The 72,089-nt window shown below is 39.4% G+C and overlaps 1 protein-coding gene and 4 pseudogenes across 1 annotated transcript; 1 reads left to right on the top strand and 4 right to left on the bottom strand.

Annotated features, from left to right (window-relative positions):
- The window catches only part of LOC132852431 (up-regulator of cell proliferation-like), an 11,008-nt pseudogene extending 1,993 nt beyond the window's left edge, over positions 1-9,015 (bottom strand).
- Positions 9,016-27,931: 18,916 nt separating this feature from the next.
- Positions 27,932-30,344, top strand: LOC132852170 (uncharacterized). Its single transcript, XM_060879240.1, has 3 exons — positions 27,932-28,028; positions 28,304-28,464; positions 29,357-30,344. Exons 2-3 carry the CDS (start codon positions 28,307-28,309, stop codon positions 29,766-29,768), a joined length of 570 nt encoding a protein of 189 aa, XP_060735223.1. The 5' UTR covers positions 27,932-28,028; positions 28,304-28,306; the 3' UTR covers positions 29,769-30,344.
- A 7,297-nt stretch (positions 30,345-37,641) lies between these two features.
- On the bottom strand, positions 37,642-40,656 carry LOC132852011 (procathepsin L-like; annotated as a pseudogene).
- Positions 40,657-55,051: 14,395 nt separating this feature from the next.
- On the bottom strand, positions 55,052-56,388 carry LOC132852433 (interferon-induced very large GTPase 1-like; annotated as a pseudogene).
- Positions 56,389-56,398: 10 nt separating this feature from the next.
- LOC132852434 (interferon-induced very large GTPase 1-like) lies at positions 56,399-59,509 on the bottom strand (annotated as a pseudogene).
- Positions 59,510-72,089: the final 12,580 nt, after the last annotated feature.

The following is a 72,089-nucleotide window of genomic DNA, read 5'->3' on the forward strand; positions in this document are numbered from 1 at the left end:
TCATCTGTAATTTCACCATGCAGAGATTTAATGCTATTAGTAAAATCAGTTTTGTACTTTTCCACCAAATGCACATAACGGTCCCTCTGTTTATAGTAGTCTTTCAGTTTTTCAGTTATTAATTTGGTTTGAACTTCAATCTCTTTGTGCAACTTTTCCTTCAGTGTTTCAGCGACTTCTTGAATAGAAATTGTTTCAGTGTTAGATAGCTGAACCTCTGCATTAGAAATCAAAGTCAAGATGTGTCTTCTGAAAGACCATTCCCAGTCTGAAAACTCTTTGCAAAGGTTCTCATAAGCATTGGCCACAAGAGTGTTTCTGAAACTGAAGATGAAATTCTCAAACTTCACTGCCTTCCACAAGCTACTCATCCATTTCAGGAACTCTGGGATCTGGATGGGATTTTCATCCTTTCTTTCTTTATGCATCTCCAAGAGGTTTTTCTTAAAATCAAGAACAGCCACACTGTAGCCTGTATTAACTGGCACCATTGGTGGAGTGCCATGCTATAGGCCTGGTATATACCAGTTATTCTTTTCCACATCGTAATGCAAAACATCAGTGAATTTCTTCACATGAGGTTGCTTTTCCATCTCAGCTGCAATCAGTGTCATCTCATTTAACTGGTCCAGGAGGTTTTTTTTGGTCGTCATGTTTTTCTCATGTGCTGATACACCACCAACATTTTGATGAACAAAGTGGCAGACTGTTTTTTTGCCAATTTCCTTCATCCGTAAAAAAGCATGAACTGCTACAGTATCTGCAAGACGTCCTTCATCTCTGTGGAATTCTCCATTGCTACAATTATGATTGTTACGTCACTAAGACCAATCACAAATGTGGCCAGTTCATTGTCATGCTCATAACTGTCTTCCAGTTGTGCCAGTGCTGGTGATTTCAAACCCTCTGTATCAATCAGAAGGACAAAGTCACAAAGTAACTCTTCCTTCAAGTCTTCACCCACAGGTAGGAGAATCATGTATGCTCTACGTGTGCATTGTCCACTGCTTACTGCAAACTGAACTCCAAACATAGTGTTAAGTAGTGTTGATTTACCAGTACTCTGAACCCCTAACACTGTCAGAACCAGTAAACGGCTCTTTTCCCCAACCATCTTGTGAATCTCCATGAGAGCATCACTCACCCATTTCTCTGGGATATTTGATGCATCTCCATCAAGTAGCTCAAGAGGAAACCCAGACAGAAGCAGTTTGGCAGACAGAGTAGGAAGACTAAGAATTTTTTCAGACATGTTAGTTGAACCAAATGAAGCAGCCTCATAGATTTGTCCCAGCTCTCTCAGGTAATGCTCTATGCCAAGAGAAGAGTCGATCAGCTCCTGGTCTAATTGGGCTACAGCATCTCTGTCTTTCTTTTGTTCACACTCTCTGTATTTGTGCCGGAGTTCTGTCATGTGTTTGCGTGATCGCATGTCCAGCTTTAGTCCCAGCCATCTGAGAAAAAAGGCTCGCTCGATATCATCTGAGGTTGACAATGCCTTTATTAAGATATCCATTGTTTCTGTAATCTTAAACTTGCTTTGTTTTTCTTTAATTGCATCTTTTTCATTTTGAAGTTGGAGCTTATACTCCTTCAAACTCAACACCCCTGAATGTTGTAATCGGCATTGCTCTTTTTCTATCTGAGCCAGTCTTTTTCAATTTTTACTTTTACTTGACTTCATTTCTTGTAAAGAGGCAAACAACCTTTGTTCATTTTCATCAACACTGTCTAGGAACACAAAGACAGCTGTTGACACCTGAGAAAGGAAACTGAATTGGGTTTCGAATGTGCAAACATCTCCTCTTAAATTAGCAAAAGCCACTGGCTCAGGAAAGACATCAATGTTGTTTCCACATGGCAGACTCCAGCATATTTCAACCATGCCATTAGAGATGAATCTTGGAGCAGTTCCTCCGATCATTTCTCGATGGAAAAAGAAGTCATGGTTTTGCTGTGAATTGTTGAGCACTTTGTTCAAAACGAATGACTTGGACAAGCTGCAGTTGCTTAGCCTTACAAATGATATCATAGGAATTTTTGCATGAACAACACTGTCTTCAACAAACCCTTTAGATTCTGTCATTGACTGTGGACGCCATTCTATCAGGATTGACCTAAGAGCCCATAACATCAGAGTGTATTGATTATGAGCTCCTTGAGGTAACACAAATGGCACTGCAAACTGGCACACTGACATTTTTAGTGCCATTTCTTGCTGAAGGAAACTCTGAGGGAGATTTTTGCAGCGTGTACATCATGGAGATTTGGGGTAGAGTCACAGCTCTGCTCAGCAAACAAATCGTTTGTTTCATTATTTTCACCAGGTGCACAAATTACAGTTCGGGAATTTGAATTAACCATTAGCAGCCAAGGACAGCCTCTGGTATCTTGTGCAGTGACTGAAACTTTTTATTAGATAAACTGGCACTGTTGATCTCCAGCAAAGACTTCAGAGTCAGCATGTTTGGGTAGTAATTTCTAAGTCCCAATGTTGTCAGAAATGATAGAAGATCTGGAAGTAGAGAGAATTTTATATCAATATTAATTTTACTACTTTTTATAAAATCTGTTGGTCTTCAGATCTGCTAAGCTGATACGTCACGGTCGTTCATATATGCTACCAAATGTATGTCAATCTAGAGAACTACTATAATTGAAGTGAAATATACTAGGTGAGTATTCTCCATTCCAGCCATTTTACTTTAAGATGTACTTGTTAGTTTGATATCCGGTCCTTGTGGGGGCGCTAACGGGGTGGAGAAAGCCTCGTGTTTTGGGGATGTTGATGGTTTTTCTACGGTGAAAGCAGGTTTTGCTTTAGTCCTGTGTTGCGGAAAATAAAGTTTCAAAGTAAAAGGAAAAAAGGATCTATTTGTTTGTTGTCATTCGAGTTAACATTGGTAGCAGAGGATGGTTGCGGGAAATTACAAGGTCCCGCCACATTTTGATGAAAAGAAGTGTTATGAGAGTTGGAAAAATGAGGTGGAAATGTGGATGCGTGTCACAGAGCTGGAAAAAAGAAACAAGCACTGGCTGTCGCGCTATCGTTAACGGGGAGAGCGCAAAATGCTGCTTTGGAAATATCCGCGAATGATCTAAACAAGGATGATGGTATGAAGACCATTCTAGACAAGTTGGACTCTGTATTCCTGAAAGAAGAAAAAGACCGTCAATACGACGCATATACGGTTTGATCATATCACACGAGAGCACAGAATCCCGATGGCTGATTACATCATTGAGTTTGAAAGCAAATATAACAAGCTGCGCAATTTTGGCATGACACTTCCAGATGCTGTACTGGCGTTTAAACTGCTCGACACAGCGGGTCTCGATGCTAAAGATAAACAGTTAGCGCAAACCGCTTGCTCAACCCTCACATTTGCTGACATGAAATCTGCTCTGAAACGAATTTTTGGGGAAAATTACATGCGTGGAAGTCACTTTACTGGTGAGTCTGCATGTTTCACTGATTCTAGTAAGAAAGAAAACAAGCCACGTCTACAAAGACCACTGAAAACGCAGCCAGGAACGAATCCTCTCGATAGATATGGCAGGCGATCTAAATGTGCCATCTGTCAGAGTACATATCACTGGGCGAAAGACTGCCCTCACAGAACTGAACAGGCAAAGCTGACTGGGGATGTAGAGCAATGGACAATCACTTTGTTTTCTAAAGAAACTTTGTCAAATGCAGAAGTGTTTATGGTTGATTCACTTGGGTCAGCAGTTATTGATACAGCCTGTACTAAAACGGTGTGCAGACAGAAATGGTTTGACCACTACGTCAGTGGACTAAAAACAGCAGAGTTAAAAAAGTTGAAACGCACAGATAGCGCAAGAGCTTTCAAGTTTGGTGATGGAAAAGTTGTACACTCTACAAAACAGGTTAAAGTTCCAGCTATTATTGGACAGACCAAATGTTACATTGAGACTGAAGTAGTCCCAGTTGATATCCCTTTGCTTTTGAGCAAAACATCCTTAAAAAGAGCAGGTGCTATACTGGATCTTCAGAATGACACAGCAATAATGTTCAAACACCCTGTGACTCTTGAGCTTACCTCATCAGGACATTACTGCATAAACCTGATGGATCAAGACTCCTCCTGTGATGCTGAGAAATGTAGTAAAGATGAAGTTCTTTTTGTGACAGAGAACATGACTTCAAAAAAAAAGAGAGAAGTCCTAATAAAGTTGCATAAACAGTTTGGACATGCCACTGTGGATAGGTTAAAAAAGCTGCTGATTAGTTCAGGTAATCATGATGAGGAGTGCATTGTTATCTTAAAGGACATAGTAGATCACTGTGAAACATGTGTGAAATACAGCAAGCCCAAACCTAAGCCTGCAGTGGGACTGCTTATGGCCTCAAGTTACAATGAAACGGTAGCCATAGACCTGCATGAACTGGATACAGGAGTGTGGTATCTTCATGTTATTGACCACTTCACTCGCTTTAGTGCTGGAGTTATTATGACCACCAAAAAGGCAAGTGAAATTGAAAAGAGCTTAATTCACTGCTGGATTAGCATACATGGTCCACCTAAAAGACTGTTTAGTGACAATGGTGGGGAGTTTAACAATGACGAAATGAGGTGCATGGCAGAAAAGTTCAAAATTGAGGTAAAGACCTCTGCAGGATATAGTCCCTGGAGTAATGGTCTTTTGGAAAGACACAATCAGACGCTTACAGATATACTAATGAAAGTGAAAAATGACAACAGAGGTGACCGGAAAACCGCCCTGGATTGGGCACTGATGGCAAACAACTCAATGCACAATGTCCACGGTTTCAGTCCCTACCAGCTTGTATTTGGTCAAAATCCAAACCTACCACCAGTCCTTACTGACAAACCACCAGCTCTGGAAAGTAGTAGTACAAGTACTTTGGTAGGAGAGCACATATCAGTTTTACATGCTGCAAGGAGAGCGTTTACACAGTCTGAATGCTCTGAAAGAATCCGACGAGCTTTGCGTAAACAGTTACGACCTACAGATGAGAGATATGAGACTGGTGACAAAGTTTTCTACAAGCATGCAGATTGTGCACAGTGGAAAGGCCCAGGTGTCGTGATTGGCCAGGACGGAGCAGTGATTTTTGTAAGGCATGGAGGTACTTATGTTCATGTGCACCATTCTAGGCTCTGAAAGACAGATGAAAATCACACAATACAGGAGGATGGAGATGCAAAAGAACAAGACATTGAGAACAGTACTGTTTTACAACCTGCAGTTTTAACCAGAATGGAATTCGACGATGACACGGATAGCATGGAGAAATCACAAGCAAATGTTGAAGGTGAAATTGATGAACAAGATGACACAATGACTCAGTCAGGAGAAGATGCGAGAAGTTGTACTCCTAAACTGAAAGCGGGACAAACCATTATCTTTACAGACAGAGAAAGTGATGAGTCACGAACAGCACAAATTCTTAGCAGAGCAGGAAAAGCAACATGAAAACACAAAGACTGGTACAATCTAAAGTACACCCACCCAGAGACTGTTGCAGGTGTTACTGGGTCAGCTGACATAACACTAGTGGATGACCTTCAGATTATTACCCCAGTCACCACAGTACAAGGTAAGCCTCACCATGAAAGTGATGTGCTAATTATTAAAGACGAAACTTTGCTGCAGCTAAGAAAACCGAGCTGGACAACTGGAAAAGTAACTGTGTGTTTAAGGAAGTAAAAGATGATGGTCAAAAATGTATCAGCACAAGGTGGGTGTGTTCAGTCAAAGAAACACCTGATGGCATAGTGCCTAAGGCAAGGCTAGTCGCAAGAGGTTTCGAAGAACTAAATGTCAGTGACCTTCCAAAAGACTCTCCTACTTGTGCTTCAGATTCTCTAAGAGTTGTTATGGCACTCATATGTCAAAGGAAATGGCACCTAAACTCAATTGATATCAAAGCTGCTTTTCTTCAGGGAAAAGAATTGTCTAGAAATGTCTATATTCGTCCTCCTCCAGAAGCAATGTGCAAAGGAATGCTATGGAAACTTAACAAATGTGTGTATGGCTTGGCGGATGCTTCTCTGTATTGGTACAATAAAGTAAAAGATACTATGCAACAGCTGGGAGGTCATGTATCACAGATTGACCCTGCAGTGTTCTACTGGCTTGACGACAACGGTGAGTTGATTGGAATCCTCGCCTCTCATGTTCATGATTTTCTGTGGGCTGGTTCGGAAACGTTTTCCTCTTTGGTCATCCCACATTTGAAAACAGCTTTTGAAGTTGGCCGTCAAGAGAGTGATAGTTTTAATTATGTGGGAATGGAAATCTCTTCTGGAAATGGAGAAATACATGTATATCAAAGTACATATATAAATAATCTTCAACCTTTTGTTATGGATCCAATCAGAGCTGTGCAACGTACAGCTCCACTGAAAAACCTGGAAGCTGACATGCTGAGGTCTAAAATTGGACAAATCCAGTGGGTTGCTAGACAGAGTAGACCAGATATAATGTGTGACACTTCTCTTTTAACTACAAAACATGCTACTGTTCAGACTTTGCATGATGTAAACAAGCTTATCAGAAATCTAAAGTCAGAGGTGTCTTTAAAATTTCAGAACCTGAGAAAAGACAGTTCCCTGAAACTGGTTGTTTTTAGTGATGCCTCAATGGGAAATCTTCCGGATGGTGGTACTCAAGGTGGCCATCTAATTTTCTTGGTGGGAGAAGATGGAAAATTTTCTCCTATCTCCTGGCAATCTAAGAGAATCAGAAGAGTCGTCAGAAGCACTTTGGCAGGAGAAACTCTGGCGCTCGCCGATGGCATTGATAATGGGATGTGTATATCTGCTCTTTATTCAGAAATTACAACAGGTAGCATTGCCTTAAACAACCTGCCAATTATCTGTGTAACTGACAATCATTCTCTTTTTGATGCTGTGAAGTCCACAAAGTCTGTTACAGAAAAAAGACTTTGTCTTGAGATCAGCAGCATAAAAGAACTAATCTGAAGAACTAATCCACTCGGGAAACATCAAGCTTTGGTCTGCTACAAAGCAGCAACTTGCTGACTCTCTGACCAAGAAGGGAGCTTCTATTTTGTTACTACTAAAATCCCTTAGTGAAGGTGTATGGGAACATAAATAAGTTAAACATAAATGTGAAAAAAGAATAATGATCTCTTTAAAGAGATGTTGCTGTTTGTAATGCACACGGAACAGAGCGGACCCAAAGGCAGGATAGCTAAAACAAACAGGGTTTAATAACAGAAAACACGAAACATGACGCAGACTAGAAACGGAAATAAATGCACGTGGCCAGAGTCCGGGCAGAGTCCTTACACTGTTATTTAATTTTGTTAAATATGTTCACCTCTTCTTTTTAGGAGAATGTTTTCTTACCCCCTCTTTATAAAAAATGTATTTGGCTATTTATTTATTTATTTATTTATTTTTAAGAGGGAGATTGTTAGTTTGATATCCGGTCCTTGTAGGGGCGCTAACGGGGTGGAGAAAGCCTCGTGTTTTGGGGATGTTGATGGTTTTTCTACGGTGAAAGCAGGATTTGCTTTAGTCCTGTGTTGCGGAAAATAAAGTTTCAAAGTAAAAGGAAAAAAGGATCTATTTGTTTGTTGTCATTCGAGTTAATAGTACTAATTTAGCTATTAGAAGTATTTCAATATTTTAAATAGTCAGGCTATTGTACATTATGTATATTTTATGTTTTATTCCAGTGATATTATTCTAATCATTAATAAGTAGTCAGTAAGTAAATAATTCAGAAAAATAACATAATTAACAATATAGTTAAAGGTGAATCTGAGTTTTACTTTTCCCTCCTTTGATGCATTATTGTGACCACCTCAGTTTTTACTCACCTTCTTTCTGCTTTGACTCCATTAGTGCTGATCCTGATCCACAGTCTTTAACTAAAGAAAATATGTTTATTTAGGAAGTTGGCAAGTATATGTAATTAATCAAGAACAAACATAGATAAAGATTTCAGTGAACATTCAATATTTAAAAAAGCTAATGTGTCTCATGTTTTAATGAAACATGAGTCTCATGAGCTGTGTCTCATGTTTTAAATATAAGTTCTCCTCTGATATTAGTTGAGATTACATTTGAAAAAAGTTCTTGATGATTCTAAAGATTTTGGTTTCTTTGCTTATCCCCAAAACTATGTGGGAAATATGATGCATTCCCCATAATGCATCTCTATGCATACTAAAGTAATTGCTCTTTTTTCTATAGCTGATATCTTTGGATACAATAAATAGACATGATATTAGCTCTTAATGACTCATAATGTCACTATCTGGTTTCACCCAGACAATTGCGGGTTCTTAGTTTTGTTACTTTAAAGGGTTTCTTCATCATGTGTGCTCAGAGAGATATTTCATGCCACCACTTCCTCATGCCTTTCTCAGTAGGGGTGTATTTAAATTTATATCAGGATTTCTGTATAGCTCTTTGTGAAAACTGTTAAAAGCTCCACATGTGAATCCATATGTGTAACCACAAATGAATTAAATACAATATTGAATTAAATAGATGACAGACTACCATATCATGTAAGACTACTTGAATCTAAAACATAGGGTTCATGCATGGTTTACCTCATAGACTGCGATGGTAACAGTATAGAGGAATGTACTATAGAGGCTGGATATTTCCTCTCCCCCAGTAATAACCAAAATTATATTTTCATTATCACAACAGATTGCATTAAAATTATGGAAACAAATAACCCAAAATATAACAAAATGTGATATAATTTTTGTTTATATACAGTATACACACACACATATATACATATATAGAGAGAGAGAGTGAGTGAGAGGAAATATAGAAGAAAGATAGTCATTCAGAGTAATGCATTTTCTTACCAGTTCTGTAAAACACCAATTAAACTGAAAATGAACAGGAAAAGCAGTTTGATAGCTGACAATAAAATATCAACAAATAAATTTGTAGTATATAAAATTATTCATTGCTTACCAAATTCATACAAGGACAAATTCATACAAAGTCTGTGCTTGACAAGTACTCATGGCGATTTATGTTGCAACTGGTTATGTTCAGAATTTATACCCCAGAAGTGAAAGCAGATTAACTTGCTCTAACAGGAAGTTATAGGGCAAGGAAACATTTGTTTTAGAAATTTAATTGCCAAGAGATCTCAAACTAGATTTACAAACTAACATTAACAAGTAACATGTTATAAATTCCTCAAATAAAGTTCAACAAAATGAAAATTCATAAACTGTTGTTCAGATTTTGTGTAAATTTGTGTAAAAGATTAACAATCCAGGATCTCTCCATAGGTTCCTTATGACATTATGAGTTATACAGATTTTTTTTTTTTTTTTCTAAAAACACCCCTGACCGTTAGAAGCAGTAAAGTAAAGCACTTATTCCAGATGTATCTGGTGTTTTATGAACACTGAATCACCAACAGGGTTGCCTATTAAATTATTAAATTATTAAGAGCTGCCTCATACTTCAGCAGAATCTTGCATGGAATCATTGACCTCATTGGCCACTTTGCACCTAAACATATCCTAACTGACAATGGCCATCTTCATCAAGAACTCAAAACCACATTTACCTTCATAACTACCATCATTCTTTGTGAAAAGGGTGTGGGATTATTTTATTATTTATATATTATTATAGGATATGATTCAATCATGTATCCTTTAAGATCGATTCAATGTGATTTTTTTTGTTAATTTTTCTCCTATTTTAGCATTTATCTACACGCTCTTGAGTGTGTTCTTTGAATGTTTATCTTTGTATAAAGGTTGACTGTTCTTAACATATTTTCAGACTACAGAGTGCCTTTTTGTGCACACAATAAACCATTTTTCTTATAACACCCTGGCTTTAGCTGAATAAATCAATGTTAGTTAACAATTAAATGTATTTGAATTTTATTCAATTTGAATTTTTGAAATTTATTTTGATTAACCAATTGTTAGCGAAAAAGGAATAATTTTTCACTAGAATTGTAAATATTGAATATGTAATTAAATTCATTTAAATTTGTTCTTTTTTCTGTAAGTAACTCACAATTAATCTATCTCTTATCTCTAAGTTCTAAGCCACAAAATAAATTTGTAAGGTTTCCACTAAACTGGGAAGAAACTGCAGGCCGTTTTTGCTCTTAATGATCTGTACCACCTGCCTGAGTGCAGAAGATTAAACAGGTGGTGTCCTGGGTGGGATTTGTCCTTTATGTTTTTTTTCCCTAGAGAGAATACAGGAGTGAGCGATGCTTTTTGGTGATTTTTTGGGCTATGTTGAATATTTTTTTGAAGGGCTTTCTTGTCTGCTGCAGTGCAGCTGGAGTACAACACCGAAATGCAGTACACTAACACACTCTCTATGGTAGAGCGGTAAAAGGACACCAGCATCTTACTCTCTAGATTGTTCTTCCTAAGCACTCTGAGGAAGTGCAGCCGTTGTTGAGCCTTTTTGATGGTACAGTAGCTGAGGTGTTAGTAGACCAAGACATGTTGTTAGATATGTGTACTCCCAGAAATTTGAAGGAGTTTACCCTTTCGACACATTCCCCATTGATGTAGAGTGGGGCTGGTTTAGTGTGATGCCTCCTGAAGTCCAATATAAGCTCTTTTGTCTTAAAGGTGTTCAGGGACAAGTTATTTACAGAGCACCACTCCTCTAATTTTCGGACTTCATCTCTGTAAGCTGATTCATCATCTCCTGAGATGAGTCCAATCACTGTGGTATCAACTGCAAATTTGATGATGGAGTTGGTGGGATGAGTGGGAGTACAGTCATATGTATACAGGGAGTAGGGTAAAAGGCTCAATACACAGCCTTGTGGAGAGCCAGTGCTGAGCGTGATGGTAGGGGAGAGGTGAGAGCCAAGCTTAACAGTTTGTGGGCGATTTGTGAGGAAGTCCTTTATCCATATGCAGAGGGAGGGGGAGAGGCCCAGTGCAGATTATTTATTGATTAGAATGTCTGGAATGATTGTGTTAAACGCTGAACTGTAATCTATGAAGAGCATTCTTACATAGGTTCCCTGCCGTTCAAGGTGGTTGAGTGCAGTGTGAAGGGCTATGGAGATGGCATCATCTGTGGACCTATTTGCTCTGTAATGTGGGTCAAATGTGGGAGGAAGGCTGGTTTTGATGTGCTGGGAGACCAATCTCTCAAAGCACTTCATGATTACTGGTGTTAGTGCAATTGGTCTGTAATCGTTTAAGCTGCTGATGACTGCTTTTTTAGGAACAGGAATGATGGTGGCTGATTTTAAGCAGGGTGGTATGATGGCTGATGACAGCAAGCTGGTTCCACAGGCTTTGAGTACTTTGCCATTAGTATTCATTAGTAATAAATGAGTAAAAGCTAAATTTTTTTTTTTTCCTAGAAATAACTTTTTGTTCTAAAAATAACTTAATATAAATGCATGTCTGACCTTTTTAAAGATGGTTTGAGGCTTTTTCAGAGCTGAATTTTTTTATTAGACAAACAAAGCACTTTACAGTTGTTTGTTCCGCATTTCCCACCCACTTTTCAGATCTTTGTTCCCCATTCACAATCCCCAAACCAACTATTTACCATTTTCACTTTCTCTTCCTGTTATGTTTTTTCTTTTACTAGTGCAACTTTAACTCTGAAAAGAGGTAGCAACAACAGGCCCACTACAAGGCATTTAACAAACATAAGCTTAATGGAGCAGGCCGAAAAAAACAAATAATCATAATTATGTTTAATAATTTGTTTGTCTGGAGCCCATGGATATCACCTAAGACAGGAATATAATTTGTGATGCTTTGCCAGGCCTTTTCTGCAGCTGTCTTTAGATGTGTATTATATGTGGTTCTTTCTGCCTTAAGTATTGCTTTCAGCAAGTGAAGCATGCTTGATGGGGTTTAGTTTAGGTGATTGACTTGGCCATGGCAGGAAATTCCACTTCTTTAGCTTTAAAAAACTTCTGGGTTGGTTTTGCAGTATGTTTTGGGTCATTGGCTACCTTCACTGTAAAGCACTGTGCAATCATCTTTGCTGAATTTGGCTGAACCTACACTTCACTTTGTTTCTCTTAACAACAACATTTTCTAGCCTGTCAAGAAGAATGGTGTGATCAATGGTGTAAAAAGTTACACTAAGGTCAAGTAACACCAGCAAGAGACACAACTCTGGTCAGAGGCCAGTAGCAGGTCATTTACCACTATAAACAGAGCTGTCTCTGTGCTACGATTAGGCCGAAATCCTGACTTTTAGGATTAGGCCTAAATGATTAGGCTACGATTAGGCCTAAATCCTGACAATTCATGAATTTTATTCCTATACAGGAATGAGAATACCTGCTGTGCTACAACCTTTTCTAGGATCGTAGAGATAAAGGGGTGGTTTGATATTGGCCTATAGTTAGACAGCCAAAAGGATTGAGGTCAGGTTTTTTTAATTAGAGGTTTGATGACAATTAAAGATTATAATTGAATTATAATTTGATTACAATTACACTCACCGGCCACTTTATTAGGTACACCTTACTAGTACTGGTGTGGTCTTCTGCTGGTTTAGCCCATCCGCCTCAAGGTTTGACGTGTTGTGTGTTCAGAGATGCTCTTCTGCATACCTCGGTTGTAACGAGTGGTTATTTGAGTTCCTGTTGCCTTTCTATCAGCTCGAACCAGTCTGGCCATTCTCCTCTGACCTCTGGCATCAACAAGGCATTTGCGCCCACAGAACTTCCGCTCACTGGATATTTTCTCTTTTTCGGACCATTCTCTTAAAACCCTAGAGATTGTTGTGCGTGAAAATCCCAGTAGATCAGCAGTTTCTGAAATACTCAGACCAGCCCGTCTGGCACCAACAACCATGCCACGTTCAAAGTCACTTAAATCACCTTTCTTCCCCATTCTGACGCTCGGTTTGAACTGCAGCAGGTCGTCTTGACCATGTATACATGCCTAAATGCATTGAGTTGCTGCCATGTGATTGGCTGATTAGAAATTTGCGTTAACGAGCAGTTGGACAGGTGTACCTAATAAAGTGGCCGGTGAGTGTATATTACAATTAATTTAGGTACATAGCCAGTGATAAGGGAAAAATTTTTATTATTTTGAAGAGGGGGTTGATTGCTACTGGTATTATGTGTTTAAAGAAACACGTAGAAATATATTTGCTATTGAAATGAATAACAAAGTCATTGTTGCTGCATATTAATGGTGTGCATTTTATGTTGGTTTTAGTCCTAGTTAGTTACTACAGTAGTAAATCTAAATCTGGGATTGTTTGTTATGCTGATCTAGGAGCACTAAGAGAGTTTCTGTAGCTCAAGAGGTTCTCCTTCCATGCTATTTGAAATACTACTAATTTAGTTTCACAAATGTAATTGTTATTATATATATATTTTTTGGTATAGCGAAATGTTGACTTATGTTATATATATATATATATATATATATATATATATATATATATATATATATATATATATATATATAATATATTCAGTCACCCCATCAGGTTCTGTGGGGTCAGGTGGTGATCCAGTAATTGATAGCTACTCTTTCAATTAAACCTTTTTGCAGCAGCAGATATGAATATATAATTGACACATTATTTTAATGCCATCAATAAAAGAATAAAGACAACCTTGCCCACAAAAATGCTTTAATTACTCATGAAGCCCTTTTTTTCATAGCACCACCTGGACATCCATTTACTGTTCTTGTACTATTTAGGATTTTACAGTCATATAGCATGTTCTGACCTGGCCACAGTTGTGGATTTTCCCTTTGCATTTGCCTTTTGTTGTGATTGCCTGGTTTTATTATCTGTTCTGGATTTTTAAATGTGTTATGAATTATGGATTGTTTTAAAGAAATAAACCTTAAAGAGTCTAAACCCTTCAGTTTATTGCTGAATCATAGTCATACATGTCATACATGTGAAAGCTGGAGAAAAAAAAGTCCATTCTGTCTTGGTTTCTTTTGTTAAATGAGAAAAACACTTTACATTTCTTTGTTATACCATTCACTGAGGGGAACTATCTTAGGAGTCCTCAAGAGCATGTCAACTTCTTCCCTCTTTAATTTTCACTTCCTGGTATGTTTTTTCTCTGATTAGTCAACATTAGTTTTGAAAGGTTTAGCATCAGACAGAACTGCATTTGCACAGAACTGTACTGTATTTATCCCTAAAGAACAAGCCTGAGATGAATGAGGTGACTGTGGCAAGGAAAAAATCCCTTAAATGTAAGAGGAAGAATTTTTGAGAGGAACCAGGCACAAAAGGGAATATCATGATTTGGGTGACACTGGACGCTGTGATGATAAATATACAGTCCGACAATTGTGTACTGAATGAGGAGGTTGTTGTCCTCAAAGACCACCTGTAGTTGGCATCTCAAATTAAAATTCAAATTTAAATCCAGATCTCCAGGATCCTCACAGGTCTGAAATCTTCATGACACTGACAACATGTGGAGCTGTCATAATCTCTGGATGCCACGGGATGGGTAGAAAGAAAGAAGCAGTGGAGAGTAATTAGCGTAGCTGCTGTTCATAATATTAGCAAGCACTAGGTGATCATGTGCATGTACAAGAGCACAAGATTATGGGAAATATTATGTTTATGCCTAAATAAAAAAATACAATTAAACTGGAAAAGTGTGTCTGAGACCAGAAAACTATAAGGGAAACTATTCCAAAGTTTGGGAGCTAAATGCAAAAACGTTCCACCACCTTTTGTAGCATTATTTTTGGTGTAGTGCCTTCCATGTTTCATCACGACTGTTAAGGTTTATTAGTTAGCGCGCTCCCTCTGCTTGCCTGCTGCATCACGTGGTTAGATTACGCTCTTAAAAACATATTTAAAAACAAAATAGGCAAAAAAGATAAAACAAAAACAAAAAAACAAGTTATTTCGTCATTTAACGCAAGTCTGAGTCAAGTCTCAAGTCATGAATGTCAAGTCAAAGTCAAGTCGAGTCTTTTTTTAATATTTGTCAAGCAAGTCTCAAGTCTCAAATTTGCGACTTAAGTCCCCCATCTCTGGATCCTACCTGTCTGATCAATACCATTTTGTTGATTTAAATAGAGAATACTCCAGTTTTTTTGCCAGTTCATTATGGGGTCCCTCAAGGATCAGTTTTAGAACCTCTGCTTTTCTCAATATACATGCTGCCCTTGTCAGCGTACTCCTCCGAAGCTCACCTTCGCGCCGCACACTTGTGATGTCATTCCGCTGTCGCATGACTTTTATACTCGGCAGCGCTATTTAAGCATGCCGTTTGTGCTGGATTGTCACCAGATGATCTCTCGTCACTACGTCGCGATTTGTGAGTCACTCCTTCCATCTTCCGGTCCGAGTGTTCCGGTCCCAGCTCGACTCCTTGTCCAAATCTTCCGCTGCGCACAAGCGCCAACTCAAGGAGATAGCCGTATACACCAATGAGCTCAATCAGCGCATGAGCATGCTCACCACGACACAGGCCTCCTCGCCTTTTACGAGGTTACCTGCCCAGCCCCCCCCCACCCGTGGTCGCGCAGAACATGAACCCCATTCGGGAGCTACATCTGCCCCATCCCGAGCGTTTCTCTGGCGAGGCGGGACTTTGCCGTGCATTTTTGATGCAGTGCTCGATGATCTTCGAGCTCCAACCCTCTTCCTTCCCTTCGGATCGGTCCAAGGTAGCGTACGTTATCTCTTTGTTATCTGGGAGGGCCAAGATCTGGGCAACAACAGATTGGGAATGTCAGTCAGTCATCTGCTTCCCGTTCGATGCCTTTTCGGCTGAGCTGCGCAAGGTTTTCAACTCCACTCTGCCTAAGTTGGACGCCACTCGAGCCTTGTTCGTGGCTGAGTATGCTGTGGATTTCCGCATGGCAGCTGGGGACAGTGGGTGGAACCCCACGGCACTCTACGACGCGTTCTACCACGGCTTGGCCCCCCAGGTGAAGGATGAACTCGCGGCCCGAGAACTCCCCGACGAGCTTGACGACCTGGTTTGTCTGGCAACCAGGATCGATCGCCGTATCCAGGAACGAAGAGAGGAGGGACGCCCAACCCGTTCCTGGCCTCCCAGAATCCCGTATGCCAAGCCTCATGTCGAACCAGGCAGATCATACTTGCCTCCCAGAAACCCATATGTCAAGCCCCGCTCGGAATCTAACAGATCGCACTCGCCTCCACCTCCCCAGCCCATGGAGATAGGACGGCGTCTCCTGTCCTCAGCAGAGAAGGAGCAGCGCCGGGCCCACAACCTCTGTCTTTACTGTGGCAAGGCAGGACACTTTGCCTTCACGTGCCCAGCAAAAGACAGGGCTCGCCGTTGAAGGAGGAGCCCGCGGCGAGCCTCTGGTGTCTAGCCTCCCCCAAGCCACTTCTCCGAGCACGTTTCCAGATCAAGAGCCGAGAACATGATCTAGCAGTCTTCGTTGACTCTGGAGCTGACGCAGAGTTAGTGCATCAGCTGGAGATCAAGACCGAACCTCTACCCACCAATCTCCAGGTACGGGCCCTGGATGGCCATATCCGTCACCGAGCTCGCTACCGCAGCAAGCCCCTGCTGGTGTCCATCACCAATGAACACACGGAGTGGATCTCCTTCCTTGTTATCCCTTCGCCCCACGCCGCAGTCATGTTTGGATTACCTTGGCATCAGAAACATAACCCTCACCTGGATTGGTCCAGCGGCCAGGTCCTTGGTTGGGGGATCTACTGCCAGGCTCATTGCCTGACCACCTTGACACCCAGCTCGTTATCAGTCAAGGAGGACCTGCCATCCGACCTCTCTCTGGTGCCTGCTGAATACCATGATCTGGGACAAGTGTTCAGTAGAGCTCGTGCCACTTCCCTGCCACCGCATAGACCATATAACTGTGCTATCGACCTCCTGCTGGGCACTGCCCCCCCCGCCTGTACCACCTATCCAAGCCTGAAAGGGAAGCCATGACCCAGTATATACAGGAGTCCTTGGAGTCAGGTATTATTCGCCCGTCATCATCCCCAGCCGGTGCAGGGTTTTTCTTTGTGGAGAAGAAGGATGGGACTCTATGGCCCTGTATGGACTATCGGGGCCTTAATGCCCTCACCATCAAGAATCACTACCCGTTGCCACTCATGGCCTCCGCTTTTGAGCTCCTCCAGGGAGCCACCATTTTCTCCAAGCTGGACCTTCGGAACGCCTATCACCTAGTCCGCATCCAGGAGGGTGATGAATGGAAGACCACTCCAACTGGTCATTATGAGTACCTGGTGATGCCGTTCGGCCTCACTAATGCCCCAGCAGTGTTCCAAGCACTGGTTAATGACGTTTTACGGGATATGTTAAACCTATTCATGTTTGTTTACCTGGACGACATCCTCCTTTTCTCCCGCACACCTGAGGAACACACCCGTCACGTCCGTGCAGTGCTCCAGAGGCTTTTGCAGAACCAGTTATACGTGAAGACAGAGAAATGTGATTTCCATGTCACGAAAACCACTTTCTTGCGCTTCATTCTGGCAGCAGGGAGTGTTCGGATGTATCCTGACAGAATCAAGGCTGTTAGGGATTGGCCCTGCCCTTGAACACGTAAGCAGCTCCAGCAGTTCTTGGGATTTGCCAACTTCTATCGGCGATTCATCTGGGGCTACAGCTCGGTCGCTGCACCCTTGCACCAGCTAACTTCTCCCCTTCAACCTTACTCTTGGAGGCCTCAAGCCGAGCAAGCCTTCAAGAAGCTGAAGCAGCTTTTTACCTCTGCCCCATCCTCTCCTTGCCGGATTCCACGCGACAATTTGTGGTTGAAGTTGATGCATCTGATATCGGCAACACCGGTATCAGATGCATCAACTTCAACCACAAATTGTTGAGTTTTGTCTCAAAGGGACATCAAGGACAATAAACTTCACCCGTGTGCTTTCTTTTCCCGCCGTCTCTCCTCGTCCGAACGGAACTACACTATCGGCGAACGTGAGTTACTGGCAGTCAAACTCGCCCTGGAGGAATGGCGGCACTGGTTGGAGGGTCCAGAACAACCGTTTCTGGTCTGGACCGACCATAAAAATCTTGAGTATCTCCAGACTGCCAAGAGACTGAAACCCAGACAGGCGGTGTCACAACTCCCGGCTTTTCTGTCACCCCGGTTTCCTTCGGACCCTATCGGTTCTCCAGCGACATTTCTGGTGGCCCTCGCTCAGACGTGATGCACGGGACTTTGTCACGGCCTGTCCAGTATGTGCGCAACACAAGAGTTCTCGATCTCGCCCAGCCGGCCAGCTGCGTCCTTTGCCGATCCCTTACAGACCTTGGTCTCACATTTCACTTGATTTCGTCACCGGTCTCCCTCTTTCTGCTGGTTACTCCACTATCCTCTCTGTGGTCGATCGCTTCTCTAAGCTCGTCCATTTTGTCCCCCTGACCAAACTCCCTTCGGCCAAGGAAACGGCGTTGCTCCTCCTCCAACACGTTTTCCGGCTCCACGGCATTCCCCGGAACATAGTCTCTGACAGAGGACCCCAGTTTACCTCCAATTTTTGGAAGGAATTCTGCCAGCTCTTCGGCGTCTCCATTAGCCTCTCCTCTGGGTTTCAGCCCCAGTCCAATGGGCAGACGGAACGGCTCAACCAGGAGCTGGAGATGGGTCTCCGACTCCTCTGTGCCGAGGATCATTTGTCTTGGGCCTCCAACCTTGTATGGGTCGAGTATGCCCATAACTCTCTGCCCTCTGCTGCCACAGGTCTGTCCCCTTTTCAGGCTGCCTATGGCTATCAACCCCCATTATTCTCCACACAGGCACTAGAAGCCTCAGTTCCCTCGGCTTTGGCCCTTGTGAGACGCTGTCGTCGAGTCTGGAGAAGAGCCCGCCTCGCCTTGCTGAGATCTTCACAGAGCTATGCTCTCTGGGCCAACCGCAGACGCCGCCCCGCTCCTCCTTACCGTGTCAGGCAGCGGGTGTGGCTTTCCACCAAAGACCTCCCATTGAAGATGGCATGCAGGAAGCTCATGGCATGCAGGCTTTTGCAAGACGCTCAAACATAATTTTTAAAAGAGACATGTGTTCCGACCACTCTGATGAGTAAATCACCAAATCATCCAAGTATGCATTACAATTCGGAACAACTGCCAACACTAAATTAACAAGCCTCTGAAAGGTTGCAGGTGCGTTCCGAAGACCTAAAGCCATTATTCTTTATTGTAGAAAGTTATCAGGGGTTACGAAAGCGGAGATATCGGATGCACGAGGGGTAAGAGGAACCTGCCGATACAGTCGATACAGTCCTCCATGCGAGGCAGTGGATAACAATCCGGCACTGTAACAGCATTTACCTTCCGGTAATCAGTGCAAAACCTAAATGTTCCATCAGGCTTAGGTACTAGCGGGCATGGGGAACTCCAAGCACTACAGTTCGGTTTAGCAAGACCATTTTCTAGCAAGTAAAAAAGTTCGTTCTTCATGACGGACCTTCTTGTTACATTAATTCGGTACGGGTGTTGTTTAATGGGAGTTGCGTTTCCAACATTGATGTCATGCTGTAAAACTGTCGTTTGTGTTGGAATGTCACCAAAGAGAGATGGAAACGATCGAATTAATTCTACAATGTCCTGTCTCTGTACTTCGGTTAGATGCAAGAAATGTGACGGCAAATATTTCAATATTACAGAGTTATAACGTTAAACGTGCGCATTGCTGAGGGGCGCTGCGCAGCACAATACCATCTTCATCAGTTCCATCCACCAACGCGGAGGATTCTGTAGAAGAGACCACAGCTACTGGAGACACAACAAGCTCTGCCACCATTTCTGTAGTTGAGTCTGGTGTATTTCTTTCGTGATATTCCTTTAACATGTTAACATGACACAAACGAGATTGGCGTTTTCGGTCAGGAGTACGTATAATATAATTGGTTTCACTGATTTTCTCTACTACTTCATAAGGACCAGCAAATCGTGCCGACAAAGCTGAACCAGGAACAGGTAATAAAACCAGAACTGTGTCACCAGGTTTTAAAGAACGAAGCCTAGCTCTCTCATCAAAGAGACTTTTCATCCCTTTCCGCGCATCAATGAGAGATTTCTTAGCAAGAGCACAGGCAGTATGCAGTCATTCTCTGAATTTGCAAACATAGTCCAAGATGTTAGTTTTAGGACTTGTCTCAATGGCCATTAACCTTTCCTTTAGGATCTTTAACGGCCCCCTAACCGTATGACCAAACACGAGCTCCGCTGGGCTGAAACCGAGACTTTCTTGTACAGTCTCACGAACGGCAAACAAAAAAAACTAAACTCCCTCGTCCCAATCTTTTGCTGAATCAAAACAATACTTTCTCAGCATAGACTTGAGAGTTTGGTGAAACCGTTCCAGTGCACCCTTTCTTTCGGGATGGTACGCGCTAGAAACATTGTGAGAAATGGCAAGAGATTTCAACACCTGGGAAAACAACCTGGACAGAAAGTTAGTACCCCAATCGGTTTGTACGATTTTTGGTAGGCCAAACGTAGAAAAGAATTTTATTAATGCTCTAATTACAACAGGCGCAGTAATTTTGCGCAGTGGAACTGCCTCAGGGAAACAAGTAGAAACGCACATCATGGTCAGCAAAAATTGATTTCCCGATTTTGTTTTAGGCAACGGGCCAACGCAATCAACAATAACATGTTCAAAGGGCTCCCCAATAGCCGGAATGGGCGAGAGGGGAGCAGGTGGAATCACCTGATTTGGTTGCCCCACATACTGACAAGTATGACAGGAACGACAAAAATACGCCACATCTGATTTCAATCCAGGCCAAAAGAAATGTCTGAGTATCCTGTTATAAGTTTTAGTGATACCTAAATGTCCAGACCACTCGTGATCATGGGCTAAACTCAACACATGCTGTCGATAAGGAGTAGGAACCACAATCTGACATATAACATCCCACTCTTTATCAGAGGCTGTCTTCGGCCACCATTTACGCATCAACAGATCATTTTCAACGACATACTCCGCATTTTGTTCTTTAATGGAAGGCTTTCCTAAAGAGTTGACAGCAGCAAAACACTTTCTGTAAAGCAATTATTTGTTCTCGGGTCACCGGCAATTTTAAAACATCAGCTGTAACATGTGAGCCAAGTGACTTTACTCTCTGCCACTTCTTGTCACCAACAACTGTCAAATGCACATCCGGTGCGAAAATCGGGACAAGGAATGAATCAGCCAGGTTCACCACCTCGCCCGCTTTCCGCGACTGAGCGCGCGTTACCACGCAAGCCGGGAACACGTCAGGGTATATGTTAGACAGTTCATCATTCCCACAAAGTACATCAGGGTTATCCAAAACCTCTAACACAGGCATTACTTTACCCCCTGCCAGGTCATTACCTAAGATAAAGGTGACACCTTTAACGGGAAGTGAATGCCGTACACCGACCCTCACAAATCCATTAACTAGCTCATTTTCAATATGTACCCAGTGTAATGGTACATTAACTGTTTCCATTTCTAGTCCCTGCACTAGCACACTGGAACCGCAAAAGTCTCACCAGATAACGGCAGCACGTATGTAACAACAAACGACTGTGCAGCACCCGTATCTCTAAGCATCTGGATTGGTTTTTGATCCTCAGGTTTGCCCATTAAGGAAATTAACCCTTTCAGCAAGAACGGTTTATAACTAGGATCAGGAACTTCACACACAGCTTCGGACTTAAATGAATCTGCTACAGTGTTCACAAAACCCACACCTTTTGGCTGCTGTTTGCGTTTCAGCGCAATACAGTCGGCAATTACATGTCCCTGTTTATGACAGTAAAAACATTCTCTTACGTCTTTAGGACGCGGGGAATTAGTTTTTGGAGTTAGGGACAGACAAGGTCTTTTCGGATTGTGCCGAAGAAAAGACATGTTTGTGAGTTAACACAAACTCATCCGCCAACACTGCGGCTTGAGAGAGGGAGGTTTCCTTCTGTTTGTTCAGATAAACCACCACTCGCTCCGGCAGGCAATTTTTAAATTCCTCCAACAATATTAATTCCCGCAGTTAATGGAAATCGCTAACATTGCTAGCGACACACCACTTGTCAAAAAGAGTTCCCTTCTCTCTAGCAAACTCCACAAAAGTCAAATTTGACATTTTCCTATAATTTCTAAATTTTTGTCTATATGCTTTAGGCACTAGCTCGTAAGCGCGCAGAATAGCAGCTTTCACTGTGTCATACTGTAAACTGTTTTCTAAGGACAGGGTAGAGCAGACTTCCTGAGCTTTTCCAATCAAACGACACTGTACCAACAGAGACCAAACATCTTTTGGCCAATGGAGAGAAAGCGCAATGCGTTCAAACACATTGAAATAAGAGTCCACCTCCGTCTCCCTAAAGTGAGGCACTAAAGCAATATGCTTGCTCACGTCAAAGGTAGCCGAGGACGATCCGAATACCATTGACACCTTTGGATCTGGTGCGGGAGTCTGTTGCGCAGCTGAGCTGGCGGCAATCTTCACCGCTTCCAGCTCAAGCTGCCGCAACTTTATTTGCTTATCAGCCTCTATTTCCAGTCTGCGTATTTCTAATCGCATATTAAACTCAGCCTGACGCACTTGGGCTTTTTCTTGGGCTTCTAGTTGTAACCGCGCCAGGCGGACCTTCAGTCACGCATCTCCTCTAGACTGAGATGAGACAGGAGACAACGGGTCAAAGAGTGGTAATCTGGCTTTGGCTTCGGACTCCTCCTCGGCCTCAGCTGCAGGCTGCTCCTCTCCGAGGTTCTGCTCATCCCCAGAAATAGGCTGTGCACCGGCCCCAAGAGAACACATCTCCCCATCGGCCTCCTCAGCAACAGCATCCCCAGTTAGGAGCAAAACTTTTAACTTATCCAAACCTTGCAATACTGCATGCTTGATGTCATCTTTACGAGCTTGCCTGACAATAGAGATTTTATAATGTGCTGCAATTGCAAACAAATCATCCTTTCTGCACTTATCTAGCTGTTCTAGGGTGGGAACGCTAACCAAACCACACAAACCACAGCACTAACGTGACCTCCTCACCGGCAAAGCGCAAAACTACAAGCTAGCCTATAGGAGCCCAGGACTATGTCGACGCCAACACACACCAAAAATATTAAATACGGGAAAAATGATCCCGGACGAGCACCCAAATGTGTTACGATCCCAGAAGGTGTTTAGGGGTATGGATGGGATGCAACAACATGAAATGATAAGGTTGTATTTTCTTTGGTGTGTATGTGGCAATCAACAACCAGGACAAAAAAATAGAGGGCAAAACCTGTGTGTATTAATATACAAGTGGATGTGACAAGTGAAAGAACAGCTAATATTTACAATATTTACAAAAACCAGGTACCAAAAGACACAAAGGTGGAAAGGGACACAAGCTGTGCCAAAACAAAGAAATAAGCAAAACAAAACCACTCTACCTTGAAATTAACCCTCTAACCTAAACTACAAAGGAAAAGTAATGAGACAGAGCTTCAGCGTCGAACGATGCCCTAACTAACCTACACTACCTACCCAAACAAAACGTACAGAGGGTGGCACACACGCCTAACCTAATGTGTCTAATACAGGAATGAGTACCTACGTGTTGCACCATGTATGTCATGTGACGTACTTACCTGTCCACTTTCCCCAATATACACAATGTCACACACAGGGCGAATGACCACTAACATACAGTACATACGCAGGACGAGTGACTAACGAGTGGGGTTAAAGGAACAGTATAACATACAACGGAAAAACAACGTAACAAACAAATCGGCACACGTTATCGAAGCAGGGTCAACTTCAACCGGAACACAAGCGAACCAACTCCATGAATGAATGGTGGCGGGTTTAAATAGGCGGGATCGGGCGTTAATTGGTGAATCGACGAGTGACGTCACATAGGGTAATCCGGATTGACAGAAAAGGCGTCCAATGGCGGGGATCTGAGGAGTCAGATAGTGGAGCAAAGAGAGAGCGGGAAACAACAACAAAAAAAACACAGAACCGACAAACACAGCACGTAACAGTCATTAACCCTTTAAAACATATATAAAGTTTTTGCTGGCTGATTTTCTTGCAAAAACCAACACGTTATTTTTGCCTCCTCCTTTTAGATTGACTTTAGAATGCAGTCAATAGTATGTCAGATGAACAGCTTTTGACATATGTCCACAGATTTGGAGACCGGATAGCAATAAGACAGTACTGCAGAAGAGAAGTAGCTGCATTAGAAGGAAATAGCACTACATTGTCTAAAGCAACAGAAAACCTCATGTCAAAATTGCAGAAAAGCGGGCCTACAAGAGGAAGCATGGTGATAATTGTTCAGAAAAGCTCAGTGGAAACTCAAATGCCCAAAAAACAGAGTGAAGTTACCAAATGGGATTGTTTGAAGAGATTCATGGCTCCTTTGTCCAGATCAAAGAAAAGCATGGTGGTTGAATCAGACATTTAATAGCTTTGAAGAGTGCTACCATGGCAGAACTGTTAGTGTGGCAAGGAGCTGTTCTTTCCAAATGCGAAAAATAAGCTTGGAGATATAATTGAATTTGAGTTGAAGTTGAGCAGAAGAAGAACTACATCCACAGACAACATTATGTGAACAATATGAACTGAGGAAGGTAAAGATGCTGAGACTGTATCTATCTTGCAGGAGGATAGACACAACTCCAAGTACAAGCATTAACACAATAGATGCTGAGGCATGTGAATGTAAGAAATAACTTGTTGTCATAACTGAGGACAACAGTTCCATTGCTGATTCACCTTTTTTGTCGGACGACAGTGTAGGTGTGGTGTTGATAGAACCAGGCACTATGAATGTAATACATAGCTCAATTTCAGATGATGAAGAAATTCAGTTTGGATATGCAGTTTTAGAATATGGTATGCTTGAGGACACTCTACCAATGGACCCCACTGAGTGCAAGACCAGTTACAAACCACAAAGTTAAGACTTCGCAGAGGAAACATTTTCCAAGATCTTAATGCAGCTTTTACGGATGGCTTAGTATCTGTCAATGATTGTCTTGTAGGAATTGAGATGGTCCTACCTAATGGTAGCACAGAGAAAGGAGAAGACAATGGTGAAATTTTTAGAGATGCATCATGAAATGTACATCAGGAAACACACTAAAAGTACCCATGACAAGGCATGATATGAAAGATGAATGGGAAAATGTAGCTAAAGTGATGATTCTTGGTTATAACACTGTTCAATACTTAAACTAAACATTGATGAGGATGAGCTCTTAACAGCATTTCTGGAGATACGTAGTTTCTCAAGAGGAAAAGCAGCTTGTTGAAGAAGCAATGAGAGACTTTACATCTGTCTCTGAACAAGAAGAATGGGTTGAATTCTTGGAAGCTCATGATGTGAAACTTCTTATCACTGAGAATATTTCCAAGCAGATCTTACTTGATGTGGCACACAAAGAAATTGTGCAAGATCCAGCTTACATAGCAGAATGTTTGAGTCCGGTGTTGAAAAAACTGAAACTACCTCCAGGGGGACTAAATGAATTGATGATGAGCCTTACCAACAGCAAGAAAAGTTATAGCCATATTACGACATGAAACACTTAATAACAGAATGCCAGATCATGGGTTATCTTAAGAGGTTCATCAAGCACTGTAGTGATGTTCGGCTCAGGAAATTTCTGCGTTTCTGCACAGGTGTTTTGTTTCTTTTATTATATTTATTAAATATAAGTACTGTTAAATTGTATGTTTACATTTGAAATTGTTAACACATTTTCTCTTGGTAGGAGCTGACCTCCTTGTTGCAAGGTTTATTCCTGTCCGATTTGTGCAGTCACAAACTTCCTTCACAAGATCTCCCCAGTCCCACACCTGTGGATGTCTGTTAGAAGTTCCAAACAATTATACTTCATACCCTGAGCTTACAGAGGAGTTCATAAATGTCCTTGATGCAAACATTTATGAGTGATGGATATTGTGTAAAGGTAAGGATGCCAATAATATCAAAGAATAGGTCTGTTATATTCCTTAATTAGACTTACATTTACATCTGTCTATCTGTGTTTATCCTAGGTGGTCAGACAGTATGTGCAGCAGGATATGACTGTTTGTCTCATTCACAGTCTCCATCTCACACACAGTTTTTTTTTTTTTTTTTTTTTTGTTATTTTTTGTAATTATTCTTGTTATTTTTGTTATCCTGCACATCAAGATAATGTTTCATAAAAGCTCAGATGTTCTTACAGCAGTGTTACAATGTGATATATGTGTTACAAAGCACATTCAGATTAACATTCAGTTTAAATGTACTAATGTTTTCAGAATTTATACTGCCTAAATAGTATTCCTACAATACAGTATATTGTAAGTAAAAGTTTCATGTTTGAAAATATATATATATATATATATATATATATATATATATATATATATATATATATATAATCGTCGCTCCCAGGCGGAATCCTCGTATCTCCAAAACCATTATTTTTCAGGAAATTAAAAAAACGCTGTACCTTATCTGCAGTGCACAGGGTTTAGTCCGCGTGTCCGCAGTGAGCCCAGTGTTTTGAGGACATTTACCTCAGAAGACGTGTTGATTCGTTGCGACTCTTTTTGAGGAGAAATACAGTATGCCGCAAATCTCTCCCGCGGAGTGAGGAAGAGGTGGACAGTTGAAGTGTCCAATGGAGTTATGAGATTTGCGCTCAAGCTATTTTCAAGACTTTAGATTGGTTAATAAATTGTAAAAATAACAGACCCACGTGGGGACTGACCAATAGCATCGATATGTGAAAAAATATTAAATTGACGAAATTTGGACATACGAGGTTTCCGCCCGATAGCAACGATATATTTTTTTTTATATATATTTTTTTAATGGTAGGCCTGTCTGTGTTGGCTGTTTCTGTATTTGAATATTTCTTTGTTTGATTCTGTGTATAGCACATATGGGTAATTCTGATAAAAATAAACTACACAAACTAAACAAAATTGTACACAAATGACTGCACCTCTAATTACCCCTCTGTCAAGCTCCTGAAGTTTGCAGACGACACCGCACTGATCGGCCTCATCCAGGACGGTGACGAGTCTGCTTACAGACTGGAGGTTGAACAGCTGGCTGTCTGGTGCAGTCTTAACAACCTGGAGCTGAACACGCTCAAGACAGTGGAGATGATCGTGGACTTCAGGAGAAACCTCCCTGCGCTCCCCCCACTCACCATCATGGACAGCATTGTTACAGCAGTGGTGTCAATCAGATTCCTGGGAACCACAATCTCCCAGGACATGAAGTGGGACATTCACATGTGAAAAAGGCTCAGCAGCGGTTGTACTTCCTTCGCCAACTGAGGAAGTTCAACCTGCCACAGGATCTGCTGAAACAGTTCTACACTGCCATCATCCATCCTCTGCACTTCAGTGAGCTCAGCTACCAAATCTGACCTCAGAAGACTACAGAGGGTAGTCTAGACTGCTGAGCGAATCATTGGCACAACACTCCCCAATCTCCGAGATCTGTACTTCTCCAGAGTGAGCAAAAGGGCAAAGACAATCACACTGGACCCCTCACATCCAGCACACTCACTCTTTGAACTGTTGCCATCTGGTCAACGCTGAGCCCTGAGCACCAGAACGACCAGACATAGGAACAGTTTCTGCCCTCAGGCAATCCATCTGATGAACACTTGACATACACGGAACACTCACAACACTATTTCTACATTATTTACTTAAAACACATACTTATTTATATTTCAATTTGCACATTTTTCCACTGTACATACAACTGTCTATATAATATATGTGTTCGTGTCTTGTCAATGCCATTCTGTTTACACTGTGGAGCTTCTGTACTAGAACAAATTCCTCATGTGAAAACATACCTGGCAATAAAGATCTTTCTGATACCATGTGCAATCCTTCTGCATGTTATCAGATATTGTCTATTCACTGCAGGTTTGTGTTGAAAATTGTCTGCACATGTAAAAGTGAAACCGAAAGTCATGATACCCAGAGGAAACACCCAAGTGATTCTCAGAAGTTGAAAAACATGAACAATCCTAAGTAGTAGTTCAGTTACGAGCTGAAGGACTGTGAATACTTCTGAGCATCAGCACGACAGAGGTAAGTGCTGTTAGCTTCTCTAACAATGAAATATGATCAATAAAATCACTGCATGATTTTTACATTGAAACTGATAAATTGTGAATTGTGGGATGAGGAACATACAAAATAAATTCATGACTGGTTATATGAACTGTATAGTTTAATTGATTAGTGTGTTGTACTGGTTTTGACTGGATGTCACAAATGACTCTCTTGAAAAAAAAAAAATGCATTTATTTTCTGTAGATTTCTAAAGTTGACAACTTTATTTTTGTGTTTTCCTGTAAAACCAGACAATGGACAGAACTACTAGCTCAGCATCACCTCTTACTGAGAATGGAGAGTCTTTGAGAGGCACCAACATTGACAATATATCCCGCAGTATACGTACCATGAGAAATGTGTCCATTCAAATTACCAATTTCACAGACAGGTACACCTTATCAAACCCAAGGTGAGTGAAAATGATTTAAGTTTATATTCAATTTTATAAACAGTACAGTTAAACTTGTAATACCTCTAATAGAGTTGACATTACATCAAATAATTTATTTCAAATATAATAATTTATTTATGGAATGGGTTAAAAATAACATTAACCTTAGTGACATTAAATAAATTAATAATGACTGTTGAATATTTGTTTGAATGCCCCCCACCCCTTTATCAATTTATTATTTTCATTTATAATCAAATAATTATTACAGTTTTTCTTTTGATCTCGACATAAGAACATGGCTTTTAGGTAAGAGTCTGTAAGCTCCTACACAACAGAACAACAAATTAATACAAAACAATTGACAATTTATGAGAATAAAGGCTTAACATCTCAATAACACATTACATACTAAAAATTGGGTCCCTGGTTGAAAGTAAAGGCAAAAGCAATCATGCATGATGCTGCGTTTCTGTGCTTTTGCTGCCTCTAGAACATGTTCTTATGCCGAGTTAATGAGAAAACAAGAAAGAAATATAACAATCACATATTAATCAAATAATCTTAAACCTGGATCCGTCATAATCCATCCACATCATTCGGAAAATCCAGCGTTTATCTGATCCTCATAAGCGCTCGTTATCACAGTTGTAAACACTGCGGCATCCTTCTTCTATGAAAGAAGTAAAAGCGTCACGATGGCTTGCAGGTCCAACCAATCACGACTGTAAAATATTTCCAATTTTGTTTGCTACATGCATCAGACGTAGTACAAGCACTTTTTTCTTTAGGCTTTCTTTCTTTCTTTGTGGTTTTAACATGTATTTGCACTATTATGCTTGAATTTTGAATTTAATAATTTGACTATTTAATCTGATCAATTCTTATTACTTTATTATCTCTATACTAGGATCTACACTAGCAGTGGATGTTGTCTTAATCCTCCTCAGCCTACAGTGGCAAGAAAGACCAGTGAAGCCTGCTCCTTTACCAAAACACGCTTTTCGGCACGCGGTTGTGTTGGAGTCCTGGCATACAAGATCCTTAAAGATGAAGAGGACTTTGTCGGGGATCTTGTCATAATGTTCTCTGTGCCTTATGACTACATTTGGTATAAAAACTATTTAGCTCTTGGTATTTATGAAAACCAAGTTTCATGTGATTCTGATCTGCTTTATAAAATGTATAACCTGACAGGTCCATTTACCAGGAAATGGGCTACAGGAAGTGAAGTCATGTATTCTGGACAAGGAGTTTGTGTGAAGGGAACAATGTCCCCTGCAGGCAATTCAATAATGAAAGTTGAATTTCGAGAGTTGTAATCACCAAAACTAGACAGACATGAGCAAACCACAGCAGATTCAACATCAGGGGGTCAGTGAAGGATGATTGAATATGTCTATAAACTAATACACTCCTACTGATAATATGTCTGAGTATATAACAAATCATGACAATTAAGGAAAGAGAGTAAAGTGATCATACCAGGGCAAGCTGAATTAAAAATAACAAACTCAATGCAGATGAACACAGATCCGGTAGCAGCTGGAATGTAAGACCATGTTATCGTTCTGCATAAATATAGTGACTGATGAACACTAGTTCAGAAAGGTTTATAGCACTGTTGATGATTAAGGCACATATCTGCTGAAGAATGAATTTGTCTTTATATTTTTTTCACCCACTATTGCGTTCAGTAATATTTTTGCAGTTATTGCAGTTTTCTAGTTAAAGTGAAAGATTGTTAAAGTAAAATATATTGATACTATGAATTGTTTCATTATTATGAGTCTTTCAAAGCTTAGTACTTAATCCCATCAAGCATCGCTTAAAACACAATATCTGATTTTTAATAGCTGTCACACTGAATTTTTTTTTTGTGCATATACAGTATTTCATCAGCGTACATAGCATTTAAACTTAAAAAAAATCAATTTGTTTTGTATATTTTTACTTCATTGTACAAACAATAAATAAAAATAGATTAAGTGTCTCTGTACTTTTTTTAATTTACTACAACTATATGATTACAAAAATAAAATGAAGGTGGTTAAAGCATTTAATCTCTGTTTTTTTATTGCCCTTCTGTGAGTGTTGGGCCTGTCTGTGTTGGCTGTTTCTGTATGTGAATATTTCTTTGTTTGATTTTATGTATAGCACTTTGAGTTGAGTATAGAGAAGTGTATTATAGATATGAGTAATTCTGAAAAAATACACAATCATGTGCAATCCTTCTGCATGTTATCAGATATTGTGTATTCACTGCAGGTTTATAGCACATGTCCGTGTTCTATAGCGTATAATTATTTCTGACACTGGGGAATGTTGCAGACTTTAAACTTTGTAAAACTGAAACCAAAAAAGTCACAACAGATATTCACAGGAAACACCACATTATACTCTGAAATCCCCTAATGTGGCTTTGAAAAAAACTAAACAACCCTCAATAATCTGTCAGTTTATGCTATGAACTGAAGGACTGAATATTTCTGCACCATCTAGCATGTTTAACAGCTTTGGGCGTCGGTGTCAGTCAGCCTGTGCATGCTGCTGTAAGGAAAATGCCAGCAGGACAGAAGTGAGTGCTGTTAGCTCCTCTAACAATGAAATATGATCAATAAAAACACTGCATGATCTTTACATTGAAACTGATGAATTGTGGATTGTGGGAAGAGGAAGATACTCAGATGATTGACAACTTCTACATAAAAGTGTCTGACACTTAAAAATCAGTCTGTGATGACGGCTTTTTTTTTCCTACACCACAGAACAACAAATTAATACAAAACAATTGACAGAATTTATGAGAATAAAGGATTAACATCTTAATAACCCATTACATATTAAAATCATATTACATATTAAAAATGTGGTCACTGGTAGAAAGTAAAAGCGAATGTGATCATGCATGATGCTGCGTTACTGTGCTTTTGTTGCCTCTAGAACATGTTCTTATTTCGAGATAACAAGAAGACCAGAAATAAATATTCTAAATGCATGGCCTCTTAGGCCTTCCATAGATCACATATTAATCACATAATCATATTTGAAAAATTATAAACAAGTGACATTGTTTTGGTCTGAAAATGTATATTAAACACTTGGGAACAGTCACTGAGCACTGGTTAATCTCGCGTAAACAAACCACTAAGAGTAAGTCTGACTGACAGGTAAAGCAACCAATCACAGTTCTCCTTGTTCAGCGTCATGTTTAGGGGCATGAAAATATAAAGTTAATGTTTCTATAAAGACACTACTGCATCCATCTTCTATGGGTGGTGAGCCTCTGCTCTCCTGATTTAAGGGCAGGACAGTCTTTAATATCTGTTCAAAAACCACTAGATTTCTCATTAAGATCTCTTTTGAAACAAATCTAACAACAAATTAATGTCAACACTCCCTGATATTGAAGCTATTTTCTTTTCAAACACAACCTCAAACATAGACGATCTAGATGAAATAACTAACAGCATAGGCGCTATATTCACTAGCACATTAGACACTGTTGCCCCAATCAGATTACAGAAGGTTAGAGATAAAACTCTTGCACCGTGGTATAATAGTCATACTCACACCCTCAAGAGAGAGACCCGTAACCTCGAGCGAAAGTGGAGAAAAACTAAATTAGAGGTTTTTAGAATTGCATATAAGGAAAGTATGTCCAGCTATAGACAGGCTCTAAAAGCTGCCAGGGCTGAGCACCTGAGCAAACTCATAAAAAATAACCAGAACAATCCCAGGTTTTTATTTAGCACAGTGGCTAGATTAACAAAAAAACAAAAATCTGAACACACTATTCCATCACAGTGAGGATTTTATGACATTCTTCACTGATAAAATCGAAAGTATCAGGAATAAAATAGGCTCTCAACATATGAGAGCAACTAGCGTCCCGGTCTCACCTAAGGTTCTAGACACACAACTACATTGCTTTGCAAGTACAGGTCAGGAAGAGTTAGATAAACTTATTACTACAGCTAAATCAACAACTTGTTCACTAGACCCCATTCCAACTACTGTATACTACTGAAAGAAGTGTTATATAAAGCCGGTGAGCCTCTCCTTAATATTATTAACTCCTCGTTATCTTTAGGTTACGTCCCTAAATCCTTCAAGTTGGCAGTTATTAGGCCACTCATTAAGAAACCTAATTTAGATCCTAATGAACTATCAAATTACAGACCTATTTCACACCTTCCGTTTATGTCTAAAATACTAGAAAAGGTTGTGTCTGTTCAACTGAGCTCCTTCTTACAGGAGAACAATATCCTCGAAGAGTTTCAGTCAGATTTCAGGCCCCATCATAGCACAGAATCTGCACTTGTTAAAGTTACAAATGACTTGTTCTTAGCTTCGGACAAAGACTGTATGTCACTATTAGTTCTACTTGACCTTAGTGCTGCATTCGACACTATAGATCACAACATTCTCCTACAGTAGATCGCTTACAAAATTACACAGGTATTCATGGACAGGTTTTAAGTTGGTTTAGATCCTACCTGTCTGATCGATACCATTTTGTAGAATTAGATGGTGAACCCTCCAGTTTACTACCAGTTAACCATGGGGTCCCTCAAGGGTCAGTTCTAGGACCTCTGCTTTTCTCGATATACATGCTTCCATTAGGGAACATTATTAGAAGACATGGGATTAGTTTCCATTGTTATGCTGATGATACACAGTTATACATCTCATCAAAACCAGATGAAATAACTAAATTGTCCAAATTAACTCAATGCCTTAGAGAGATAAAAGACTGGATGAGCTGTAATTTTCTGTTGTTAAACACTGATAAGACAGAAATACTACTTATAGGCCCAAAAACCAGTACACAGAAACTCTCACAATTTAACTTCCAATTAGGGGGATGTACTCTTACTAGTAGCTCGACAGTGAAAGACCTGGGTGTTATATTAGACAGTAATTTGTCTTTTGAAAATCATATCACCCAAACCACAAAAACAGCCTTCTTTCACCTTAGAAATGTTGCCAAGCTGAGAAACATCCTGTCTGTTTCTGATGCTGAGAAGCTAGTTCATGCTTTCATGACCTCTAGACTGGACTATTGTAATGCATTACTAGGTGGTTGTCCTGCATCTTTAATAAATAGGCTACAGTTAGTCCAAAATGCAGCTGCCAGAGTTCTCACTAGGACAAGAAAGTATGACCATATAACCCCAATTTTATCATCTCTACACTGGCTACCTGTTAAGTTTAGAATCGATTACAAACTGCTGCTACTTACGTACAAGGCTCTTAATGGTTTAGCTCCCATGTATCTAACTAATCTTCTAACACGTTACAATCCTTCACGCTCTCTGAGATCACAAAACTCAGGACTTCTGGTAGTTCCCAGAATATCTAAGTCTACTAAAGGCGGCAGAGCGTTCTCTTATTTAGCTCCCAAACTTTGGAATAGTCTTCCTGATAGTGTTCGGGGCTCAGATACACTTTCCCAGTATAAATGTAGATTAAAAACTCATCTCTCTAGTCAGGCATACACATAACACATCCCATCATATTGTGCACTGTTACACTTGACTTGCACATTCTTATGAACAGCAGATATGTTAATCCCTCTGCACTGCTCTTCTCTTCTCTTTTTCTACCCATGCCGAGACACCCATGCTCTGATCGTCTTCCGTGCGATAAAGTTTTTGGACCTCCACTGAGACAAGGCTGACTCTGTGAGAATCCTGAGAGATCTACAGATCTACCGGCTCCAGTTGGACTCTGTGATACTTGTATATTTGTAACCACACCATCTAGTGTCACCCATATGAGGATGGGTTCCCCTTGAGTCTGGTTCCTCTCAAGGTTTCTTCCTTTACCAATCTAAGGGAGTTTTTCCTTTCCACTGCTGCCTGAGCCACCTCAGACTTGCTCATTGGGGACAAATACATATACATACATACATACATACATACATACACACTGTGAACTATATATATCTTGAATTTTTATTATATTAATTCTTTATACTACTCCTTATGTTTATCTTTTGTTCTATGTTTATGTTCTGTAAAGCTGCTTTGTGACAATGTCCATTGTAAAAAGCGCTATACAAATAAACTTGAATTGAATTGAACCTAAAAATGCATGATCTCAGCTGGATATTCCCATTTCTCACAATAGCAGCTGGTAGATTATGAAAATGAGAATAAAAAACAAACTTAGTGACACAGTCACAAATGATTTCAGTTTATATTATATTTTAAAACCAGTACAGTTAGACTTGTAATACCTCTAATACAGTTGAAATTACATAAAATAATTTATTCCAAATATAATATTTCATTTATGGAATGGGTTAAAAATAAATAAAAAGACTTTTGTGACATTAAATAAATTAAAAATGACTTTTTTACTTCTCTATGTATCTTTTAATCTTTGTTCATTCCACAGAACACCTTTAGTCATTTATTATTCATTTTTTAGCTTTCTTTTTTAGATGTAGCTTTTTTCATTATTTTATTAGTTGTCATTTTTTGCAATAAAATAATCTTTGATGATTTTTTCTGATCGCTAGGGAAGTCTTAGGAGAACATGCATTATTACAGTTTTGCTTGTTATCTCGACATAAGAATATGTTCAAGAGGCAGTAAAAGCGCAGTAAAGCAGCATCATCACTTTTACTTTGATCAGGGACTCTGGTGATTGACAACTTCCACATAAATGCACACTTAAGAAGGAAGCTGTAATGTCTGCTTTTTTATGTCTTAGAAAATATATCAACCCTACTGCAGTTAATCCAGATGCTGTTTCTGAAAGCATGTGCATGGGTGTGGCTTTTAGGTAAAAGCGCTGAAAGAGGAAAAAGTGACTGTCTTTTAGCTCCTACACCAAAGAACAACAAATTAAACAAATTACAAAATAATTGACAATATTTATGAGGAAAACGCTTAGCATTTTAATATTCCATTGCAAATAAAAATAAACTTGAATTTTCAAAATGTGTTCCCTGATCAAAGAAAAAAGGGAATGCGTTCCTTCATGATGCTCTCCCTTCCTCTCATTCCAGATCACAATGTCATCTGCAACCATCATTGTCCACGGAGATTTCTGTCTGACTTCATCTGTCACCCTGTCCATCACCATAGCAAACAAAAGGGACTTAAAGCCGATCCTTAATGTAGCTCCACCGCCATCTTGAACTCTGTCTGACCTACAGAACATCTCACTGCTGTCATACTCATGTAATACATATCATGAATTACACTGATGTACTTCACTGCCAATCCTGACATCCTCATACAGTACTATAGCTCCTCTCTTGGCACCCTGTTATACTCTTTCTCTAAATCCACAATGACGCAGTGCAGCTCCTTCTGACTATCTCTGTACTTTCCATTAACATTCTTAGGGAAAAAATTGCATCCCTAGTGCTTTATCTGGGCATCAAGCCATACTGCTGCTTACAAATATCGACTTCCTTTCTTAGCCTAGCTTCCACTGCACTTTACCATAGCATTATTGTGTGGCTCATCAACTTTATAATACCTCTGTTGTTGCTACAACTCTGCACATCACCCTTGTTCTTCTTATATCTGTCAGACATATTACAAGTACTTTTTGCATTATTCTGTGTTTCTTTGTTAATGGTTTAAAATTAATTTGCACTATTATGCTAGAATTTTGAATTTAATTATTTGACTTTTTAATCTGAGCAATTCTTATTACTTTATTATCTCTATTATAGAACCCACACTAGCAGTGGATGTTGTCATAATCCTCCTCAGCCTACAGTAGCAAAAAAGACCAGTAAAGCCTGCTCCTTTACCAAAACAAGCTCAACGGCACGTGGTTGTATTGGAGTCCTGGCATACAAGATCCTTAATGATGAAGGGCACTTTGTCTGGGAACTTGTCGTAAAAATTTTCTGTGCCTTTTGACTACAATTTGTATAAGAACTATTTAGCGGTTCAAATTTATAAGGAAGGTACATTCACCAGGGAAAGGGCTACAGGAAGTGAAGTTATGTATTCTAGACAAGGAATTTGTGTGAAGGGAACAATGTCCCCTGCAAGCAATTCAATAATAATGGTTGAATTTCGAGATTTTTAAACACTAAATCTAGACAGACATAAGAAAACACTGCAGATTCAAGACCAGGGGGTCAGTGAAGGATGATTGAATATGTCTATAAACTAATACATTTCTATACTAAACTCAATAACAGTAATTTCTCTATTGCAGTGTTGAATATTTCCTGTCAGTCCAATTATTTCTATCTTACTGTACATTAAAATTCATTAATCCCTCAGTGCAATGCATTTGTCTGTTGTCAAAATGTGCTGATAAAATGCTAAACAAAGCTGATTCAAGATCAGATCAGTCAAGGATGACAGGATTGTAATATGGTGACTATGAATAACAACTGATAATATGCCTATGAACTAATACACTACTACTACTATAAACTAATACTCAATTACTACTACTACTACTACTACTACTACTACTACTCCTACTGTCATTTCTCAATATATGCCATGCATAATAATCTATGATCAGAATATATAACAGTTGTTTAAGTATTTATTATTACTGTGATTGCAAAAACTGTACACATGAACAACATACAGTAAACATGAAAGATATTATTTGTGTGTTGATATGTATGTGAGAATTCAAACAAAACATGCTGCAGGACTGACACTTGAGTCATTCAAGAGATTCAAGGTTCAAATTCTCCATTTTTAAAGGTTTTCATTATTTTAACTCAAAGGATCTCAGCCCTGGTCCTAATGTATGCCTTATCCTGCACATTTGAGTGATTTCTCTGCTCTCAATGCTCCTAATTCTGCTGATGCACTGATTAACATTCCTTCTAAAGTAAATTTGAGTTGTGTTAGAGCCAGAAACAGGAGTTAATCCATTAATACATTAATTCAATATTATCTGATACAGTACCAAGTCAGTAGAAAATTCACTTTTATTCTTATCAAGCAAGGTACTGGAGTTAATAATGTGCCACATTGCTAACTTATTTTTTTATATTTGATCATAAAAGTCATAAAAACTGTAAATTTATAGTCTGTAACCATGGAGAATCTGGACAGTTTGGTATATTATCTACATTTAAAACTATTCTTTAAAGTTAAATATTTGTTAAGTAGCTGATGAGTTAATTAATTATTATTTGTTATTATTTGAAAAGTTAATGTGGAAAAGTCACTCTGTGCCTGAAAACAATCATTTACTGGACCATTTCATGCCATAATTTGCTTGGCAGTGAGTATTTAACAAATCATGACAACTACAGTGAAAGATTGTTAAAGTAGAAACTACTGATACTAAGAATTGTTTGATTATTATGATTCTTTTAAAACATAACACTTAATCCCATTAATAATGGCTTAACACACAAACTCAGATTTTTATGTTGGCTTTGTAGAAGCCAACATTCTGTTTTCCTATTTCAGCTTAGACAAAAATTTATAAAATTTAATGCGGCCTAGAGCTTTCGAGCCACATGCACCAAATTCGGATATGCTGTAGACCCTGGTCTGTTGCTATTACTTTTCTAAGCGATCCGAGTACCGGTACTTCCGGTAACAGGTCTCAAAGTGGCCTTTTTCCCATAGACTCCCATTATAAAATTTGGAGGTTTATAACTCGGCAAGCTTTCGAACTATCTACACCAAAACTCGGCCAGCTCCTTTAGGGTGATACTCTGAACAAAATTTTAAATTGGTGTACCGACTGGCCTTTCGGTTGTCCCGCAGCCCCGCCCCCAAAATATGCAAAATCAAAAAACTTTTTACAACATGGACATGTGACATATCAAAACACTCACAACAATGAGGGGAACTTCCTCAGGAGTATTCGGATGACGTCACATGCTCGTCTCCACTTGCCTCCAAAAGTAACACTGACCCTTATGTCCACTCACCTCCAAAAAGCAGCAACCTTTGCGAATACTTGCCTCGTCAAAGCCAACATCAAAGTTTGTCGCGATGAACTTTACAAATCTAGTTTAAATAGCTGTCACACTGACATTATTATTATTATTATTATTATTATTATTATTTTTATTATTATTAATGTAATAATTTTTGTATGGTGCATTACATGAAATATATTAAAAAGTTCTAGAATTTTAAATCTTAACCTGTTCTTGACCAGCCAGTAATCTTTTTTTTGTTTCCTGCCATAACCAACAGCCAGGACACCATGATCCAGCTCAGTGCTGCTACAGTCTGGCTCATCGTAGATACCTTAAAGCAATTATGTGGTGGTCAGTTATTCCAGCATTATGGAATCAATTACTACATTTGTTAATCTGTTAATTAACAGACCATAGATTATGTCAAATAAAAGCAGACCATTAAATGACAGCATTAAGATTCAGTTTTAAATGTGAGACTCACCAAATTTATAGAGCTGGAAGGATATGTGGGCTGCATCTATGGCAACAGAAATTGGTCCAATGAAGGCCACAGCTTCCTGTAGAGCTTCCTCATCTCCACTGTTTATATTCATGTAGCCATTGCGGGTGGCTCCCACAGTGTCTAGATTAAAGCTGCAATTATCATCCTGCAGAAGGCAAGAGGAAAGGGTCATTAAGGATAATAGTAGTAGCTCAAGTGGTTAAGGCTCTGGTTTGTTGATCAGAAGGATGGGATTCAAGCTGCCACTGCTGGGCCTGTGAGCATGTGCCCCCCTACCACAAGGGTGTTATCATGGTTGACCTTCACAGTGCTGCAATGTACTGTACATGTGAGAAATTGAATGCCTTCTCATTCATGCCAAAGATCCTCTTACTGCAGATTACTGTCAGTTATAAAATAGTATGCTAGCTGGGTTAATAAATAGCTATCCTCTAAAACATTTTTTATCCTGCAGTAAGCATTCACTAAATGTTTGATATGCCCTTCAAGTCATGTCCAGCTGTTTGTCGTATTAATGTATTTTTATGTTCTGCTCACTTTGCCCTCATAAGGATAGGACTCCTCTGTGTAAATTCCATTGTTGTCTCTAATATATTCAAAAGCCGTGTTCATCAATCCTCCCATACAACCAAAGTTCCCATATTTCCACGAGCAGTCCACCAACTGCTGCTCGCTCAGTGACACCAGCTTCCCCGTCTTCTTTGGAGTCTGACTTTCCAGCGAACCTGTCTAAGAGAGGATAGATGAAAAACAAAGATTTCTATCCACAACACAATCTGCAAATAGGTCCACTTCTTATACAGCATGTAGTAGCAATTGAGGCACAAAGGCCATGTTGCATGTGTTAAAACTGCCCTTACTGCACTAAAGGCCCAGCAGGATCCACATTCCTGCTGGTCTTTAACATCAGTCACGTATCCCTCTTTTATCCATTCCACAGTTTTTGGCAGAACAGCTCTCCCTCAGAGGAATGTAGCTGCACTGTTTCCTGTGGTCCTTTTAAATGATCTGAGACAGCCTTTGAATACAGAATTTCTGTACTCCTGGTTATCCTGTTAGAGATGGAGATGCAGTGAAGTCAGCTACATGTTGTAGTCTTGTTCATCAGTGAAATGGATGCTTTTCTGGTTCATGCATTTGAAATGTTTTTATTCATTTTTATTCTCTCTCTCTCTCTCTCTCTCTCTCTCTCTCTCTCTCATCCTTTAATTTCTTCTGTAAAACAACAATTATTTTTTTATTTAGGAAGGAGGGTAATACTTTCTGTAGGAGCTGAATAAGCTTTCATTACCTACAAAACATATAAAGTTCAATTCAATCATTACAAAAACATAAGTTTTCATGTAACGCATATTCAAGTTGTGGAGATCAGTATAATGGATAATTTCTTTTCAAAAATATATTACTTACCATGTCTGCAAAATAGGTCATGCCAAGTCTGAAGCTCTTAATGCCCTGGTCAGCCTGCATGTTGTGTTCCAGGACCAGCTTATGATTTTCCATCCAAATCATCTTACGCTGAATCTCCTCCACTGCAGACTGATAGATCTTACCTAGAAGGAAAAAAAATCAACTGATCCTGACAAAAACATATTGTACTTTGTTACTTTTTTCTTTACCAATTTAAATAAGCGTGTGGATGTGAGACAACCAAACATGTAGATTTTCAAGTTTAACAGTTTGATTAGATGTAAAATCATTTCTCACCAAACTTCAATTTCCATGCATTGAAGTCCAGGTCTTCCAGAGAGACGCTGACTACACTGGCCTGAGCCACAAGAGTGGTGAAGAGGAGCAAAATTCTCATTCTGCAAATAATATTTTATTGTGTAAGGATTTGCTTTCTTTAGTCCACATGTCCTTTGTTACTGCTACTACTGACTCACATATATGTCTCTTTAAATACCAAAAAATTAAAATTTTATCTGGAGTGTTCAAAATGAAAGATGTGCTCAACCAGTCTGGTTGAGCACACATGGTTGTGGTATGCGGTATGTACCTCATTTTCTGTGTTTCTTGAAACTTGAATTATTCTGCAAATGGACAACTGTCATAGGTTTCCTGTTATATATAACTGTGGCTTTGATCAGCTGATGCTCACACATGTGACCACAAGAAATAAGAGATTTTTTTTTTGTAGAGGAATTGCATAATTGTATCCAGATGATTCTACACTATGGTGGACATGACCCGTGCTTGTTTTCTCATCATGTATCATTGAATTAAGTGATTAGCATTGAAAAATATAAGATTTAAAAAATATTTAAAAAATCAGACTTGCAAACTACTCCATAAAAACTTGCAAACTGACTATATAAAAAGGGATACTAAGCTCTTATTTTCTTCCAGTTTCATTTTCACTTAGAATTGTTGCATTTTAAAGTTGAAACCTCAGTGACTTTTAATAACTAACCTCAAAAACTAATCTAAACCTAACATGATATACAGTTAAAGAATAGAAATCTCTATCACAGTTTAAATTAGCATATACTATGTCTGCACATACAGTAGTTGAGTGATGTGTATAATATGTATATATTTACACACTTTATATTAATATCTGTCTAATTTATTTTACAGTTTTAGGTTTGTTAGATTGATTCTTTAGGTTGGTTTTAGGTTCTAAAATACTGTAAATTCAATTCCCTTGTTTGACCACTCAACAATAAGCAGTTTCTTTATTGATTATTCTTGATTATCACTCAATAATCTTCCAGTCTCTTCTGATTCAGAAGATTTTTTTCTCTCTCCATTTTATTGTACAGTATAGTGTATATGGGGCAGTGGCGGCTCCAGCAGTTGTTAATTAAAGGATTAAGCAAGGCCCTTAACCCTCTCTGCTCCAGTGGTGCTGTATTATAGCTGCCCCTGTGCTCTGACCCCAACCTCCAAAGTTGGGATATGTGAAGGAAGAATTTCACTGTGCTGTAATGTATATGTGACAAAATAAAGGCTTCTATTCTATTCTGTATCATGGGCAAGTGGTATGTTGAACTGCTGATTGTGGTTTGTGAGTTGAAATCCCAGGACCACCAAGATGCCCCTGCTGGGCCCTTGAACCTCAAATTCTCAGTTGTATGAAAAATGAGAAAAAAAATCCATTCAAATAAATTCAATTTAATTAGTATAGTGCTTTTCACAATGCAAATTGTCTCGAAGCAGGTTTATATTTAGAAATATAACATAGAATAAAAATGACAAAAAAATAAAAAATAAAATAAAAATCATTCAAAATCATCAAAAATTAAGTTTAAAATTAAATTGATATTTATATTTCTTTCTGATGAGCAAGCCTGAGGGAGATAAAATATGAGTCACTCTGCATAATGGCATCTACCAAATGCCGTAAATGTAAATATCATTATTCAGCTGCTGAGTCACACTACAATTTAATTTGTCACTCTGTACAATGTGCAAATCTCTAATCTCTAATGATTTTATACTGTGTGCAATATATACTAATCACTAGGTATTGGAAGCCTAAATTATTTCCCATTGTACACTGTTGATATCACTCTATACTTTCATTTTCAATAATTAAAATCACACATAAGCAAATGTTTATACACAATTTACACATAGATTTTTTACTTCACAATTATTAAATTCTATTCCATAAAATGAACAATGATGAAATAGGAAACCAGTAACTGGATTCTGGAAACTGGAAATTTAGTAAATGGATCTCTGACTAACATCCTTTACCCTCAGTTGCTCTTCATACCTGAGATAATTTCCAAAGAAAGGGGAAAGACAAAAGGATCACTCACACCAGGAAAAGCTGAAATGAAAATCCCAATTTAATATACATCAGCAGTATAATTTTGCATGAATATATTAGCAATTCATTTTAAATTTAACAAAGGCAAATGACAGAATTTTTTGAATGAATATAATCTGTATCACAACATTTTTGAGACTGTGTGCATTGTATTGCATAAATATTCATTCATTCATTCATTCATTCCTTTTCTACCGCTTATCCGAACTACGTCGGGTCACGGGGAGCCTGTGCCTATCTCAGGCGTCATTGGGCATCAAGGCAGGATACACCCTGGACGGAGTGCCAACCCATCGCAGGGCGCGCACACACACTCATTCACTCACGCAATCACACACTACAGACAATTTTCCAGAGATGCCAATCAACCTACAATGCATGTCTTTGGACCAGGGGTAAACCGGAGTACCCGGCGGAAACCCCAGAGGCACGGGGAGAACATGCAAACTCCACACACACAAGGCGGAGGCGGGAATCGAACCCCCAACCCTGGAGGTGTGAGGCAAACGTGCTAACCACTAAGCCACCATGCCCCCTGCATAAATATATCACATTGAAAATCAATTCATGTAGTTTTTTCCACACACCTGAAGAAAAGCATGAATATAATTGCAGTTTATTTGTTAACTGCTTGCTCCGTGAATGTGTAATCCCTCTAGTTCCTCAACAGCACAGGGAACGCAACACCAAGACTATGTTAGTTTGGAGTGAGTTTTGTGAATGCACAGTAGTACAGTTTTATAATTGCCATATTTTAATAACAGGCAACTTCTTGTCCCGAAAGCGGTGAATGAGGAATTTCAGGAACATTGATCCGCCATAACACGCCCAAGTAAAATCAATGACATCCACCTGGACCTGAACTTTAAAAGCATGTTTTGAGCTCAGATTTCTGGCCAATCATTCTACAGCTCCACAGCTGCAGACTTTTGACATGACTGCCCCTGAAGATTTGTGCACAGTGACTCAAAAAGGCCTCATGATCTCTCAACAAGCTGACGTAACTGATGCAACAGGATTTCAGAGCGATTTCCATTGAAAAAGGTTCACAAAAAGTCATAAGACTTCTTGCACAGAAGCAGACTTAATGCCTTGGCTGGAAATTCAGTAAAAATTTTGACAAGCTGTGCAACACAGAGTCAAAGGACTCTCTTTTCTTTAAGCTTCCACTGATGCAAGAGCTGACTAGAAATAAGTAATAACTTTTAAACAGACTGACATCAAGTCATGAATCAGGACCAACCTGACTTCACTATAATGTTTAAACTACATTTAATGAATTAGATTTGATTTCTTGACTGGGGTAAAACCAAAGGTTTTACAGGTAAAGGAAATTTTCTGGCATCATGTGACTAACATTTAATAAATCCACTCATTCCATTTAAGGGTAAGACAGAATTAATGTTATTTATTTTATTTAAGCAAAATTGCCATTAAATGGTCACATAGTCATAGATGTTCAGGAAATCTAGAGATTATTTAGACATGAATCAGAAAGGCAAAGGAAATTAAAAATGCAAGCTCAAGAGAGAGCAAAGAAGGTTCCCATAGACGTTTTCATGTAGTCCTAGTGTTGCCTAGTATGGCTTAGGACCAAAATACATTACAGATATGCTAACTGAATATAAACCAAGCAGACTACTCAGATCATTAGGATCAGGTCAGTTAGAGATACCAAGGGTTCACTCAAAACAAGGTGCGTCAGCATTTAGTTATTATGCAACCTATAACTGGAATCAGCTTCCAGAAGAGAGCAGATGTGCTTCAACAGTAGACACTTTTAAATCAAGATTAAAAACACATCTGTTTAACTCTGCATTTACTGAATGAGCACTGTGCACTGCACACTGACTGCACTTTTTATCCAAATCACTTTTACTCCTGTTTTATTCTTAACATATTTTAAACTGTTTTTATCAAAAAATCACATTTATTTTTTTAATTGTTCTTTGTTTTTATTATGATTTTATCGTGTCTCTTATTTTTGCATATTTTTTTTCTCTCTTATAAACTGTTTTCTAATTTCTATGTAAAGCACTTTGAATGACCTCTGTGTATGAAATGTGCTATACAAATAAACTTGCCTTGCCTTGCCTAGTATTTCACCCACCTGCAGAAAAGCATAAATTCGTCATGTTTTTGCAGTTATTGTGTAATAAGATTATGTAATTTGTTTCAAACATTTTCTTAGAATTCATTGTTGGCGTTCAGTTTTAATTCATTAAAGAAATCGCTTTAATTTCAATTCAAATTTATTTGTACAGTGCTTTTAACAATGGACATTGTCTTAATGGTAGTGGGAGGGCAAGTGTTTTAGAACCTGAGATGTAATTAATTAAATTTTATTTCAGTACAATCATGTTTTCGTGTTGCTCCTTACGGCACTGAAGGCCCAGCAAGAGCCACACTGCATCTGGTCTTTAACCTCAGTCACATACAGATGTGGCCTTTAAAAATGCCCATCTCGGAGAGAAGAATGCCGCGAGGACTTCCGGCATTCTGCGGCAGTCTATCGAAGGGGGGCCAAATGTTCGGAGCAGGAAATACAAAACCTGTAGAGGGCAGTCGTGTTTCATGTAGGCTGTATGTAGGCTAGTCTTCATGTAGGCTGACTGCAACCTGCGTGGCGCAGATCGATTGACACATGAGATCAATGTAACGCGCGAGTGACAAGCTTTTGAATGGCTTTATATTTTACATTGCTATTATTTGAGTAAATGTAGGCAACATATAATAATAATAAGAAGAAGAACAAATGTAAATTTAAAAAATCCCATAGCCAACGGTGTTTCATACAAAAAGTAAAATAAAAAATCTAAAATATTTTAAATGTAAATTAATAATGTAAACATATTATACAATCTTAAAAAAACCTTTGAGTGTTTAAGAGAAAAAGTGTTATTATGCACCACCTGGTGGATATTCTGTGAAGCGAAACACATTAAGGTGATTGCTAAGATTGTTCCCCCAAACAGAAGTGCAGAAAGCTGCGGCACGACTTGCCGAATGCCGCGGTAGAAGACGTTTGTTTTTAAAGGCCACATCTGTACGTGTGCTTTGAGACCAAAAATGTCCATAAATTTAATACAATTAATTTTATATCAAAATATATCAGATTAATATTTTAATCATAATCTTATATTAAGATTTATTTGCATAAATCGGTTAATCAAGCTCAGTTGTAATCAAAACTACAAAATATTTTTTATAAAATAGTTTTTTTAACTTATTAATTACTATTAAACTACTATTAATTAAATTTGTGACATCACAAATGTGCAAAAAAATAGGCACAAAATGACTTATTTTTAATATAAAAAAACACAAACTGTTATATATATATATTTTTTTTTACATATTAATCTTAAATAAGTCAAAAATTACTAAACATTGGCTTTTACATTTACAGCATTTGGCAGAAGCCCTTATCTAGAGTGACGTACATAAGTGCTTAAATCTCTAACATTGAACATTGAATTAATGCTGGCTCACTAGTTACATACTTAAGATACCATGAGTTTAAAACATTTGTTCAAAGTTACAATGAAAAAGTGTCAAAGGTTGTGTTTTTTTTTGTTGTTTTTTTTTTTTAAATGCAAAAGATAAGGAAAGAAGTGCTAGTTGAAGTGTTTCCTGAATAAGTAGGTCTTCAACCGCCGTTTGAAAATAGCCAGTGACTCAGCTGTCCGGACCTCTAGGGAAAGTTCGTTCCACCACCTTGGTGCCAGAACAAAGAAGAGTCTTGTAGTATACTTGCCTCTTACCCTGAGAGATGGTGGTAGATCTGAGGGTGTGGGGTGCAGTGTGAGGAGTGATGAGGGCTTTGAGGTAAGAGGGAGCTGGTCCATTTTTGGCTTTGTAGGCCAGTATCAGTGTTTTGAATCTGATGCGTGCAGCTACCGTGGAGGGATCGCAGCAGCGGGGTGGTATGCGAGAACTTTGACAGGTTGAAAACAAGCCATGCAGCTGCATTTTGGATCATTTGCAGAAGACGAATTGCGTTGATAGGTAGACCTGCCAGCAGTGCGTTGCAGTAATCCAGTCTAGAAATGACAAGAGACTGAACAAGTACCCGAGCAGCCTGTGAGGACAAAAATGGCCGAATCCTTCTAATGTTGTAGAGAAGAAACCGACATGAGCGAGTCACATTAGCAACATGAGAGGAACAGGACAGTTGATTGTCCATGATTACCCCAAGGTTGCGAGCTGTGGCTGAAGGGGAGATCAGATCGTTGTGCAAGGATACAACAAGGTCATGACCTGGGGATGAATCACCTGTCTGTAGTTATTGATGTAGGGTCTGTAGTTATTGATGTCTGATGTATCCAGAGCAGGTTTCTTTAGGATGGGAATAACCCTTGCTCTCTTGAAAGTAGTTGGTACCTGACCAGATGCTATGGATCTATTGATGATAGTGGTCTTGCGAGATGGTCTGGAGCATAGTGGAAGGGAGTGGATCCAATGGGTAGGTGGTAGGATTGCAAGACTGGATGAGTTGTAAAATCTCTTCTGCTGCTACAGTTGAGAAATGTGACAACGAAGGTGTAGGGGAATCCATACTAAGATGTAAGTGCAGTTTGGGCTGAAGTGAAGGTCTGGCAGACTTCTTCAATCTTCTCCTGGTATAACGAAGCAAAGTCTTCTGCAGTCAGGGAGGATGAAGGAGGAGAAGAGATGATGTTGTGGAATTTCCGAGGGTCATGTGAGGAAGCTTCAAGCTTTTTCTTGTAGAAGGAAGTCTTGGCAGAAGTCACATCTGAGGAGAACTTGGCAAGGAGTGTTCGGTAAGAATCAAGATCTGCATCAAGTTGTGATTTCTTCCACTTTCTCTCTGATGATCTTACTGTAGCTCTCTTCGATTGTTGCGCAGCACATCTGAAAGCCAAGGAGCAGAACAAGAGGTTTTCTTGGGTTTAGTGGACAGAGGACAAGTCCATAGTTGAGGAAAGAGATGAGAGGAAATTATCTGTGGCTGAGTCCAAGGGTAGTGAGGAAAAAGACTCAGGATCAGGAAGAGAAGAAAGAGTGCCATAAGCAACAGAAGGAAGAGAAGACAGAGTGAAGTTTGTGGCGGGAAAGAGCGAGGGGGTGAGAGGCAGTTTTAGGAAGGGTAGGGAGAGTGATGGTGAAGGATACCAGGTGATGATCAGAGACGTGTAGTGGGGTAGCAGTCATGTCTGTAGCTGGGGAAGGACGGGTGAAAACCAGGTCCAGGACATTGCCTCCTTTGTGTGTGGGGATGTACAGTAGCTGTTGAGTGTCAGGGCGAGTGAGTCGAGAAGAGTCAGGATTGAAGAAGATTGGAGCTTGTCAGAGGAGAGGTTGACTACAAGCAGTAAGCAGTGTGTCCATTTCTTCCAGGAAGTCTCCTAGGGGACCAGGAGGGCGGTAAACAACAATGATAACAAGGTTGATTGGAGAGGTAACTGAAATGGCATGGAATTCAAAAGAGGAGATGGTTAAATGAGACAAGAGGAGCGGTGTAAAGCACCATTTCTTTGACAGCAATAAACCTGTACCACCACCCCTGCCTGTTTCTCGTGGCGAGTGAGAGAAAGCATAGGCAAAGGATAAAGCAGCTGGTGTAGCAGTGTTCTGTGGGGATATCCAGGTCTCTGTTAGCGCAAGAAAATCAAAGGAGTAATGGGAAGTTAAAGCAGAGATAAAATCAGCTTTCTTTACAACAGACTGGCAATTCCAGAGCCCACCTACCACCACTGTTTGAGACCTACACAACAGAGGACGGTAGATGAGGTTACAGGGATTGTGACCTCTGCTCTGTAGATGAAAGCATCTGTGACAGTAGGAACTAAGTACAGAGATGGGGTTGAGGCACATATTTGCAACCAAAAGTGAGAATTAAGGTATGGTGTAATATATCAAAACAGTACTAGACACTTATGTTACAATGTGAGAGAGAGATACTTACAAACCTGACTGAAACTATTTTTTTTTTTTTTTTTTTTTAAATCTTTTTATTGAGGAAGTATTACACACAGTCATGTACAAACAATTTACAGGCATTCCCCTTAATTTTTTGTTATTTTAAAACACAATAAAACAGTGAGTAAAGAAAAAAAGCATATACAGGAGACAGAAAACACACAATAAAAAAAAAAAAGTAAAATAAAATAATAAATAAATAAAATAAAAGGGGGGGGGGGGGGTTTAGAATCAATCACATGATAGAGTTTGTTGCGATTTAAAATAGTCCATGAACGAGCCCCATTTATGGTGAAATTTTTCAGAGGAGTCCAAATACAGCTAAGAAGGGATCCATATGAACCTGAATTTTAAGAACTTTGGAGAGAATCATGGAATACTGGCTCCAGAAGTTGTGAAGTCTAGGGCAGGAGAAAAACATGTGACCAAGATTACATGGGGTACTGTGACACCGCTCACATTGATCGGTTATCTGTGGATTCATTTCGGATAAATGAGACGTTGAATAATGAACCCTGTATAATACCTTAAACTGAATTTGTTGCAACCTTGCACAGGATGTGCTGGAGCGAATACATGATATTGCCTTTTCCCATCGCTGGTCTGAAAAAGTTATTCCTAGCTCTTGTTCCCAAGACCTCTGAATTTTAGCTGTTGAATAGGTGTCTAAATCCATTAACTCTTTATATATTATTGATATAATAGATTTCTTGTTGGGCTTAAGAGACAGCAGCTCTTCCCAAAGTTGAGTATTAGGAAGTGAAGGATGGGAAGGGAAGAGAGACGAAGCACAGTGCCGAACCTGAAAGTAGCAAAATAAATGAGCAGCCGGGAGATTCATTTCAGAGGACAGAGTGGAAAAACTTGAGAAAAGGCGATCTTTATACAGATCTTTAAAACTTTTAATGCCACAATGCCACTGTATATAGACAGCATCAGTCAGGCCAGGGGGAAATAAGTGATTTTTCGTTATGGGCATTATGGTTGAAGCTGAAACAAACTTGTAATTATTCCTGAATTGCGACCAGATTTTAATACTGGACTGAACCACAGGATTCTTTGTGAAAAAAGATGGGTTAATTGGGAGGGAAGATGTCAGAAAAGCATATAAAGAAGAGGAGATACAGGACTGGTCCTCAAGCCTACAACATAGCAGTTCTTGTGATTGAAGCCAGTAAGTCAATTTGTGAATGTGAACCGACCAATAATACAACAAAAAATTAGGTAAAGCCAGACCGCCACTAAACATAAATCTCTGCAAAAGTGATTCTCACCCTGGGATTTTTACCTCCCCACAAAAAAGAGGTAATAAGTTGGTCCAGTGCTTTGAAAAATTTTTTGGGCAAAAAAAAAGGGATACACTGAAACAGAAAAAGTAGCCGAGGCAGAATGTTCATTTTAATGGCGTTAATATGACCAATTAGAGACAAAGGGAGGGAACCCCACCTTTGAAAATCCGACTTGATCTGGCTAAGCAATGGAGAGAAATTAGCCGAATATAAGGAAGGCAGAGTCCGGGTAACATTGACTCCTAAATATTTGAAACCTGAAGGATTAACTTGAAAGGAATGTCAGACTGTTTCAGTGTAAGTGCCAGAGAATTTATAGGATAGCATTCACTTTTAAGTAAGTTCACTTTATAACCTGAAAAAGAGCCAAATCTCTTCAACAAAGATAAAATTGTAAAATAGTCAGAAGAGATCTCATTTGTGTGGACGCTAGCCTGAGGGGAATTGTACAACAATCGAATCCATGAAATAAATCGGTCCCCAAAGCCAAACTTATTTAGGACGGCAAAAAAGATAAACCCACTCCACCTGATCGAAAGCTTTCTCGGCAACAAGTGAGATGACTACTTCTGGACTAGTTAAAGAGTGCTTAGACAGAATGATATTCAAAAGTGGGCGAACGTTAAAAAATAACTGCCGTCCTTTAATGAAGCCATTTTGTTCCTCTGAAATAAAAGAAGGAAGTATTTTTCCAGGCGTCTCGCTAATACCTTGATTTTTACATCCACGTTGAGAAGGGATATAGGTCTATATGAGGCACAAGATGTAGGATCCTTATCCTTCTTCAAGAGAAGTGTGATGACAGCCTGAGAAAAAGTGGGAGGCAAAGAGCCACATTCTAAAGATTCATTGTATACTAAAGTGACCGGAATTTCGCTTTAAGCGGGTGGGTAGGATAATTACACAGGTGTTTAAAGTCTTGCGACTCTGAGAAACTATCGTTTGATCTCGTTCCCCCTGGTATGTGTGTGGTTTGGAAGGACTGCTGCGACTAGTCCGTTACACGATCTTGTTAAAAACTATTGTTTTATTTCGTTTCCTCTGGTATGCGTGTGCCCGAAAGGTTGCTGTGGATATTCTGCCTCTTCAATTTGGTGGATTTAGTGACTGTTGGGCATTCTTAAGGAGTGTCATTTATCAGGTAAAGACGTTGCAGTGTTGTTTTAAGAGTTGAAACATATAATTGCGGGATATTGCTTAAATTAATACTTGTTTGTGTTGCCACAGTTCATAAATGCAGACTAACAGCTTTCCAGAACAGGATGTGTAACAAATAAATCAATTGCTCAATAGCACCTGATATCATCAGTCAGGTAACAATGCTGTTTTGACTCTCATTGAAGTGTGGGGTTTTATTGTGTAATATGGAGAGATGGTAATGTTAAAATGTAACTGTTTATTGTAGTTTTATTCATATTGGACAAAGTGGAAAAGCTTCTCTTCAAATGAGGCAGCCAGGTTAATCTGGCTGTTTTAAAAGGAGATATGTAATTTGGATTTGTGAAATGCCCATGTCTTATACCTTGTATATTTGATGCTTTGTTTTAATTGAAATGTATTAAAGGTGTTTTTATTTATAGGAGTACTTTTGGCTGTTGACTAGGCAACCACTGTTTCTTTCCGTTTGTATTTTTCATTTATTTTATTTTCCATTTTTTGTATTTCTTTATACCATTATACCCGATAAAATACAACGGGGAATTATACGCTCCTGTTTTACTAAGTTTGATTTGGGCATAAAATCTCCCTCTACCTGGGTTTGCGCTGTGGGTTTGTGTAGGAATTGAGTTCTTGTGTATTGGGTGTTTTCTTATTTGTTTATTCTTTGGATTTGAGGTGCGACTGAAATATTTTCATACAGGTTTAATTTTGATGCGATTTTTATTGTGTTTATTTTTTTATTAAAGCTAGAACTCATTCCTTTATGCCCAGTGGGTGTTTAAATCTGAACCAGTAGGCAAGCTGTTGACAGTCTTTGTATATGTGGAGCTTGTATTTTACCATCGCTGTTGAATAAATTGTAAACTCCTTTGTACTCTGGCTTCTAATTCATTCATTTCAATTGCTTGAGCGGGTTGTCTTATTTTCTCCCACTAAGTTGTTAAAGTGTGGCTGGCGTAGTCATTCTCAGTTTAATTATCATAATTAGGAATTTATACCTTATGGTTCACATGCTATTGGTCACAAGAAGTGGAGCTAAACGGTCTATAAATTTCTTGAAAAATTCAACAGGGAACCCGTCTGGGCCTGGTGCCTTACCATTGTGCATAGGTTTAATAGCATGCATAACCTCTACTAATGTTAGGGGCGCATCTAATTGTTCAGCCATGGTGGGGTCAATGGTAGGCACTGCCAAATCTTTGAGAAAAGAAGCCAAATCAGATGCATCAGCCACAGATTCAGACTTATACAGAGATGAATAATAAGTTTTAAATACATTATTTATTTCCTTAGGCTCTGAAACCATTTTGCCAGCCTTGTCTTTAATTTGAGGTATCAAACAGGAAGCAGCCTGGTGCTTTAACTGGTGGGCCAAGAGCCTACTAGTTTTATCACCATGCTCATAATAAATTGCGTGGGAACGCAACAGGAGATGCTCAGCTTCAGTTGTTGAAAGCAAGTCAAATTCAGTCTGTAGCTCAAGTCGTTTCTTTTGAATGCTGGGTGTTGGATTGGCAGCCATTTGCTTGTCTAAATCATAAATGTTTGTAGTCAGATCCTGAAGCTTAGCTTTGCAGTCTTTATTGGAATGGACAGAATACGAAATAATTTGTCCGCGCATATACGCTTTAAGAGACTCCCACAACAATGAAGATGAGACAGCACACTCCTATTAAAGACTATATATTCATCTATTGCAGACAAGGTAAAAACATTAAATGCCTCGTCTGACAACAGCAAAGAATTAAACCTCCAGGGTGAGGAAAAACGCAGCTGGCCCACAAATTTGATATTAACACTAAGTGGTGCATGGTCAGAAATAACAATTGCGTGATAATCAGACGCTGTGACTTTAGAGATTAGGGAATTGTCAATAAAGAAATAATCTATACGTGAAAAAGACTGGTGCACCTGAGAGTAAAAGGAATATGTCCTGGCACTAGGGTTGTAAAATCTCCAAGAGTCTACAAACCCATTTTTACTCATAAACTCCGAAATGGATTTGGACATAGAAGACTGGGTCAGGGTTCGAGGGTTTGAACGATCTAAGGCGGACTCAATAACACAATTCAGATCACCAGCCAGTATTAAAAGATGGGTGTCAAGGAAAGAGAGGGTACTCCACAACTGGTCTCTAAAACCCGGATTATCAAAATTCGGAGCATATACATTGACCAACAATACAGGATTATTACAAAGAGTGCCAACAACTATTAGGTATCTCCCATTATTTTCAGCCACTATCTTTGAAGGAGTAAACTGAACTCTTTTATTGATCAGAATAGCCACCCCTCTGGCTTTAGAATTAAACGACGAGTGAAACACGTTTCCCACCCATGGACACCTGAGTCTAACATGGTCCCTGTCCTGCAAATGGGTCTCCTGCAGAAATATTACATCACTCTTCAGGTGTTTTAAGTGTGAAAATATTTTGGACCGCTTAATGGGGTTATTCAAGCCTTTCACATTCCAACTCAAAAATCGAATACCAGTCGAATCACCACAATTTTGACCTTGAGTGCTGGCCATAGCTAACAGACTTTTAATGTGGATGTAGGCTACACATTTAAACAGGTCACTGAAACTACTCCTGATTAATCAGCTGAGAGAACAACAAAGACCAACACTATAAAAATCAACAATGGTATAGAATAACAAAATTCAAATAACACTACTCTAGAACAAAGTGAGTTAAAGAGATAGTATACAAAAGTCAGGAACCTACTTTACCAGAAGACAATATATTCAAATGAAGAAAGTTAAAGCACACTGAAGAGTACAGTAGGTTGGTTCACCTTCAATTTAAAAGGGTAAGCCCTGCCCACAATTCACACCTTAAGGGAGACTGAAACTACTCCTGATTAATCAGCTGAGAGAACAACAAAGACCAACACTATAAAAATCAGCAATGGTATAGAATAACAAAATTCAAATCACACTACTCTAGAACAAAGTGAGTTAAGCAGATAGTATACAAAAGTCAGGAACCTACTTTACCTAATTTATTTTACTACTGTATGCTTTTTTAGTTTTTGTGCAGCATCAGATTAAATATTTTTCTCTTTCATTTACATTAACTGCCATTATAACCACATTTTTTCCATTTGCATGGCCATGAAATGGAACATGCGTTCTTGCTTGGTTCCCTCAGCTTGGAAGAGGTAAAATTTGTCATTTTTACTGTTGACCAAAATGTGGCGCTATTACCCTATTACACAGGCCTGTGCAAAAAAAGCTTATTTTCAGGCTTTTTACATTGAGGTTTATGAAAGATATCAGCATACTATCGTTTGCGTGTGTTTGCATGTGTATTTTTGTGTTTGGTGTGTGTGTGTGGATGTGTATGGAGGGTGTGTGTAGTTTGTAGTTGTAGTGATTGTAGTTGTTATTTGTCTTTCGCTCTGTGAAGACACTCACTTTCTCTGACAGTTTTAAGACATTATACTTTGTAGAAAACATATGCATTTGTGTTGTGTGTATTATATATATATATAAAATGTTTGTTTGTTTGTTTATCCTGCCTAATGCTTCAACCCACACTCTGTCTTGTTAACTGACTAAAACTGATTGTACCTTAAACCAGAAAGTATTCATTTATTATATTATATTAGTTTATTTATAAATCACTTCGCATTGACATTTGCCATTGCAACTGGTTTTGATTGTCAGATTGATATTATGTATAAATCATTTATGTTGTTAGATCATTAACATACTCCTATGTTCATACAATATGTTCTGAATAATGCATTCAACTGAATTTCAGACAATTATTACTAACTATAACAGTAACATGTATAACAAAGTAAACATTTGAATTAACGTTAGTTTATTAACATATAGATTATTAATTAACTAAATAATCGTACCACCTAAAACCATTAAAGCATATAAGGCATACAGATATAATGTTTATTAGAAACCATTTAAATCCCCCAATATCTTAATTCTAATAACATTGATTCAGGCATAACTAGTGCTCCAGTTTCTGCTTCACCTGAGTAATAATATAAGTGATCGAACTGTCAGTGATGAAGTTTGTCTTCTTCACAAATTTCAATATGTTTGCAGTGAAATTTTGCCAGTTTGCCATTATTTAATATTAAACATGAGCTTCAGACTATTAAAAGCCTGATCTTTAGTGATTTGATTCCACACATCTGGATAAACAGCTGGCAATGCTTCATACCTTTCAGAAAATTCCTTATTGAATGTCACCAGCACATACTTCCAGTAATCAGAGGCTTCTATTGACATGTCAGGTGCAATATGCCAGTCTGGGTAATATTTCCAGTAGTCTTTGTAGGGGTGAGGTTGGAAATTTGTGTCATGGTTTTGAAATGTCCTAGTGCCATGAACACTAGATGTACAGATCTCTTCACTAAGGATATTAGTCTTAATATTTCTGTACATGCCAACACCTTTTGGTCTGTGCACAACTGCATGGTGTAGCTGATGTTCTTTCCCTCCTTCCTCACATGGTGTTTCAAAAAATGGACACTGCACTCCACATCCAAAAACCCTCTTGAAAAGCTCATCCTGGGGTTTTACTGACACATTTTTCAGTGTCTCTTTGATATCAGTTGACTCTGAGATCTCCTTTGATATTTGCTGTTTCAAGTCATTGATACATTCACAGAGACTTTTGGTGAATGGATCACAACAGCTTGTGTTCTGAAACAGGACATTGTCCACTGTGCTCATGGGTATTGAGATGACATCACTCATAGATTTGCAAAGATTTTTGATCAATATTGTGGTACCTTCTGCATCATTAGGCAAAGGAGAGCCACTGGCTTCAAACTTACAAGAGTCCACTGCTTTAGTGATCTTTTTCATTATGATTTCCAGCTTCATTTTTAATTTTTGCAGAGATAAGTCTTTGGAAAAGCATTTATGTGATTGTATATACAGTCTTTCACATAATTCTCATAATGTAAAATGTATTTCTCAAATTCATTGAAATTTGACTTTTCCAGCAGTTCCTTCTGAATGGTGTACTGAAATAGTGATTGTGAACTATAGGCAGTAGATTTATTCTCCAAAACTGCATCAACAATGTCAGGACTGATGGACTGGTCGATGTACTCAGTCACTGCTGGTTTGAGACAGACCTGAGTGAATTCTTCAGCTTTCCTTTGGCACTGGTCATTCTGTACAAATCAATGAAATCAGAGAGATACTGACTCTTAAATTTCTGTATTTGTGTTAATGGATCTTGCTCAGTGAGATACTTCTTGTGCATCTCTGTGAATTTTCGAAAGGCAATGCCACAAATGTGCAATTTCAGGTCAAATTCAAATTTTGTAGTATATTTGGTGCCTGCTCTTTTGAGGTGTTCATCAATTGCATCAAGCAGATCTTTGGTAAACATAGTTTGGTAATCACCTTTTTAATTGTGTAAACTGTTCAAACATTTTGTAGCAACTGGAAATGGCATTATCTGCAATATTCTGTAGATCTTGTTTTACACTACGGTGTGCATATAATAAACCTTTTAATTTGCCCAGTTTCACATGTTCTTTATTGACCTTGAACTCTTCTTGCCCATATTCTGTCAATGTCATAATTGTCTGCAGATATTGTGTCATGTTACGATGTCCAAAACTTGAACGAAACGTCAAAAAAACCTCCCGAGGAACATCTTTTTCTGTAAGACCTGTGACATTTCCCATCTCACGGCTCCACATACTTTCAAAATCTGCTTTGAGGTCCTGATCAGTCACCTTATCTTTTCGATCTTTGTAGTTCTGCAGTAGTTGCAGGATTTTGTGTTTAATTATTTCAGATTGCTTATTTTGTATGTCTTCTACTTTCTTCTTGCTTATTCTCATCTCAAGAGCATATTCAATTGTCTTTCTCACTTCATCTGCAATTTTAGTTTGCAGAGATTTAATGTTATTAGTAAAATCAGTTCTGTACTGTACCTTTCCACCAAATGCACATAACGCTAACTCTGTTTATAGTAGTCTTTCAGTTTTTCAGTTATTAATTTGGTTTGAACTCCAATCTCTTTGTGCAAGTTTTCCTTCAGTGTTTTAGCGACTTCTCTAATAGAACTTGTTTCAGCGTTAGACAGTTGAACCTCTGCTTTACAAATCAAAGACAAAATATGTCTTCTGAAAGGCCATTCCCAGTCTGAAAACTCTTTGCAAAGGTTTTCATAGGTATGGGCCACAAGAGTGTTTCTGAAACTGAAATGAATGAAATTCTCAAACTTCACTGCCTTCCACAAGCTACTCATCCATTTCAGGAACTCTGGGATCTGAAAGGGTCTTTTATCTATTCTTTCTTTATCCTTCCTCTTATGTTAGCTTTCTGTTACCATCTCTTATGTTAACGGGTCGGTTTTGACCCGTGTCTTAAAACAGTCATAAAATAGCCTCAAAACAATTATTTATCATCAGATTTGTTTCCTACCTCTTAGATACCATGTTAGGCTTCCTTATCCATAAAAAGATTGGTTTTAATATTTTTGGTGTGGCCCCTGGGCCTTTCTTTTGACAGCATACTTTTCGCTTTCAATTCCAAAAAATGGTAAAACTAACCTCAAGAGAATTACATAAATAAATGAAAGATTGTTATGTTTCCTGACTATTACTGATGAGTATTAGGACACATCTCTTCAATAAATTTGTTTTATATATTTTTTCATTTTAATTTTATTAACTATTGTAACATCTATGGTGTTACGGGTCAATTTTGACCCATATATTTTTTCAAAAATAGAACATTAATACAAATACAAAATGAAAAGCAGAACAAGTAATAAGACAAAATGTAGATTTGCAAGGTCAAACACACTAGGGAAGGGACAAGGGAACCAGCTCCTCAAAAAACATTCTTCGCTTTTTTTTTTGGTTGAGTTCCACCCCAGGTGAATGTGAGTCCACAACACAAATGCATTGTATGCATTGCATGTAATAAAACACAACCATTGGCCATCTCCTGGTCATTGACTGGAAAGTCTAGGTGGCAGTCACCTTGTCCAGGTTGTCCACCTCTCCATTGTTTTTATTATAGTCCAGGATTAATATGGGCTTTTTGTCACTTCGTGATGAGACAGCAGAATCTTTGTGAAAAGTGGACATAAGTACGACACTCAGTTCTTTTTTGGACAACATGAAACAACAGTGGTGGTGTCTGTAAAAGTGAATTTTGAAGAAAGAGGAGCCCTGTGCTTCACCTGCAAAATTTCAACGGCCAACTCAGGTTTATTAATTTATTTTTTTATTGTGCTCACCATGGTAAGTTTCCTTCTAAGAAGTTCTTGTCCAAGGTCATAGCTGGTAAAAAATTGTCACACGTGATATTGTGATCCCGTAGTCCAGTAGTCATATCGAGGTCTACACATTTTCGTTGTTTTTTTCTCAGAGATGCCACTCACAGGTTTGCCTGTGTAAAACTGTAGATTTTGATGACGTTTGCTGCCATGAAATTCAGGAGGTACTGAGCTCCAATATATGTTACTTCAGCACTGGCAACCACCTCATCAGACTCATCAGATGTGTCTGTGTCTTCCGTTGATACTTTACATCATCTTCATCATCAGAAACATGCTTGTCCATATCACTATGCTGTTCTCTGTCCTCTGCCTCATTTTCAGCAAAGATATGATCCAGAGCTTGGCTTGTCGTAAATTCTTTTCATTTTCGCATGCTCCAAGATGGTGATGTGTACTCTGCAAGTCACTAACTCCCAACTGAATTGGTCTTATGCATGCCTTAGGTGTCTGGAAGTATACATCTTTGTTTGTTTTGTTTGTTCAGGGAAGGTGACAAACGGGCAAAGGGAGAAGCCCCTAACTAAAGCTCACAGGTTTGGAAGAGAAGCTGGCTGTCAATGGGCTGTTGGCTGACAGTGTTAGTGAGCTGACAGTGTGTTTATGATTTCAGATTTGGCACTAATTATAGTATTATAATATTATATTATAACTGGGTCAAAACTGACCCTAACTACACAAAGGTCATAATTTTCACCAGAGCATTTTATAATTTAGTAAAATTTATTTTTTTTGTTTTATTTTGTTTAAATAGAGGTTCCTGACAAAGTCAAAAAGCCTTGATGCAATTAACAAATTTATGTGGTACTTTTAAGCATTTAAAACCTAAAAAAGGGTCAGTGCCGACCCTAACACAAGACGAAGGTTATGCATCTCCAAGAGGTTTTTCTTAAAATCAAGAACAGCCACACTGTAGCCTGTATTAACTGGTGCCATTGGTGGAGTGCCATGCCATAGGCCTGGTATATACCAGTTATTCTTTTCCACATCATAATGCAAAACATCAGTGAATTTCTTCACATGAGGTTGCTGCAATCAGTGTCATCTCATTTAACTGGTCCAGAAGGTTTTTTTTGGTCGTCATGTTTTTCTCATGTGCTGATACACCACCAACATTTTGATGAACAAAGTGGCAGATTGTTTTTTTGCCAATTTCCTTCATCCGTAAAAAAGCATGAACTGCTATCTGCAAGACGTTTGATGGCATCTCCATCAAGTATTTCAAGAGGAAATCCAGCCAGAAGCAGTTTGGCAGCCAGAGTAGGAAGATTGCTTATTTTATCAGTTATTTTGTGTGAAACAAATGAAGCAGCCTCATAGATTTGTCCCAGCTCTCTCAGGTAATGCTCGATGCCAAGAGAAGCATCAATCAGCTCCTGGTCTAATTGGGCTACAGCATCTCTGTCTTTCTTTTGTTCACACTCTCTGTTTTTGTGCCGAAGTTCTGTCATGTGTTTGCGTGATCGCATGTCCAGCTTTAGTCCCAGTCATCTGAGAAAAAAGGCTCGCTCGATATCATCTGAGGTTGACAATGCCTTTATTAAGATGTCCATTGTTTCTGTAATCTTATACTTGCTTTGTTTTTCTTTAATTGCATATTTTTCATTTTGAAGTTGGACCTTATACTCCTCCAAACTCAACTCCCCTGAATGTTGTAATCGACATTGCTCTTTTTCTATGTGAGCCAGTCTTTTCCAATTTTTACCTTGCAGTGGTAGTCGTTTTTCTTTATATTCCACTGTGCGACGAACTCCAATACTTTTCCTGATTTCCTCTGCGCTTTTCTCTGCTAAGACACAGGCTCTGCTGTCACTTTCATCAATGCTAAGGCCTAATTTTTGAGCAATTTCCTTCATAGCCTCCATTTCATATGATCTAGTGTTAGGGTCACCTGGCACTTTAGTAATGGCAGAACTGATCCTCATTGAGAATGTTGCCACATTCATGGTTTGGCTTTTCAGAATGACGTGATCTCTTTTCAGTTTCAGAGTATCAACTGCTGCTTTAATTGATGACTTTATTTTCTCACTCATATTTCCCTGGGTGTTGACCACAAGAAAGCATTTGGACTTCATTTCTTGTAAAGAGGCAAACAACCCTTGCTCATTTTCATCAACACTGTCTAGGAACACAAAGACAGCTGTTGACACCTGAGAAAGGAAACTGAATTGGGTTTCGAATGTGCAAACATCTCCTCTTAAATTAGCAAAAGCCACTGGCTCAGGAAAGACATCAATGTTGTTTCCACATGCCATTACAGATGAATCTTGGAGCAGTTCCTCCAATCATTTCTCGATGGAAAAAGAAGTCATGGTTTTGCTGTGAATTGTTGAGCACTTTGTTCAAAACCAATGACTAGGACAAGCACAGTTGCTTAGCCTTACAAATGATATCATAGGAATTCTTGCATGAACAACACTGTCTTCAACAAAACCTTTAGATTCTGTCATTGACTGTGGACGCCATTCTATCAGGATAGACCCAAGAGCCCATAACATCAGAGTGTATTGATTATGAGTTCCTTGAGGTAACACAAATGGCACTGCAAACTGGCACATTGACACTTTTAGTGCCATTTCTTGCTGAAGAAAACTGTCAGCACAGGCAAAGAGTGCAGCGTGGAGATCGAGGAGATTTGGGGTAGAATCACAGCTCTGCTCAGCAAACAAATTGTTTGTTTCCTTATTTTCACCACTTGCACAAATTACAGTTCGGGAATCTGAATTAACCGTTAGCAGCTTGCGTAGGAAAGCCACTGGTATCTTGTGCAGTGTCTGAACCTTTTTATTAGATAAACTGGCACTGTTGATCTCCTGCAAAGACTTCAGAGTCAGCATGTTTGGGTAGTAATTATTAAGCCCCAGTGTTCTCAGAAATTCAAGATAACCTGAATGTAAAAATGTATATATATAAAATTAATACCTTTTTTTTTTTTTAAATTACATCTGCTAATTTGCCACAGTTATTCATATTGTCACGGTGAGACAAAAGCGAGTGAGGATCCAAGTGCAGTTTAGACTTTTAATAAACCAAGACAAGAAACAGGCAAACAAATGGGCAGGCAAAACAGGGCAGAACACTGAGCACACAGGAAACGGGAACATCACCACCAACATACAACAACGACCAACACCAGGGAAGTGAACAAACAGGGTAGATATAGCAAGCAGGAACCAATCACCAAGCAGAGACAATCAGTGACTAACATGATACACCTGGGGGGGGGGATAGAGTGCAATTAGTGTCCATGGTAACCAATGAGTGGGCGGAGCAAACAATTAACAGCACGGCAGAAAGCAGACAGAAACAGGGCAAAACACAGACAGACTCATTACAGAACCCCCCCCACGAGCGGCTTCCAGACGCTCCCCAGGCTGCAGAAAACTAGTCCAGGAGGATGGAGCGGAGGCGCAACAGGGCGGGAGGACGGGTCGAGTTCGTGTTGTGGTGAAGCTGGCCGAGCAGGAGGCCAGGGCGGAGCCGACAGAGCAGGAGGCCAGGGCGGAGCCGGCAGAGCAGGAGGCCAGGGCGGAGCCGGCAGAGCAGGAGGCCGGGGCGGAGCCGAAGGCCAGGGCAGGGCTGGCAGAGCAGGAGGCCAGGGCGGAGCCGGCGGAGCAGGAGGCTGGGGCGGAGCCGGCGGAGCAGGAGGCCGGGGCGGAGCCGGTGGAGCAGAAGGCCAAAGCAGGACAGAAGACCAGGGTGGTGCCGCAGGCCGAGCCAGAGACCACAGCGGAGTTGGCGGCCAGGGTGGTGCTGCAGGCCGAGCCAGAGACCACAGCGGAGTTGGCGGCCAGGGTGGTGCCCCAGGCCAAGCCAGAGACCATAACGGCGTTGGCAGCCAGGGTGGTGCTGCAGGTGGAGACAGAGACCCGAGCAGAGCTGGAAGCCAGGGTGGTGCCACAGGTCGAGCCAGAGACCATAGCAGAGTTGGCGGCCAGAGTGGTGCTGGAGGTGCTCTGAACCTATTAGTAGGGACAGGAGAGGGAGAGACTGACAGAGACAGAGAGACAAAGCTAGGGACTGACAGAGCAGATAGGCAGAGGAGTTTGGTACCAAGCCCTTCAGGCAGGACAGAGAGTTCACGGGGCTTGGGCGCAACCATACTCGCTGGTTCCGTCGACCCGGTCGGTTCCGTCGACCCGGACGGTTCGGCTGGTTCTGTCGACCCGATCGGCCCGGCTGGTTCCATTGACCTGGTCGGTTCCGTTGACCCGGTCGGTCCGGCTGGTTTCGTCGACCTGATTGGTTCAGCTGGCTCCGTTGACCCAGTCGGTTCCGTCGACCCGGTAGGTTCGTCTGGTTCTGTCGACCCGGTCGGTTCCTTTGACCCGGTCGGTCCGGCCGGTTCCGGGGTCTCAGCGGGTTCGGGTGCTTCGGCGGGTTCGAGTGCGTCGGCGGGTTCGGGTGCTTCAGCAGGTTCGGGTGCTTCGGCAGGTTCGGGTGCTTCGGCGGATTTCGAGTGCGTCGGCGGGTTCGGGTGCTTCAGCAGGTTCGAGTGCTTCAGCAGGTTCGGGTGCTTCAGCAGGTTCGGGTGCTTCGGCGGGTTCAGGTACTTCTGCGGGTTTGGGTGCGTCGGCGGGTTCGGGTGCTTCAGCAGGTTTGGGTGACCCGGTCGGTCCGGCTGGTGAAGCAGGTGGCTCAGGGATGCCGGCCGCCCGAACCGACACCATCGGGGTATCCGCCAGGTTGGAGATCAGCGGGTTCGCACGGGCCTTAACTGAACTTACCGGTCCAGCATCCCTGTGGACAGGCTCGGTCACAGGCGTACACGGGACTGGGCTGGGCAGAGTTATTGTAGGCATCGGGGTCCGTGGGCTACAGAGCCAAACCAGCCACGGACCCCGATGCCTACAGCCCCCCCCAAAAAAATATTTAGGGCCGGTGTCCGTCTCTACCCTGCTCATGGTTAGAGAGGACCCGCCCTCTATAATTATTATAATTATAATTATTAAGCCCCAGTGTTCTCAGAAATTCAAGATAACCTGAATGTAAAAATGTATATATATAAAATTAATACCTTTTTTTTTTTTAAATTACATCTGCTAATTTGCCACAGTTATTCATATTGTCACGGTGAGACAAAGGCGAGTGAGGATCCAAGTGCAGTTTAGACTTTTAATAAACCAAGACAAGAAACAGGCAAACAAACGGGCAGGCAAAATAGGGCAGAACACTGAGCACACAGGAAACGGGAACATCAACACCAACATACAACAACGACCAACACCAGGGAAGTGAACAAACAGGGTACCAATCACCAAGCAGAGACAATCAGTGACTAACATGATACACCTGGGGGGGGATAGAGTGCAATTAGTGTCCATGGTAAACAATGAGTGGGCGGAGCAAACAATTAACAGCACGGCAGACAGCAGACAGAAACAGGGCAAAACACAGACAGACTCATTACACATATATGTGCAAGTTTATACAAACATAGTAATGTATATTTAAAGAGTTGTAATTGTTTTTATTGATATTATATAATGTATTAGTACAATGATTAAATGGCTAAAGCATGCACCTGAAGACAAGTAGTCTAGTATATTTGCAGTATATTGTAACATTTGTTAGTATACTTTAATATTTGTTAGTATTCCAAATATTACTTTTGTTTTTCACTATTTCAGTATTCTAAATGGTCAGATTATTGTAGACATTGTGGATATTCCATGTTTTAATCCAGTAATTCTATTCAAATAACTGACTCCATCTTTACTGATCCCGATCCGAAAACTGAAGGAAACAAGTTACAGTAATTAAGCAGTTGGCAAGTAGAGTTAATCAAAATAAAGTATAGGAGCATATGTAATTAATCAATAACAAACATAGATAGATATTACAATAAACATGCAATACTCAAATATGCTAATGTGTATGACACTTTTCTCTGTATCATCTGCCATCAATGCATTTATTGATGAATATTGATTTTCAGAAATACCTACAGTATAGAGAAAACACAAAACATGATCACTACAATATTTAGACCTGTATTTCAAAAAAGAAGTGTTTTTTATTTAGATCCTGCTTGCAGTTCTTCAAAAAAAAGGATGATGGAATTATTTACTCCATTCTACTTTATTATACAGGATCTACAGGAATACCAAGGTTACACCACAGCTCTATCACTGATTGCTTCTCCAAGGCCATTCTACTAATATGCTGGGCAAAACTACTCCTTCCTTCAGCAATTTATACTGGAAATACATTTAAAGTACCATGCCACATGTAAAGTTATAACAGAGGATACTGCATGTATCAGAAAGGTACAATTAATACCACACATCTTAAAAATTATCCATCAACAAATAACATTCAATCTAAGATCATTTTCATTTTATCATCCACAATCTAATAGACAAATAGATTGATAACTATAGAAATAAGAAGATATTATTATACTTCACTAACTATCACTATAGTCATTATCTGCCATAGGAATAATATGACCAAAACTGCTTTCATAGGTCTCATACCTTTCCACTCTATCTGTGGGTATCAACAACCCATACTTCCCTGAAACAGAGAACATTCTGTGCTCCCCACAACTGATAAATGTATCAGAAGAAAATAGCACAAATCCATCAACTAATAGTTACAATAGAACATAAGATATGAGCAAAGCAGTACCATGAATCATAAATAAGATTTTAAAAAAACCTTTTACTGCCTCACGTTTGCCCAGACAAATGCTTTGGCTAATCATATACAACTTCATCAGTCAGATATTAAGAAGAGGTTTGTAAATTAGTCAATGTCCCAGTGTGGGTGTAGGATATTTCTACTATTTCCACAAGCAATAAACATAATATAATTTAATTATCAGACAAGGTTGCTGAACACATCAAGAAATATATCTTTTTAAAAATATGTAGGCAAATAACCTCTAATATCTCAAACTGAATATCTTAAATATTTTTCATTTCCTTTATTTTAAATTAATATTAATAAAACATCCATTTAATCTTGGAAAATTTAAAAGTAAATGCAAAGTTTTGTAGTTTTGAAAACAAAATAACAAAAATAAACTGATTTCTACTGTGTAGAAAAATATGAAATGTCATAATTGCTTACCAAATGTGCTCAAAGCTAGGACAAGTGTTCATGGTGATGTCTGTGGTATTTCTGTTGCTGCTAGTTTTAGATTTAGATTTACACTGTATACCCCAAAACTGAAAGCAGATTTGAACACCTTGCCCTGGGAGTGGCATGATTTTTCAGATAATGCTCAGAACTTTCTGGAAATTAAGCTCATTTCTGTGTTAGAACATGATGAGCTAAGACAGCTTAAAACATGGAAAGTAAAATGTATATAAACATTAGATTTTTTTTAAGATGTCCAAATAACAAATGTAAAAAAGTGAATTAAACGTAATTAAAGAATAAAAATGAAAATATAGACAAATATTTAGAAATGAATTCAAATACAGTGATACCTCGAGATACGAGTGGTTTGACATACAAATTATTTGAGATACGAGCTGTGATTCGACCAAATTTTTGCCCTGAGATACGATCAATTTTTTGAGATACGAGCACCCGAGCCGCTGCCGCCGAAACAAAGATCCCCAACAACCACGTGTGCACTGTTTCCCCCACCTCAGGTTCCCACGTCTCACCTGGTTAAAGCCGCCTTTCCACTGCACACGACAAATGACGGCCGATAAAACGGAAGTCATTCATTTCCTATGGAGAGTCGCAAAGGGGCTGCGTGAGGTGTCGACCATCTGTGGATCCGTAATTTTCGGATCCATTAAAAAAACTTGTGCGACTACACCACATCTGATATGCCGACCGGACAGGTTTTTATTAAAACGACCAACAGATGTTAGTGAGGAAAGAATAACAAAAAAAGCAAAAAACAAGTGAAGAGAAAAGCGATGGAGAAAATTAAGCAAAAGAAAACAGAAATTGTAGCAATTAAGTTAAGAGAAATCAAGCATTGCATTAGTTCTGGCAGGCCACATTGTCAAGCATGCATCAGCTGTTAATCAGCTGTCCACGACGCACCAATCCGGTTACGACATCCATATTACCCGACCATTTAAATTGCTATTCATTGAGCCGCTTTCTAGCTCTTCGCTGCTGCTGCGATTTAAACTCCCTCCTCCAACCCCGACTCCACCATGCCGGAACCTGTGTTCGTTGTACCAGTTTACGTTATAAATCTCCACATATTTTTCTCTCTCTCCCTCTCTCTCTCTCTAATTATTTAATTACTTATTTATCCATTTATTCATTTATTAATTTCGAAAAAAAAAAAACGGACGGGCGCGGGGATTCTTGCTCAGAACAGAACCATACCGCCAACACTAACTGTATGCATATCATCTAATAAATTCTCATTTGACAAAGTGGTCCTGACAGAATTTCAGTTAAGTTCCATTTAAGTTTAAAGTAGCATTAAGAGTGTACAGTAGCGAGTAAGTAAACAAAAGTGAAAGTGTAATTCCTCCAAACTCCTCCACCTGTTTACTCCTCCCTTGAACTCTGTGCGCATCTTCCGTAAAGTAAAACCAGTTTATTTTTTTAACATTCTCTTTTATTACTGTATGTTTTTATACAATATTTGTCATTTATAAATACAGGTACTGTACATTTTTCATATTCAAAACACAAACAAAACAACTGGAGTTGAATTTTGCGAGCTGGAACGGATTAATGGGATTTCAATTAATTTAAATGGGGAAAATTGCTTTGAGATACGAGCAATTTGAGATACGAGCAAAATCACAGAACGAATTAAACTCGTATCTCGAGGTATTACTGTACTGTGATTTTCATAATTAACGTTTTTTTTTTTTCCAAAATTATTGTTACTTTGTTGCGTAATTGTAACATATTGTATATGTTATACATATATGAGGTTATACCGACATCTAGCGGTCATCTGATACAATGACATCCAGAGTCACGTGTGTATGTTTTTTTACTAAAGTGAGTAAAATAATATGGAGCCCGCCTGGTCACCCCTTGGAGAAAAGAAAACAAGACCCGCAAATCCGTGATCACGGTTTTATAATTCGTCCCCTCAGTTTATGGACTGTACTCACGAATTATTAAACTGTTCCCACAGTTTTACAAACAGTACGCACGGATTAATAAACCGTACGCATGAGTTAACAATCCATGCTCTCAGATTTGTAAACTGTACCCTCAGTTTTTGTAATCCGTACCCACAGTTTTGCAAACTGTACTCACGGATTTGTAGCCCCTCCTCATTTTAGACATCTGTAGTCCACAAGCACGACAACAGAACAAGATTCCTGGATTTGACCAAAGACACGTGGAACAGCCACCTGATTCATCCATTAAGAAATAACCTTGTACCCCATGGTCGGCCAGATGTCATGTACACCTTTCCTGAATTATATGAGACAAAAGACTACATAAGCCAAGTGCCAGTGGAAGACTGTGACACCTGTGAAGATCAATGTATCCATCGCTCTGACATCCCTTGTGATGAGGACATTTTCACCCTGTGTTCACACATCATGGCACAACATTAGCTTCGTATTTCCAAGTTTACAGCACTTAATCTGTATCTTGCACTAAGACAAGAGCTTACTACAGTGTTAAATATTGTGAGATAAAGACATGTTAAAAACAAATTAGCACTAAAAAGGTGTTATGGACAGTTTAACAGACAGTTCTTTCACAGAAAGATGTAGATATGTCTTAAATGTTATTGATGAAGTCTTGTATACTTCATATGCATATTTTAATAAAAGGAGACAGCTTTCTTTTTGATTCGTTTTCTTTATTTTTGAAAACTGTATTCAGTTGAATAGTATTGATTAATGAACTCCTAATGGATAAAATTTCAACATTTTAAACATGAAAGTTTTTCTTACAATATACTGTATTGTAGGAATACTATTAGACAGTATCAATTCTGAAAACATTAGCACATTTAAACTGTATGTGAATCTGTATGTGCTTTGTAACACATATATCACATTGTAACACTGCTGTAAGAACATCTGAGCTTTTATGAAACATTATCTTGATGTGCAGGATAACAAAAATTACAAAAAAATAACAACAAAAATATGTATATGTCAGGAAACTGTGTGTGAGATGGAGACTGTGAATGAGACAAAGAAACAGTCATATCCTGCTGCACATACTGTCTGACCACCTAGGATAAACACAGATAGACAGATGTAAATGTAAGTCTAATTAAGGAATATAACAGACCTATTCTTTGTTTCTTATTGGCATACTTACCTTTACACAGTATCCATCAACTATACGTTTGCATCAAGAACATTTATGAACTCCTCTGCAAGCTCAGGGTATGAAGTATAATTGTTTGGAACTTCTAACAGACATCCACAGGTGTGGGACTGGGGAGATCTTGTGAAGGAACTTTGTGGCTGCACAAATCGGACATGAATAAAGGAGGTCAGCTCCAAACAAGAAAAAAATGTCTCCCTGGAGTTAGTTTCAGTTTTTTCAACACATCCAACATTCTGCTATGTAAGATCAAGTAAGATCTGCTTGGCATTATTCTCAGTGATAAGAAGTTTCACATCATGAGCTTTTTGAAAAACCGTGGGTACAGGTTGCGAAAGCGTGTGCTCAGTTTATGAAGTTGTGGGTACGGATTGCAAAAGCTGAGGGTACAGGTTACAAATCTGAGAGCACAAATTGTTAACTCTGTGTACGGTTTATCAATCCGGTCGCATGATTTGTAAAACTGAGGGAACAGTTTTGTAATCCGTGAGTACGGTTTACAAACTGAGGGGACAAATTACAAAACCGTGATTCTCCAAGGGGTAACCAGGCGGGCTCGGTAAAATAAAATTATGTGAAGGAACAGCAGCTCGTGTTCATTTGTCTGTCTAAAGAACAGAACATGGTGTCAAAATAAAAATGATATTAACAAAAAAAAAAAGAGGATGGCACAGTTACAGCCACCACCACCGTTGATTCTGCAAGGAGATCTCTCAGAAAATTGGAAGAACTGGATACAGAGGTTGGAACTTTTGTCGCTAGCTAGCAGAGTAGCAGAAAAGTCTGAGACGGTGCAGTGTGCTACATTTCTGCACGTGGCCCATGTGGTGGGGGAAGAGACCATAAAAGTACTGTATGTAATACTCAGAAGAGAAGAGAAAAAAAAATACAAGTACTAAAAGACAAGTTTAAAAATTACTGTGAGCCTCGGAAAAACCTACCGTACATCAGACACATGTTTTTCACGAGAACGCAAGGGCCTACAGAAACAATCGACATGTACATCCATGATCTGAAAAGCAAAGCAAAAGACTGTTAGTTTGGTGATCTGCACGATTCATTAATTCGTGATAGGATTGTATGTGGCATAAGAGAGGATCAACTAAAAGGCAGACCTCTAAGAGAAATGGATCTCACAGTGGAAAAGGCCATAGACATTTGCAGGGCTGTCAAGTGTCACGCACTGAGCTTGACAGTCACTCATTTGGGTCTTTTGTCACGCTCTCCCACCACACATTGTATTTCACATGCAGAAAAACTTACTATGTATCATATACTTAATATGCCGCAGCGCCCAAAACGTATCAGTCCACACCGCTGTCTCTATGGAACCGGGCAGGAATCAAGCGCGTCTCCCCTGGAGTTCTTAGTCGAGCCTGACACTTATCAGCCAATCAAAAAAAAGAAGCTACACAATAACCAATCAGAAAATAGCACTATTGTATCTGTGTAAGATGCAACAAAAAAAAAGCATATCCTGGAATTGTTAGGCATCATCCTCGTTTACCCACAGAGAAAACCCCTGAAGCTGCGAGCATCACTTTGAGCACAGAGTAAGTCATGATCTCCTATTTTAATGTTACAACAAATTCACAACTTGTTTGACACAAACAATGACATTTTGACTGCTGTTAGAGACATTTCCCAGATAATCAGCATCAGTTTTTTATGAGTGTCTGTAACTTATAAACACTTGTTCAGATGGTTCTCAAACTTGGGGCCCTCAGATGGTGCCATGGGGCCCCGGTTCACTGACAACACCTGCTCAGAACAAGTAGTCTAGGCAAGGGGTTCTCAAACTTGCAGCCCTGAGATGGTGCCAGGGGGCCTTTGTTCACTGACAACACCTGAAATTGAAAAAAGCAGTGACATTCTCAAGGATTTTGACGATCTATTTGAAGGATTAAGATGTTTACCAGGAGAACACCACATACAAATTGATTCAAATGTCAGACCAGATGTGCATGTGCCAAGAAGGATACTGTAGCTCTGTGAGAGAAAGTGGTTGAAGAACTACAAAGAATGGAGCAGATGGGGGTCATCGCAAAGCAAACTAAGCCAACTGAATGAGTCAACAGCATGGCAACTGTAGTTACATCGAAGAAAATGCGTATTTGTATGGATCCTAAAGATCTCAATCTGGCAATAAAAAGAGAGCATTATCCAAAGCTGATAGTAGAAGATGTGGTCTCAAGAATGCCAAATGCAAAGTACTTTGCTGTGTTAGACGCAAATCAAGGGTTTTGGCAGTTAATGCTGGATCATGAAAGTTCAAAGCTTTGCACAATGAACATGCCAATTGGGCGATACCATTTTCTTAGGTTACCTTTCGGTATATCCTCAGCCTCAGAAGTTTTTCAGAGATCCATAGCACAAATGATAAGTAAATATCATTGATGACTTGCTGTCATGATTCAGCCCGGACTTTTGGCCATGTGCTGTTGTTGTTGTCACGTGTCTGCCCCGCCTTCGTCTGCTCCTCCTGTTTCTTCACCTGTTCCTAATGTTGTCATTGTCTTAATTGTATTTAAGTTAGCCGCGTTGCTGAATGCAGCGCGGATCATTAGTTGCGTGTACCCCTCGTCATGTCTAGTCCCTGTTAAATGTCGTCATCTGTATCGTTTCATTTATTGTCATTTATGTCTATGTCTTCTTTATTTATTAAACCCCCTTCATTTGAAGCTATCCTGCGTATGGGTCTGTCTCCTTCCATCCCCGGTTTGTGACAGAATGATCCGCTGTCGGAACTTAGAGCCCGTCTCCAAGTCGGCACATATCAGGGTGAATTATACTGATATACTTTATAATGCTTTTATACTATATAATTGTTACTTAAACTTAATTTACTGATAGCACTAACATTAATACGAATTAAAACAATGGGAAAACTCCTCAGACCTGGATGAGAATGAGCAAACTTCTTTATTGTGGTCAATCAGCTAACAATTCTCTAAGAGAAATTGCCAATTTGAAAGTAACAAAAGAAATCCCAAAAACCCAAAAAGAAAAGAAAAAGCATCTTCATGAAGAGCATCGGCATGCAAAAACAAAAACCCTCAGGACGGTCCTGCAAAGTAACGGGATTTTTTACGCATACACATTTGGTCCCAAAAATTCTCCTCTATATATACGCTTCCAAGCGCCTCCTTATCGGTTCCCCTCCTCACAGACCCATTTCATATCACCTTATCCTTATGTCTCATATGTTTTTGTAACGTCCTGTTCCTTACAATCCCCTTGTTTTTCCTTCACCTTTTGCCCATATGCCCATTTATGGATTTTCCTCCCCTTAGTTCCCCGGGGCCCAGGTCCGGACGCCCAGGCCTGTGACCCTGGGTCTTCTTCGTTCGACATAACAATTATATCTAAACAATAATTTTGTTATTAAAAGTGTGCTCAAAAAAGAGCCTTACCCCCTGGTTGAAGTTACATTTGCCTCTAAGTTATTTTCCATGCCAGACGTCCTGAAGATTAATCCTTCATTCAACTGCAATGGGTAAGTTTCTCCTTTGTTATTTTCTTCTATACATGATTTTTAATAATCATAAGCC

Source organism: Tachysurus vachellii, chromosome 10, assembly GCF_030014155.1.
Source record: "Tachysurus vachellii isolate PV-2020 chromosome 10, HZAU_Pvac_v1, whole genome shotgun sequence".
Lineage (NCBI taxonomy): Eukaryota > Metazoa > Chordata > Actinopteri > Siluriformes > Bagridae > Tachysurus > Tachysurus vachellii.

Coding starts and splice junctions, on each gene's coding strand:
- LOC132852170 (XM_060879240.1), top strand. CDS start 28,307: ATGGACAGAACTACTAGCTCAGCATCACCTCTTACTGAGAATGGAGAG. Junction 28,465..29,356: donor TACACCTTATCAAACCCAAG/GTGAGTGAAAAT, acceptor TCTCTATACTAG/GATCTACACTAGCAGTGGAT.